Source organism: Watersipora subatra, unplaced genomic scaffold, assembly GCF_963576615.1.
Source record: "Watersipora subatra unplaced genomic scaffold, tzWatSuba1.1 SCAFFOLD_146, whole genome shotgun sequence".
NCBI classification, from domain to species: domain Eukaryota; kingdom Metazoa; phylum Bryozoa; class Gymnolaemata; order Cheilostomatida; family Watersiporidae; genus Watersipora; species Watersipora subatra.
Genome location: NW_027045401.1, coordinates 70,164 through 139,018, shown reverse-complemented (window position 1 = coordinate 139,018; position 68,855 = coordinate 70,164). Strand labels below are relative to the sequence as shown.

General features: G+C 35.4%; 1 long non-coding RNA gene across 2 annotated transcripts; it reads left to right on the top strand.

Annotated features, from left to right (window-relative positions):
* The first annotated feature begins 22,827 nt into the window (after positions 1-22,827).
* On the top strand, positions 22,828-41,201 carry LOC137410443 (uncharacterized). 2 transcript variants are annotated; one of them, XR_010981204.1, is made up of 4 exons: positions 22,828-22,974; positions 30,660-30,792; positions 34,794-34,907; positions 41,107-41,201. It is a non-coding gene; the product is annotated as an uncharacterized lncRNA (long non-coding RNA). The 2 variants fall into 2 exon arrangements; XR_010981205.1 differs by lacking the exon at positions 22,828-22,974 and adding an exon at positions 28,574-28,627.
* The last annotated feature ends 27,654 nt before the right edge of the window (positions 41,202-68,855 follow it).

The window sequence follows — 68,855 nt, the reverse complement described above, 5'->3', positions numbered from 1 at the left end:
CACGTAAACATTGGTTTCCACGACAAAACCAAAGAAAAAGGAAAACTGCAAAGTCACTAGTTTTGACAGACACCCCAGTAAAAGAAAGACTCGAAAGGGAACGCAACAAACAGAGGGCCAAGAAAACATCTAAAAGAGTGAAGAAGAAGGTTATTCAGGGTGTGGAGGTCATTGATAGCAGTGAGGATGAGCGCCAAGAGGTCGAATTGAACACTAGGCTTGAGAAAGAGGACACTAGCGAGGATGACGGCGATAATGGGGTTGTTGAAATGGACAGTGAAACGGATTCAACAGAATATAACACCGGAGATTATGTGCTTGTAAAGTTCACAGTTACTGGCAAACAGAAGCTTGTAAAGCACTATGTTGGAATCATCGTCGAGATGGAGAGTTCTGATATAACATTAAGTGTGTCGTTCTTCAAAACTGTTCCTGGTGCCAAGCCTACATTTGTTAAATCAGAGCCAGAAGACTTAGCACTAGTCGACCACAGTGACATTCTATTAAAGCTTCCTCCACCGAATATCACTGGTGGAACAAGCAGACTCTCAGAGAGAATGGCCTTCCCTATTAGTTTGGCACAATATTTCTAGCTATGTGAGGATTTCCATATTTGTTTTTACCGCACTTCTCTGCTGTTTAGTTGTCTTGTCTTGGTCATGTACACCTCATCATACTGTAGTTTTGTTTGTAATATACCATACTACTAATTACTGTTCTACACTGTTTTATATCATACAATAAACTGGACTAAAATTCTTTTATGCACCATCTTTAGTGAAGACAGTAGGTAATTATATAGTACCACAGTGCCCCGGCCGCTGTCCCAGGGTGCCCCCGATGCGGGGCACACTGGGACAGTGAACATGAGTTAGTAATTTCATTGTAAAAATTTTTTAACTATTAGCAGGGGGAAATGTTTGGATAATTATATAGACGACATGTGAGGGTATCATCACAAGAAAATTCAGCTCATTACCAATTAAATTATTCGATGGGTTGTTAAAAGTATAAATTTTGTCCCCGGGTGCCCCCGTCTCCCCTACCTATAGTTTCTAAGGTTAACATAGTATTTTAGTGGTACTTTTAAAGATGATGATTTTTACCAGGAAGTGATTGCATTAGACTAATAACCATTAATGACTATGGGTTTCTATACCGATATATGTAAGTCTATAGCCCATGATATTCGCCTAGTTGCCAATTTGTGCATGTCAACATTGAAACAAACTGAAATCATATAATTTTATACCAAATAACTTTGGAATGTAATCAAAGTTAAATAGATTATTTTTAGCCATTGCTTGCTAATAATTTCACATTTACATTTAAACGCCTTTAAATTTTTATTTTTTCTCCTAATTTATTTCAACGAAACAATTCTTTCAGGTTATGAAATTTTCAAGTTGCAGTTGTTTGAAAACCTTTACTGTTGTTTTATTTATTTATAATTTAGTTGCCATGCATCAAATCTTTTCCTCAGAATGTGAAGTTTGAAAGCATCAGTTTTTTGACAAAGTTTGAAAAACATTACATTTGTTTTGATTGTCTCCCTAATTTATTTCAATTACACAAAAGGCCGCAAAACACTTCTCTCATGATATGAAGTTTGGAAGTTAGAATGCCGAATGTTTTAATATGTTAAATACAAATCAATTTTTTTGTGCAAAGACTTTTTTATTACCTGGGCAACGCCGGGTGGTACAGCTATATACATCTAATGGCTGTGCTTCCTGGCATTGCCCGGGTAATAAAAAAGTCCTTAGTGAGCAAGTCAATTTGTATTTTAACATAAAACAGCATTCACCATTCTAGTTTTCAAACTGCATATCATGAGACAAGGTTTTATGGATAGCTTCTGATGGAATGGTAATCCTTTTTATACACGCACCTCTATGCAAGAACGGCTATTATTACTTTAACAAATTTAAGATTTTTACTTTGTTTTCTCAGTTGATATCAATTGTATCATTACCAAATTAATTTTTTGTAATCGTAGCAAAACCGACTTAAGTTAGCTATGATTTGCTAACTATTTCACTTTTACACATAAACCCTTCTAAAATTCTTTTATTTTTTTAAAATTTATTTGACCTGCACAAAACAATTTCCTCATGATGTCAAATTTGAAAGTTACAGTTGTTTGACAAAGCTTTAAATTATTTACAGTGGTTTTTGTTTTCTAACAAATTATTTCGACTACACGAAATAATTTGTTAGATATGATGATTAAAAGTTAGAATAGCAAATGTTGTTATATGTTAAAAACAAACCAATTTTCTGAGCAAATATTTTGTATTACCCAAGCAACGCCGGGTAGCAGAGCGAGTATATATATTTATATACATACTAGCTACACGTATCTATATATATATATATATATATATATATCTATATATGTATATATATATAAATTGTTTGCTCAACCTGGTTAACCCGTATGGGTGGTAATTTCTGCTCAAACTCGGGTCTCCTACCAAAGACCTGGGAGTTTGAGCATTCGCCTCAAGATCTTAGCTGTTCTCAGTAGCGCACATTTCTGGAGCTCACCTGAATTGATTGCTGTCGGTATTTGAGCAAGCCACTTTTTATGCAACGGTGTTATTGCGCCCAGTGCCGCAATGACTAATGGGATTACCGTTGTTCTTACATCCTAGAATTTTTCAATCTCTTTTTCAAGAGGGAGATATTTTTCTACCCTTTCTTTTTCTTTGCTGGCTATGTTGTAGTCATTGGGTACTGCTATATCTATTATGGTAGCCCTTTTGTTCTCCTTGTCCACCACCACTATATCTGGTTGGTGTGCTAGGACATGCTTGTCAGTGCGGATGTAGAAGTCCCAGAGGATCTTAGCGCGGTCATTTTCATTGACCTTACCAGGAGCTTCCCACCAGTGTTGGGGTTTATTAAGGCCATACTCATCACATAGACTTCTATACACAACAATTGTGACATGATTATGCCGCTCAGTGTACGACACTTCCTGCTAGCTGGTTGCATTCATTGCTGATGTCTTAGATAGTGTCAGGGGCATCTTTGTACAGTCTGTATCTAGGATCGTCTCTAGTGTGATAGATTTTTGTTTGGAGTTACGTTGTTGGAAGCACTTGCTCCTGGGCTGCCATGATTAGCCATTGGGTTTCCTTTGTTCAGCCACATATATGTCTGGTGAAGATCACCAACCTTAGATATTTGTTGATGGTAGGCACCATGAAGAGGTTTCATGTGCCAGTCAGTTTCCTCATAATCACTGCAAAGCTCCATTGTCAGAGCAGCCAATTGAAGTTCAGCTAGCAACTTATCTGAAGTGTACATAGAGGCTGCAAAGGCTTTGATGCTTTGCTCTTCTTCCCCCACTGTCTGCTGTACACCTTTGAGTCTCCTACCGCCATCTTTCCTATCGGAATACAATCTAGTAGTATCATATTTTTAGTGGGGTGCTCCATGCATGGTCAGCGGTTTACGAGTTGCTATATCTGTTTCCTTGATGGCTTCTTCAGTTCACTTTATTATGCCTGTCATGCCTGTATGCCATATTATACAGACTATGCCTGTATTATTGTCATGACTTGGTTCTTGGCATTGAGCGTGCTCCGTAGGATCTGCCGAAGGCGTTTTTTGTATTCAGTAATGGCTTTGTGACGTACCTCGGCTTCGTGGTTGATGTTGTTTTGCATAATCCCCGAGCACTTGTGCCCTTCTGCTTCATCTTCGATGGTACCATTCGGCATTCTTTTTTAATAATTAGTCTTTTGCACTTTTCGATACCAAAGGTCATTCTGATGTCCTTGCTGTAAACTTGAGTAAGGGGTATCAGCGAATCAATGTCCCTTTCTTTGTTAGCGTACAGCTTGATGTCATCCATGTAGAAAAGGTGGTTTATCTTGATGCCACTCTTAAACTGGTTCCCATAGTGAGTCTTCTTCAGCATATTGCTTACAGGGTTTAGGCATATGCAGAAGAGCAGCGGTAATAAGGAGTCACCTTGATAGATGCCTCGCTTAATTTGTACACTCGCCAGCTTTTTGCCATTAGCGTCCAGTTCCGTCTTCTATTTGGTCATTGACATCTTGATGAATGCCACAAGAGCTGAGTGAACATTGTACATACTGGGACACTCAAGTTACCAACTATGGAGAATTGAGTCATAGGCCTTTTTGTAGTCGATCCAAGCCATGGCAAGATTGGTATGCCTTCTCCTGCTGTATTGACAGACCGTTCAATCCACTAGTAACTGATGTTTGGCTCTTCGTGTGTTGCGCTCAATTCCTTTCTGTGTACTGGTCATGTAGTGACTCATGTGCTCTTCCAGTTTGTCTGTAACTATTCCTGACAGCAGTTAAAAGGTGGTGGGCAAGCACGCTATTGGTCGAAAGTTTTTGGGAATCGGCCCCTGCTTTGAATCTTTTATCAGAAGTACAGTTCGTTCTTTGGTCAGCCATTCCGGATGGTTGCCTTGTTCTATTAGGCATTCCATCTGCTTAGCCATTCTAGTGTGAAGTGATGTCAATTTCTTCAACCAGAAGGCTTGAATCATGTCATGGCCAGGTGCTGCCCAGTTTTTCATATGCTGCACTTTGCACTTGATGTCCACTTTGCTGATGGTGAGTCCTTGCTGAGCCACAGTGTGTTGGTGGCTCTTTTTAAGCCTATTCAGCCAATTTGCAGTGGTGTTGTGAGTAGTCTCTTTCTCCCAGATGTCCTTCCAGAACTTTGAGGTGCTGGATTGGGGAGGATCTGACATTGGCCTCTGCAGTTCACGTTTTAACTGAGAGTACACTTTAGATGGATTATTGATGAGCAGTTTGTTCATTCTTTTGTTATCCCGCTTTTTGGTGTACCACTCCAGTCGTGCCGAAAGTGCTACTAGCTGCTGTTTGGCAGATTCTAGAGCTTCCATTGTGGCTTCCCTTTTTGGACGCTCCAAACTGTGGTTAGATCTTTCACTGAGCCTACTAACTTTCTTGTGCTAGTCTTTGATCTTATTTTGTAGCCTCAGCTGCCAAGATTGTATGGCTAGAAGCCTTGTTGACGGTGGCCTAATACCCATCTTCTCTAAGATGACGGTTGCCGTACTGCAGATTAAGGCATCAGTCTCACTAATCGATTTAGTTGAGGTCGACTCCAGTGCCAAGTTAATGTCTTTTAACAGTCTCTTTGGTATGGTCTTGCTAACTCTCCGTAGTGATACCCTGCTTTCATAATCATTAGCAGCTGGCATCTTCTTGATGATATTTTTCACAAGCTCCTTCACCCATGGGTCAAGGTCAAAGTGCATGTCTTCTTCAACTTGTGAGTCTTCTTCAATCGCGTATGTGTGACGGTGTGTGTTGATATGCACTCCTCGTTGGTCAAGCTTACTTGGGTGAACTCTTCCCTAATTTCATCTACCTCAAGTTCTGATAAGAGGTGCCGCTTGATTATGTTACTTCTCTGAGCTACAAGTTGCTTAGCGGTTAGTGGCAATTCAGGGCGCATGTTTATCCACAGTTGACACATCCTTCCCATATAGCCCTCCTTTTGAGGTTCACTCATAAAGTAGCACTGCATGAGGTCCATGTTATCAGTGAGTCCATTTCATCCGTTTTGAACCAGTAGCCTATTTTTTACTGCCTTGTCCTGTTTCAGCTACAAGCTGCGCAAACCTTGTTTGACCGGGCGACATCCGAGCAGGCATGGCTTTGGTTATCGCACTCATCATAGAGGTTGTAGACTTTATACAAGCAAGGGTCTTGTCTAAGGACCACCAAAAGAATACAGTTGTTAAGGTTTGAACCTAAGACCTAATGATCAATGTCCCGATACTTTACGAACTGCGCTTTCTGTCCATCTATATATGTAGATATAAATATATACTTATATATATGTATACATATATATGAATGTATATGAATGTATATGTATACATACATATAGATATATATGTATACATATAAAAAAATTGTTCCTTTACACCGCATACCCCGTATGGGTGGTAAATTCTGCTATAACTCGGGTCTCCTACCAGAGACCTGGGAGTTTGAGCACTCGCCTCAAGATCTTAGCTGTTCCCAAGAGCGCACTTTTCTGCAACTCACCTGAGTTGATTGTTGTTGGTATTTGGACAAGCCACATTTTAAGCGTCAGTGTTATTGCACCCAGTGCCGCAATGACTACTGGGATTACAGTTGTTCTTACATTCCAGAATTTTTCAATCTCTTCTCCAAGAGGGAGATATTTCTCTACTTTTTTTTTCTTTGCTGGCTCTATTGTAGTCATTGGGTACTAAAATATCTATTATAGTAGCCCTCTTGTTCTCCTTGTCTACCACCACTATATCTGGTTCATATATACATATGTATATATCTGGTTATATATATATACAAATATATATATATATATATATGTAGATATATATATATATATATATATATATATATATATATATATATATATATATATATATACTCAAAATATGTAGGTTGGGAGGCCCCCTAATAAGAGGCCTTCGTATATATAAAAATTATCTAAAATGTGTATAGCAAATTGATAATAGGAGGCGGAAAATTTTTGCCTCCTATCGAGGATATATTTTTAAATTCGTTAGAGGTAGTTGTGAACTTGGAGTTGTCTCCTCAAGGATATGTGTCCAAAATTAATGAATTCATAGGTAAAATTTGTACACACTTAAGAGTTAAGTTTCCTTACCCCAAATTTTGCAATAAAATGCACAACTGATGGCTGCCAGCCGAGCTTTTATAGGCAGGTTTTTATCAGGCATGAAATCAAAGTGTTATGTGATGTGAATAATAAACAAACCAATTATGAATTGAATTAGCAAGAAGTTATTTTTTGAATATAAACCTTTAAAACTGATGGTTTGATTTCGATGATTGTGGTCTATCTTTTGAACTTATGTGTAAATTGGCTACTTTTCCTCAATATAAAAAACTCATACCATTTTATTTATTGTACAACAAATATAGTTTGCAAATGTGGATGTTGGCTGACTGGTTATTGTCATGGCAAGAAGGGACTGAATGGTAGGTACTAAAACAGCTGGTTTACCTAACATTTTTATCCAAAAAGTTGTAAATGCATTAAAACCAATTAAAATAGTTTGTATTTTATTACTTCACAACAGTGCTAAAAATAAATAGCATACTGCAACAAATTTATGCAAACATAGTATGATCATGCAGAACTACGCTAAAAAAATCATCTCTTGATATTAATGTTAAGAAATCAACAACATATTGATACTTAATTACAAAAACGATATAATACCAAATAAATTTAAAAGATGTATTCTACAAAAGTAGAGACATTATTTTTCAAACACATACAAAGTATTCACAATGTGTTTTTATTATTTTCTATGATTCATCAGTGTCAGTTTATAAAACAAAATATTCTTATAATGTTTTATTTCGTATTGTAAAATGACGCTATTAAACTATACAGTTATATATCCATGTACATATACATATGTACATGTACATAGTTTTAGTGCGCATGTAACAATCGTAGGATATGGAATGTTCAACAATAGATAGAATGTTAATTTTGACTTCTCCCCTGGTATTCTAAATCACTGCAAGATAATTTAGATAAAATTAGCAAATTTGATGCTTCTATGGAAGAAATCGTATTTACAGGGGAGATAAATCCTAAAATGTCATTTTTGCCAGATCTCCCATAGAAGTGGAAATGACAGCTACGGCACTTCTTCAGCTTTGAATTATCCATACAATAATTAGTCTAAATCACTGCAGAAATTTCCACTGAAAAACGGTGCCAATGGAAACGCAAAATAAATTGTCTTGGCCCACGGCCTATACGGCATCAAAGTGTTAATTGACTTCATAACAAGTGTTTGGAAAACCATGAACAGGCCATTAGGCAAGCCACTAATTAAAAAGCTTACACTGTTCTGGCTACATTATTACAAACATACTGTAAGAATCGCTTGCAGCTAGTTTTCTGATGAAGGCAGCAAAAATTCAGTTATTTTATTTTAGTTCTTTGGCTATCATTACAACAATGCATCAATAGTTACAAAGAACATTTTTTTGCTTCTACTAGCACTTTATATTTGCATATTTGTATTGAATAAAACGTTGCTGTTTGTCAATAAAATGCTACCTCACCAAGCGGATAGTGGTTAAGCGAATTACTTCATCTAATGAAGAACAGGTTCAGGCTTTCCTTTTTTACCGGTTTTGATAGGCAAACATCAAACAGAGCAGACAGTAGTCAATAATTTCTATAGTACGCAACAATTTTGTCTGTGCCTCTGAAGCTAGGGGCAGAGATTAAAAAAACTATTTTTATTGGTTTGGCTACTGGTGGCAAACAGCTTAAGAGTCGACCACCCTAACACATGCAATAATGAGCTGTCTTCTTTAAGGGTAGAATAATTGTGGATGTAATTATTCTCTGCACTTTATCAACACGCATGAACATCCCTCAAAGTACAGCGGACTGCCATGGGTACTAGTAATAACAATACAATGATAATTGTAAAGTATGAAGGCCGCAGTCTGAAAAAATACATATTACATACATATACATATTTTAAATAAACTGATAACTAACAATCAATAAGACATGTAAGATAGATTTTAGAAAAAAAAATAGAAGGTGCTATGCTAGATAATGAACACCAAGACTGATGAATGAACTATAACAAATGAAAACAAGCAATCAGACAGTAGGGGACACAAAAGTGGATGACAAAAAGAGGTCTTAAGAAAGAGGCAGGGTGTCTAATAACAGCAGCGCAAGACTAAGCACTGCAAACCAATTCCAGGAATGGTAACTAAGTGCAGGTTGTGTAAGACAAAGGGTGAAACAGCCATATTGTAAACAAGTGCTCAAAGATTGCACAAACTGAATACAACCTCTGACTTGATCAAGTGGCCTCAGCAGATTACTGGAGTATCTGTAAGAAGCATAACATACCACACACAGCATAATAGTATAACCATAGGGTAGAGCCAGTGTCTGAGAATGACAAAGTGAAAGGTCTAGTACTGATCAAAAAAGAAACAATAGATTGTCAGATTAGTTGTATAACCATCATATGTGATGCCAGAGTAAAAAGAAGAAGGAAATATATAAAGGAGATGTACAAAGTGCAAGATTTGAGCATCGAAGGCTTTTGAATTTTCAACCGAAAGTAATATAATGTATGTAGTGATTGGAGTGATTGATACATTATTCAGCCAGCTTGTGTCATATCTCATTGAGGTCAGTGCTCAACAGTCTTTCAAACAACTCAGAAAACAGTGCTGCTAGGAGCTGGTCAGATTTCAAGGACAACTATTCAGTAAAATGACTCGTTAAAGTCAAAATCATCAGGCTAAGGCCTTGGCTCACCTCCTACCAGCCACCCGGTTGTGAAGACAGTTTTTAGAATGACACTAATAATATAAATAATAGCAGTGTCTGTCCATATGTCTAAAGCTAGATATAGAGGTTAGGAAAAACATTGCCTGGGAAATTGAACTCAAATCTTTGGCTTAGCAGCTGTGCACACTAACAACTAACACTAAAAACGGCTCAGCTTAACCACCTTGCAGCAATGTTGGGCAGTGGGCCAAGGCAGTTTATTCTTGCATCTCTGTTGGCACCCCCTTTCAGTGGCAATTTCTGCAGTGATTCAGACTAATTTTGATATGGATAACTCAAAACTGAACAGTTGCCACAGCTGTCATTCCCAATTCTGAAAGGAATTTGATAAAATTTTATTTTAGGATTTATCACCCCTGTAAATAAGATTCTTTCCATAGAACCATCAGATTTGCAACTTTTTAAAATATTTATTTTGCTGCAATTTAGGATGTCATTGGTGAAGTCAAAATTCATCTTCTATCTACTTTCTAACTTTCTATATCTTACGATTGTTACAACCACATGTAAACTATATACATCTATATACGTATATGTAAATGTAAATGTGTGTATAGTTGTATGGTTTATTAGCTTTATTTTACACAAAAAATTCAAAACCTCTTTAATTATGTTTTATAACCTGAAACTGATGAATCATAGAACATAATAATTGGTGGTTATTATTAGCATTATTATTAGTGGTATTATTAACAGCTAATATCAGCAGTCTTACAAAACGAGCTGGGATATTTCAAAATATCGCATATCCTAACTATTTGTTCAATATGTTTAGTTCTTAATCATTTTCCTCACTATCGGCATCTTCTGCTACTCCTGCTACAGTTTTGTTTCAGTGCATGCATGTGTAAAGCTCTGTGTAAGGCAGCTCTGCCATGATACTGGTACATCAGTTCCCTCGGAACCTGGATTTTGACACTCCCATAGAACAGCTTGTAGAATTTCAGGTGGGGCGATAATTCTGGTATGACACTTTACTGCATACTCATCATTTTCCTTACCCAGTATCCACCGATGTAAAGAAGGAAATTGTGCTTTGGCAAGTTGTGTTGTTGACCCTTTCCATATACATGTATGTATAGCTGCTACATAATTGACACAATGCACATGGTTTTCAGCGATTGAAGGGAGGGACTGACTGGTTTAGACCTAGACACAAACAGCCGGTCTGTTGGTCAGTTGAAGTCTGTACCATTTTTCCTGGGTGCTATCTCCTTGGCCATAGAGTCTGCGTGTGTAGGTTTCACAGAGAGAATAAAGTCGCTTTGAAACTTAAATGATTCCCAGATTCCTTTCATTACCTGCTGAAGGTCGACTTCTGAAATACTCACTCACCTCACAGTGTTTTCTCATAACAAGCTCAATTTTGCTGTTATTTGTCTCTGATGGCATATGTTCTGTGAATCTAGTAGCGATTGCAGACAACTTGAAGCGTACACTATTTGAAACAGACTATTCAGGCTCTTTAAAAGTGTTTTCCAGCTTTCTAGACAGTGACTAGTCAATGTTTATTAAGTTAATTTTTTGAGAGTCATGTATGTGGGCTACACAAATCATGTCAAAGCTCAAACAGTGAATGCACTTATCTCGTATCTTATTATTTTCTATTATTCATCTGTGTCAGGTAATAAAACATAACTAATCTGTGTCAGGTTATAAAACATAATTATAGTGTTTTGAATAGTTTTTGTAAAATAAAGCTATTAAACCATACAATTATTTACATACATGTATGTACATATTCATATATACATGTATATAGTTTACATGTGGGTGTAACAATAGTACGATATGGAATGTTCGAAAATAGATAGAAGATAAATTTCGACTTCACCAATGACATCCTAAATTACAGCAAAATAATTATGATAAAAAGTTGCAAATCTGACGCTTCTGTGGAAATAATTTAATTTACAGGGGAGATAAATCCTAATATATTCTTTTTATCAAATTTATCATAGAAGTGGGAATGGCAGCTGCGGCAACTCTTCAGTTTTGAGCTCTCCATACCAAAATTAGTCTAAATCACTGCAGAAAATGCCACCAAAATGGGGTGCCAAAGGAACATCATTTCTAGAACTGTTTTGCCTGCTCGGCCTATAGCCTATGTGTAATAATTTTACAAATTCAGCTTGCCAGACTGACAGGGTACCAGTTTTTTTGTAATAAGAATTCTGGGCCTCCTTCTGCTCTAAGCCATGGTTGGAGGTTTGGGAAAAACGTTGTGTAATAGGTAAGGTTTCATACTGGGTAAATATTGAAAAGTTGCAACGAAAAAATTATTTTTTACAAATAAATTGCTGCTTTGATAATTTCCCGAGGTAAAGTTTTTAGAATTCAGCCCGTTCATGAAACATCACTGCCAGATACAGCTAGAGGAAAAGCACAAGGATAGCGACAGCTGAGAAAATTAGGTTTTCACACTGATCAAGAACAGTCCCAGCAATCTTGTACTATGGGTAGAAAATCAGCAAGGAGATGCAAACAAACATTTGTAAAAAATATTTAAAAGAACTGATCAGTTTACACTCTCATACATTTACAAGTAGAACTGCTTGGAGTTTGTATTTGATGGAGAACAGGCTAATGAAAAGGCTGTACTAATGAACTACCAATACAATCATCCAGGCACCTTTCTTGTAGCTGTGCATATATGCAGGATAAGACAACTTGTGCTTAGAGGCCACTGATGATGGATAGTCAAAGCTGCCATGATTTTTCACAAGCTTTTTAAAAACGTGTGGTTCTCCTTGCTGTCTGTTACACTTTAATATAACGCTTGCTGTGCTTCTGGAAATGTCAGCAATTATTATACGGTTTAAACAGTAATTAAGATGCTTGTGACATTTTAGTCTCAATTTTAATACATAGTTCATTTGCTTTGATGTCTTAACGGCCTCTTTTCCTGTCAAATTCAAAAACAGTTGGTCAAAAAGTATTGAAGTTATTCCATCATTTGAAATTTTGTTGGTTGTTTTTGGTGTTCTGACAGACAGGATGTTTTAAGATTAAAATTAGCAAAACTCAATTCCAGTTACAATGCTCACACAAAAAAAGTGCTCAGACCTCTCCAAAAATTACATCCATAGTCATGCTAGTTGTTTATGAAAATAGACATACTGTCACGTTATCAATGGATACTCACGTGTTCATACAGTATTTAAAGGAAACCAGTGGGATTAATTCTAATCAAACTATCTTTATAATATTTGAAACTGGCTATAGCGGTGTATCTAAGGATAGGCTTACATTCTAATTTGCATCTAAACACTCATAAGCAAACACAAATAATATGTACGTCAATAAATATGCATAACACCGCAACTTGGCTGCAATAGCCGATGACATCACTGGATGAAGAACAGGAATTGCAACGATTGACATCTTTTTGGAGTAAACATTTTCTTCTGAACTTTATCAATGCAATCAAAAATTCTCAATTTTAATTTTGAAACATCCCTGCAGCCAAATCTCATAAAAAAACATGCAGAAAGTCAAAAGAAGGAAAATACAACGATTATATAACGATTTTTAAAACTTTATGCAATGGACAATTTCAAAATATTGGTTTTAAAAGGTTTATAGGAAGTATTTGCCAAATAACGACATCAATATTAGTTGTACGTCCTACTCAATAAATAGTGAGTAAGAGTTGCAACATTTTCGATGATATCAACATTTTAATCTTTTTATGAAAACGCTTTGATAAATATAATTAGCTCGTGTAATACATTGAACTTTGAAACAGAGAGCTACATTGTAAATCTCACAAAAAGTGATGGTTTTAGACGTCTGTGAATTTTTTAGTTAACTATATCATAACTATTGTGTCACACATGCAAGAGTACACCACATTTCATCCAACATATATAACAATAATTTTAATCTAATTTTTAATTTAAGAGCTTTTAATCAAAAGCTGTAAAGGTTGACTTGCACAAAATAAATTCACATTACAGGTGTATAGTATCAAAATTTTGACCATGTCTTACTCTGCTGTGTTGTTGGTGCAAAATATGTGTAAATGTAATTGCAAGCTTTTAAAAGCTCTAAATCGAACAGTTAATCGCCTCCGGTTGGAATCAATTTATTTTACTGACGTAGGCTAGTCCAGCATTTTTTGTTATTGTTTTGACAACTGATGTTCTCACGTGAAATTGAAGGCCAATACAAGGCTCAATAGAAAAGTTCTCGTAGCATTAGTTTATGACAAACAATTCGGGTTTTATCGAGAAACCCATATCAAATATAGATGCTCGCTACTTTACAGTTTTTTTCGGCTTGGTCTAATCATCTAGTCGTTATCTGATCATGAAACTTGGGGAACTTGAACCATTTTTCGCTCTCGAGTTTGAGGGCATAGCATATTTAGCTGACTTTAGACTCTTATAAATTCAAGAATATACCAGTGAGAGGTATAGATTATTTTGTGTTTACACACAATTTGTATATTTACACAATCAAACGAATGAAAATTTTCAGAAGAATAATGTGGGAGATAACTCCGACCGAAAATGACCAAAAATGCTTTTTTAGCGACTATTCAAAAACAATTATTGCTCCTAACATATAATTTGCCTTTGTTTCTGTTATTATTTCTGAATTTCCCCAAGCCTCAGCTATCCAACACTAGTCTCGTCTTCTCTGTAGATGCATCGGGTCTGCGTATAGAAGCCATAAGCCTGCAAGATTAACGTCTTAGTCGAAATACTGCAATAGTAGAGGTCCAGGTCAACTTGGGGTTTCAACAAAGTCACACATTTTTCTCATGTTTACACCAATTCACATATGCAGATTTTATTAAAACCATCTAGAGTTTGTGTTTCATACTGAAAACCGCTTAAAATTGAGTTTCAAATGGCCTCCAAACACCTTTTTAAATCGCCTTAATTAAATGAGATGATCCCGCTTGTCAAGCTTTAACTTGGCTGATTATTATCCTTTCATTATCAAATTTTCTGTTTTCTTTTGGTATGTGATTGTGATAGTAATGAAGCTTGAATTATTTTATTAACATATATTCCTAAATGTTATCAATTGTTGTAGCTTCAAATGCATATGTTTTGCCTGAGTTGGTCGTAGGTGGTGGCACCACTGCTAATAAAAAACCGCTATTGTGGTACCCAGCAGATGTCTTCTCGCTTTGATCATGTGAAATTGTTTGTTGAGCCTTTGCACATGAATCGCACATTAACATCATTGTTCTCTTGATCATAGCCAATTGCCATCCCCATATACTGCCGACCATCATATATACAGGCCAGATATTGTCCAGGTTGAGGTGTTAAGGTATTGCTGGTAACATGTGAGTCATCAGTCTTCTCAACCTTATATCTTTGTAGCATACATTTTTTTCAACAAGTGGTGAAAGTTTTCAAACTTCAATGGCTTTCCTACTGAGTGGCTTGAACCAGTGCTGTTCCCGACAACCAATGACTCATTGTGTTGATTTGAACCTTGGTTCCAAAATCGCTGCTTAATCTGCGGCTTCATCAGTGGGTACATAAAACACCTCCACCCCAGCAATGTTTTCCCTAGCATACTTGTACAGTTGCTCAGTACTGAGCAGTCTTTCTTTTCCTGACTTAAAGGTTGACCTGCAACAAAATTCACATTACAGTTATTTGGTATCAAAAGATTCACCATGTCTTACTCTGTTGTGGTGTAGGTGCCAAATGTGTGAAAATGTAATTACAAGCTCTTAAAAGCTCAAAAATGAAAAGCTGCCGTAGATTCGAATCTCTTTATTTCTTGGACGTAGACATGATATTTGGTTATTGTCTTGTCACGTGATGTTCTCATGTGAATTGAAAGGCCAATAAAAAGCACAATATAAAACTTATCGTAGAACTGGTTTATGACAAACACTTCGGGTTTTACCGAAGACACCGTATCAAATATAGATGCTTGCTACTTTACCGTTTTCTTTTGGTTTGGTCTAATCGGCAAGTCGTAATCTGATTATGTGACCCAATACTTCGCAAACAATTTTCGCAGCACTTTTAGATTACAATCCAAAGCGTACAATACGGATAACGCATTTTAGATTGTATACATACATTCCAGAGAACGCTCATCAGATTCATTAAAAAAACCTACCTCAAGTGACTCATGTGAATTATTTCAGTGATGGATCTGGCGCCCAATACAAGAATTACAAGAACTTTGCCAACTTATGTTACCATGAGCTTGATTTCAATCTTACAGCATCTTGGAGCTTCTTTGCCATCTCACATGAAAAAGGTCCGTGAGATGGGATTCGCGGGGTGGTCAAGAGACTGGCCACCCGTCACTCCAAGCAGTTAGTTAAGTCAGGAAAAGAAAGACTGCTCAGTGCTAAACCACTGAGCAAGTATGCTAGAGAAAACTTTGCTGGGGTGGAGGTGTTTTATGTACTCACTGAAGAAGTCGCAGAACAAGCAGCGAAATAAAAACCAAGGTTCAAGGCAGCACAACGAGTCATTGGTTTTCAGAACCAGCACTGTTTCAAGCCGCTCAGTAGAACAGCCATTGAAGTTTGCAAACTTTCACCACTGGTTGATGAAAAATGTATGCTACAAGAATACAAAGTTGGGAAGACTGATGACTCACATGTTACCAGCAATACCTTAACACCTCAACCTGGACAATATCTGGCCTGTATATATGATGGTAGATGGTATATGAGGATGGCAATTGGCTATGATCGAGAGAACTTTTGTGTTAATGTGAGATTCATGTGCAAAGGCTCAACAAACAATTTCACATGGCCACAGCAAGATGACATCTGCTGGGTACCACAAGAGCATGTTCTATTAGCTGTGGCGCCGCCATCTACCACCAACTCAGGCAAAGCATATGCATTTGAGGCTACAACAATTGATAACATTGAGGAATGTAAGTTAAGAAAATATTTTAGGCTCATTACTATCACAATCACAAATCAAAATTACACGGCATATTTGAACTTGATAGGATAATATTCTAATAATCAGCCAAGTTAAAGCTTGACAAGGGGGGGATAACCTCATTTGATTGAGGCAAGTTTTAAAGGAGTTTGGAGGGCATTTGTAACTCAATTTTCAGCATTTTACAGGCTGAAACACAATCTTTTGATAGTTTTAATGAAATCTGCATATGCTAATTAGTGTAAAACATGAGAAAAATGTGCGACTGTTGAAACCGCAGGTTGACCTTGACCTCTCCTTTTGCAGTAATTCGACAAAGACCTTATTCTTGTATGGCTTCCAGACGCTGACCTGATACATCTACAGAGAAGATGAGACTATTTTTGGATAGCTGAGGCATGGAGAAATTCAGAAATAATAACAGAAACAAAGGCAAATGATATGATAGGAGGGATAATTGTTTTTGAATAGTCACTAAAATAGCATTTTCGTTCCTTTTTGGTTTACGTTATCTCCCCCATTATTTATCCAAAAAATTTCAAACCTATTTGTTTGTGTAAATATAGAAACTTTGTGTAGACACAAAAATCTAGATATTTAACTTGTATATTCTTCAGATCATATGAGTCTAAATTCAGCTACATGTAGATGTGCTATGCCCTCAAACTCGGGCTACAAATGGTCAATGTTGAAATCTTCTTAGCACCTGAACCAATGACCCTAGAATATCAAAATTTGGGATATAAGCGCTTTTCAATATGGGCAACAACATATTAAAAAAATCATCAAAATCTGAGACTATGAGGTTTTTTTAGTTAAACTTGGTAAATTATATGCCAAATATATTTTTGCAAAACTCCAATTTTTAAAATAATGCCAAAACATGTGTGCTTAACTGAAATGGTTGATTTTTACAGTCTCATTTTTATTTAATGAGTTTCCAACATACTTTTAATTTGTCCATGAATGACATTTGAACGAAGATAGCAACAGGGATTCACACAAACATCTATTAACAAGGGGACAAAAAGATTCTCACTTTTACCATATATCTGAAAAATATTAGGAAAACTTGGAAATGTTTATAATACAATAAATTATTTATACTTCAAAGTTTAGTATGTCATAACTCAAATTATTTTAGAGTGTTTTTTATCATGACCATGTCTAATAGTTGTTGAGATGAATTGTTGAAAAAACGCAACTAGATGCGAAAATTCAATTATTATCACAATTTTCTTATTACACACGCTGTCTGTTGGCATGTAGCAGCCACAAGTAAGAAGGCTTGACCTCAATATTAATTAACATCTATGGAGCCAGGTGCCCTTTTTGAGAACCCGCAAGGTTGGCCTTGGTGTCATGAAAGCAACCAGCATGAAGTTTTGGCCTTCAGTTACCACAGTTCTTAGATGGGCTATTTAAGAGACAGGAGTGGTTTTGAAGTATTTGACGGTGCGATTTATAAGATTTTGAAGCAATGTTGAGGCCTTCACCGTTGGTTTGCACCTTCTTTAAAAACTCCATGTATCAGGAGGGGAGGAGTCTACAAATGCTATAATATAGTTATTTTGATTATACTTCAACATTAGTCATATTGGATGATGTAGCAATGGAAATGTGAATGAAGCCAAGATTAATTAGTATCATCAGCTTGCATTCAGCTCTGTATTTGGCCAGATCATCAAGCCAGTCCATAAAACAATGTTACCTAATCAACCTCAGAGCTAACCTTTAGAGCTAATTGTGGTGTACCAATTCATTGCCTATAGTTGCTGGGACAGGCACGAATTTCTGTCCGTTACTCCCTTTATTTTTAGCCCTGCCTAATTTAGGTGCAGGTGACCAATGGACTGAGAAATATGGGTCGGAGTGGTCAAGTTTCAGCTGATTGCCGGGTTTATCCTGCGGGCCTATAAATACACCTATTTATGAAGCAAGACTAACATTAATCGTCACAGTATTTCTAGATGTGACAGAGATGTGATTTACGGCTGCTGCAGTCAAAGCAAGGCCAATGTTATTACAGCTGCTTATCTAGTATTTTGCAATATTATCACATACTCGTTATATACGCATTATATGGCTCTCAGCCTGAAGGGCCAGGTTTGTAAGGCAGAGCTAGTTAAAGAGTGGTAGAACACACATGTGAATAATAAAGCCTGCTCTGTAACACTTACTAGAACCAACATGTACATTCAAACATAAAACATTAAAAATACCTATTTTTGTTACGGTATATGCATGCATGCTATATGCTGACCTTAGAGCAAATCAGATGATGCAGTTTACAGAAAGCTGTTTGGAAAATAGAACTGTCTGGGCCCTAGCTTGTATATTATTTATGTTAGCCGTTTGGCCTTGCTGCTAGAATTTTTAAGATAACACAATGGCAGTTTGAACAAGCTAGAATAACTAAATGCAGGGTTAAATCCAGATATATATGTATATATATATATATATACAAGAATCTCAATGTTTGTCTGTCTGTCATTCATTCACCAAATTATAGCGATAAAGCCTTAGCAATGAGAAAATCGCCTTGCAGTATATTGGACTCATGACATTCAGACCGCAAGTCTACTAGCAAGAGTGACTAACCACAAGGCTAAGCCATTCTTATCACTCCCATCACTCTTACCATATACAGTAAACGCTCCTATAACGTAGGCCTATACCTCTTAGAACTAAAGTCTAGACGACATACATTTCTGTAAAGTTTTTGCTTCCGACTACCAAAAAAATTCCATATTTCATGCTAAGTCGAGTAAGTTCTCAACTTTGATTTAAACGTTAGTTTATATTGATTGCTTCACAGGTAAGAGAGAAGACTATGTGAATATAGCATTATACATATTATGTATATAATTTTTGTAGCAATCTTGTTGGTTGTGACAGATTGCCAGATGTACCGACAAAACAGAGAATAGGGTAATTGTGCAATGTTCATAAATATAAAGGCGATTGATTGGCGCAGGTGTTACAGCGTAAGTCCACCAATGTGAATGTAACGAGTGGGAGTATCATCACTAGTTCTATTTTTTCCTAACCTTGACCTCTGAATACAGATAGGTGATGAGCAGGCAAAACAGCTTTTGTAAAATATTTGTTGTTTTGTTTCCTTGTAGACATAAAATATTTATAATTAGTTTTCCTTTGCAGATTATACATTGCTGTTTAGAAAAATTAGTAAATCGTTGTAAATGAACGTCAAAGATGTACGCTCCCCAAGTTATTGTGGAAGTACTGAAAAATGGTAAAAAACAAATGAGGTTGATCAAAAACAGAGAAAAGTTGTCAATGCACCCTAATATTACTGCAGTTACAGTACACCCCACATATTTAAAAAAAATTACGTCAAGTTTTTCCTCTTTGTATGCCCGAAAGGTCAGTTTGGAAAGGTCTTTGAATGGGTTGTGCAATTCACATGTATTTTACTGTTCTTATATTGTACAATCAATATATTGTAAACTTCACTGGAAAATATTATTTATGCTGCAGGAGCTCGTAATGTAGGCCTACTGTATATTCTTTCAACGATTGGAAAAGCCAAAGTTGCACTTCCTATAGGTAGCTAATTGATATTACCTTTGGTGTTTTGTTTTTTTTTAAATCTAATTTTTACCATTATACATTTTTAGTTGGTAGTTTTCAATGGATTTCAATGGATTTCAATTTTCAATTTCAATTTCAAAGGTCCTGGTACACTCATGTTTCTGGTTTTCCTAAGATTCGATCGCTAAATATACATATGACTAACAATATACAGTGTCGCATACGCTTTCACTGCCGTATGCTCATTTATGTAAAATATATGGTCGACTGCGCATTTTCGCGAACTTCCCAGTATTTGCGTAGTAGCCTGATTTTATTATCCGTTGACAACATAACCAATGATATTTAGGACTTTTATGGTATTGACAATGTTGTCCAAAATTTGTTGTATAAAATTAGCATTGACTCACAAGGTAATTTTAAATTTTTGTTTGGAAATTTCCAACCGAAAAAACCAACATTATTGTGTAAGTTTTATGTAAGAACCTTCGGAGATACATGTGAATTGAATTACCTATCATAAGCAGAGTAGTATTAAGTCTGTCATTAATATTAGTTTTAGCACTGGCTCACATTCAATCATCTGTTAAAGTATTCATGATGTTTTTCGTCATTAGTTAGTCTTGCCTAAGGTATGTTATGGTATGCTATTATAAAGCAATTATGCTGTGGTTTTTGTATCTGTTTTTGTCGTTGATGAGTTATGCTAGTAGCATTGTTTTGCTGGAGTCAGTGAGCTACGTATGCTTTAACAGTAAAGGAGAGTATCACAACAGAGCTGAAGATGAGAGGCATTTAGTGAATTTTAGTAGACCAAGATACATAACTTACATTGGACAACAGATAATTACTTATGTTGATGATATTATAGCTAATTCAGATTTACTTTTTTTTTCATTAAACCGACAAAAAATAGCAGTACTGACTCTGATGGTAGTGAAAGTAATATTTTTGTAAAAGTAAGAAATATTGAGGAGGATTGTTTTAGCTTTGTAGTGATTGTACTTTACATCGCTTTATCAATGCACAAAAAAGTTATAAAAACAAACTGAAATATTGTTTCCAAGTCTATTTATAAAAGCCTTTTATGAAATTTTTTTATATCAAATATTCCAGATTTATAGGTTCATAAAGTTATTGTTATGAAAATGAACTACAGATCAACAACAAACTATAGGGCTCAGCAAACGTTCAGAGTATGACATAGCAGAACGGTAGAACCTCAGCACATTTGCTATTACGCAATCTAGACAGAAACCGGTAGCCACTCCCAAATTGATTCATTATACCAACTACCTAACTGTATATGTAGAAGTGAAAGCATTAGCTCTTGCTACTATGCTTTTGAAATGCACAAAATGCCATTTATTTGCGTTGCAATTAAGTAGCTTGGCTATCTATCACAAACAACTCAAGAAAACATGTTTTTCAACTCTTAATGAAATTGTTGCCATAAAATTTGGCCAATATCTTATAATTGAGTTATATAACATCTATTATAGATGTTATATAACCCAATAATAAGATATTGGCCAAATTTTCTAGTACAATAATAATACATTAGTTACTTATTTGGCTTCAGCTGTTAGCCAAACCTAAAAAAACAGCAACCTATATGGGCTAGGGGCGCTTATCGGATCCAATCATTAGTATTTACAAGTTTGGATTAAACCAAACAATGTTCTTCTGTTTTTTAGGTGTGAGCTGTCATCACAAACTTGGAGAATGATTAAGCTAGGCTCCTTTTTAACTTCCCAACCTTTCATAAGTTTCATTATCTTTTTAGACAGCCGTTGCCTGTTCAATTAGAACTCTTGGCATTCAAACTGTGGTTCATTGTTCAATTCTCAAATAAGCTCCTATGGATGGCCAGATCTACATCAACCCCTGAAATGTTCTCTTAGCCAATTTTCTTCGCTAATAACTGTTACTTGTTATTGCTATAATAGTTCAAACAGATTGTGTTGGCAGAAGATTGTTCCATCATACGGTAGTTTTCAATTATTATCATGTATGTTTTAATAAGAGTTGCATAATTTCCAATTAGGGATTTTAAATGTTTTTCAATTTGATGAATCCAAACATCTATGTTTAGAATAATTGTGATTAGAAATAGTCACTGCCAGAGCAACGAGCTATGGGAATCAGTGAATGTCCAATTTGGCGCAGCAGACCCTCAATGCCAGAGTAATTACATAATACCTATGGAGTGTCTCCAGCTGGACAAAGGATGAGAGAAATTAACAGCAAATGACACAGCAAAAGTGTAGCAGTGCCCGGCTTTGATAGAGACACACTAATTAAGGCAATGCCATTTCACTGTCACTCTGAACTTTGACGTTCTTACTTACTCCAATGCTTTTAGTAAAAGGCTTTCAATAAATTTTAAAGATCTTGTATTTACTCAGATATCATATATATTAAACTGAAAAAGAAAAGATTTAACAAAAGTTTTTACTGCCGCCTAATGTAGCAGTGTTTTTAAACTACTGTCATTGACAATCAGTTAGCCATGATGGATTAAGCATGCCGATAGCTTGTGAACTGTATACTATATTCATCATTGCCTTTTGAACTAATGATTTGGCAAGTCTCTTGCAGTTATTGTTTTAAAAATATAATGATATATTGTATATATATATATATTATTGTGCACGTGGTAGCGTATAAATTAAAACCATCAAAAATTTACAAATCTTGTAGTGAAGTTTATCTTATCTTGAAATTATCAGTGTGGCACTCCTTTGTCTGCGCATGCTAAGGTGAGGCCGGGTTCAGACCTGGGGACAGCTGCGTAATCTCGACTCATTATGTATCCAACAGCTGGAAAGCAAACAAATTGTGTAGCTGCGTATGGGCATCAAATTAATTTAATTGCGCAAATGACGACATTTCTTTCTGTAGGACATAATAGTCGCGCACTCCGAGCTTGTAGTCCATGAGCAATCGCTTGCATAACAGGTACTCTGTCACACGTGTCTTAGATGCCATATTGGTTCGAACCAGGCCTAAGTAAGGCTGTAAATCTAACTCATTCCATCTCGTTACAGTCAGGCTTTTAGCTTTAGTTTCTGATTTAGACGAACAAGGATAGGCTAAAACTCTATTTAAGAAATAGGACAGATAGTGGAGGTAGCAGGTATGTGTGCTTATGCTTTAGCTCTGGCTTACCATGTACTTTGGAGATTACATTGAACTAAAGAACTTATGGTTGTCACTCATCCAAAGTAACAAAAAATTAGGACTTTTATTAGAAGCCTGAATAATTGTAGCCTAACATTTATTTCATATTCATGTTTTTAACGCAGTCATTCTGACTTTATATATGTGTTATTCGTATAACAACTGAAAAGCAGAAAATCAAAGAAGAGAAAGGCTGTTATGAATGCTTAGATATAAAGTTATAGGGAGCAAAAAATATGCAGGTACAAAAACCCACCTGACCGCGCAGGCCAAGACAACATATGTAGTTTTAAAAGCTGAAGATAACTGTAGAAATGTCAAGTGATTTGCAAGAATTGAGAGTTGCTATCCTTGGTAATGTTTCCGTAGATATGGATTACAGAAAAATGTTGTCTTGCTAACTGGTTGCTAGATGCATGCTTTACATTAAAGCTTCAAGGTCGGGAATGATAAGTTTTTCAACTTTTTAAAGATTTCAAGGGATTCAAAAATGTACAGCAACTGTTTCAATAATATGGTTTACAGAAGGATGTTTAAGAACTGAATAGTGAAATGGTATATAATTTATATTGTAATATTCATACAAAAATTATGTCCGTACCATATGCTTATCAAAGCTTCCATTGCAAGGCAAAAGTTAGCAGTAGTTCATTTTTGAGTATAGAAATTTAGGACGAAAAATGGATGTAAAATGAGCAACATTGTATAATGCTAGAACTACATGTAGCATCAGCTTTGTTAACAAGGCTTTGTGAAGGATATTAGATACGCATGACATGATAAAAATCTTTTACCATGGATGTTTATATTATTGAATGATATTATTAATATTCCCAGTTGCAGATATTACTTAAGAGAAAATGACTATTTTGCCATAAGCTTAGCTTTTGAACATTTTTTTGATTGGCTAATCAACCATGATACAGATACATGCAAAATAATTAAGCTCTCTGTATACACATTAATATGCTAGTTAGCAACAAATTTGTGTGTAGCATTAGCAAAATCAATGACTAAAATTTGCTTTATAGTTTTCCAGTGTGCTGCAGGACACTTTTTGTCTCTTGTGAGCTTTAGCTTTCAGAGCCAGACATTACCCAGTTCAAGAACTGAAGGTCATAATCTAGAAGCTAGCATTATTTAGCCATCCATTTGTATATTGCTGAGGGTATGGCATTATGTAATAGCATGGCTGGTGGTTGTTTAGTTCAGGCTAATCCCATCGGCCACTGTCAACACCTCGCTGGCACTTGTTACATGCATTACTCATGCTTCTTTGTCTAATGGTGCGTGTACACTGGCCGATTTTGTCACCCATTTTGTCGAGCACAGACCAATTTGATGAGTCGGTGTCGGCATCGGTAGGTGTGAGCAGAGAGATCGGTGTTGGTGCTGATTTGAAAGTCGGTGTCGGTGAATCCCAGCAGCTCATCAGCCAATCATAAGCTAAGAGCCTCTGATTAAATGAGCCTAAGCTTTAATGACCGTTCTAAGTTTATGAAATGAAAGGGCTAGGTTTAATGGGAGGCTAGGCGACTGTCATTAAACTTTCCCTAGTGCTCTTTCTGATAGTGAGCTTTTATTTAAATTAATTAAAAGTGAATAGCCAGTTGTATGACTACTACTAGTACTACCACTAGTTCTACTACATGTACTACTTTAAAGGAATTTGCCGGCCCTTACTTGGCACGATCTAAATTATTTCATACAGAAATAAATTGAGTGTGATTTTATTCAAGGTTTTATTAGCGAAGGAAATTTACTAGCCGAGGAGCGTACGGCCATTCGCTCTGTCTACTAAGTGAGCGTTGCGCCCTTATATACAATAAAATTGCCCGTTCCGGCTAACGGAACCGAGTAGGAACACCAGGTAACAACGTTTAAATGGCCAATAATTAGGCCCGCTAGTGCGTTGATATGACAACATAAACGACGACAATTGATAGCCTAACGAGTAACAAGGCTATAATAAAAAGGAAAACACATATAATAAAATATTTATAGACATAAAATATATACAAACATATAATTACATATAATACAGACTGTCAGAGCTCCCGCAGCTGATCCTGCCATCAACAAAATCTAATCGTCATCGGAAGATTCCATTCGGCATTCAGTAGTTGTATCTAGCAGCAGTAGTAGTAGGAGTAGTAGTAATAGTGTAGAATTAGTATATAATTTTCCACATCAAACGCGTTGATTTTTATGTGTACTCGTCTTTGCGTGGTTGGGTGAAGGTCAGAACGATGAAGCGCTGTGATTGGCTGTTGGTACCGAAAAAAATGGTTCGATCGTTGCAATGTAAAGGGGAGTCGGTGTCGGCACCCATACATGAAATGTCTGAGGTACCGGTCTGAGTCAGGGTTTTGGCACCTAATCGGAGTCGGTCCTGGCCAGTGTAAACGCACCATAACTTGTGATGCACTGTCTAACTGGTCTTGGTCAACATGAATGCATGCTCACCATCAATTGTCATTTTTTTCTGTAGATTCTGCAATCGTGTTTCATAATGATGCTATGATGCCTGACTTGCTTTTGGTTGCAGGTATGTACTGACAAGATAAAACAGTGTGACTCTTTTTTCAATTTTATTTTCAGGGTTTAATTATATGGTCTATAATTTTGATAACAACTGTGACTTAGTCTTTAGCTGAACGCCCTCTTTTCTTGTTATTTTGTTACTGTTACTCATGCCAACAAGAAATTTAAAAATCATATTGTTTTAACTAATTATAATAGGAAAGGGTGGAGTACTATTTAAGATAGCGTTTTTCCCACATTACAAAAATCATAATTAGCAATCAATATAGCTCTGGTCATGACATTAAAATTAACATTTTTGTGGTTTAGTGTCATGCTTAGCCTCTGAACATTGATTTCAATGTTTTCCAATGTTTCTAACTTGAAAGTTTTGAACTCTTGAGATTACACCATACTGACCCTCTTATAAAGCTTAACCCTGTCTATAACAAATATGATTTCATCTAGTTATTAATAGCCTAGCCGACTAACCTTACCCACACTGTGTAGTACTGTCCTGATTGTATTGTGGCTGATTTTTGTTAGTACAAATTAGGGTTTGGCACTAGCAGTGAAACTCACTGAAAATTCATGGGGTTATCTTCTCTCAAATCTTGTAATTAGAAAGTTTGAGTATTTTTATCTTGTTGGCTAGAATTTAGACTGCTGCGTGTGAGATTTGGCGCTTGAATTATTTTAACAGAATGGATTAATGCTGGGTTTACTGGGACTGAAAGATGTGTGATATTCAACAACCAGGCTTGCTACGAACTAATGCAACTATGGAAATAATTATAATTGCGTTTCAATATCATGATGACTAAGCTGGTGTCTTGTAATAATTTAGGTTGTACACATAAAACACCATAGATATAGCATGTTTCAGTCAGTTCTACTAGTACAATTAAATATGACATGGAGTCGTGTAGTGTTTTTTATAATTTTAGTCTCCATTCTTCTTATTTGAGATTCTGACCATTGTCGCCAATGTTTTTGTAGTTCTACCTGCAAAATGATAAAAAGTTATTTTCACCTGTAAAATTACAATTTAGGTATATATATTGAACAATACTTAAATTGTTCTATGTACTCGATGAAGAGATAGTGATAAAGTTTGAGTGATTAAAAAAGATATATGTGTATGCAGGGACAAGAACACTCCAGATAACCTAATCGCAAACCAAGAAAACCTCTGTAGTCATAAAAGCCGAAGAAACTGTAGAAATGTCAAGCGATTGGCAGTAGTCGAGAGTTGCTATAATTCATAATGCTTTGGTAGATATGAATTACTAAATAATTTTTCAGCAAGCTTAGCTTTTGAACCATGATACAGATACATGCCAAATAGTTAAGCTCTCTGTATACACATTAATATGCTAGTTAGCAACAAATTTGTGTGCAGCATTAGCAAAATCAATGACTAAATTTGCTTGATAGTTCTCCAATGTGCTGTGGGACACCTTTTGTATCTTGCAAGCTTTAGCTTTCAGAGCCAGACATTACCCAGTTCAAGAACTGAAGGTCATAATCTAGTAGCTAGCATTATTTAAACATCCATTTGTGTATAGCTGAGTGTATGGCATTATGTAATAGCGTGGCTGGTGATTGTTTAGTTCAGAGAAATGGCTAATCCCATCAGCCACTGTCAACACCTCGCTGGCACTTGTTTACCCTAGGACACTTATGTATTCGCAGCATCTAACTTTCGCGTTTTCGCGGTGTCATCCTCTCGCGAAAATTTAATAAGCGAAACTAAACTATCATAACGAACGAGCGAAAACGCGAAGTTAAATAGCTTTGTTCATTGATATCCACAATAAAATCGTCATATTAGAAATGCAGGCAATTTTCGTCTGTGGTTGGGATCAATGGGAAGTTTCTGGTAAACTCATTATAGCTAATACAGCGACTGAGCAGCATGGCAAAGCAAATTAAGATTATATCAGTTTAGTCACCGAATTTGTAACTGATGAGGATGAAAGTCTGGTAGGTGAAGTCATAAAATTGCAGAATAATTATTGTAGTGATGAATTTTATTACCAACCAAAAACAATATCAACCCTCATCAGGTCTAACCACATTATCTCTTCCACTGCCAACCATGTACAAATTAGCTACCGGCCTAGTGCCAGCCATTTTACCGAAATTGCCGATATTGCTTCATGATATGTATACAGTAATTTTTCAAGTTCTACTTTAATTATCTGTATAATCACGAAAATCTAAATTGGCTATTATGTCTTCAACAACTAATTACCTGTTTTATGACTCACGCGGGGTAGTTAATGAACTCACAGAACAATGTTCGTTTTTAAATTAGCAATTCTCAAACAAAAGTTTAAAATTGCTTCGTTGTTTTAGGCTGATTTTATAGAGAAATCCTCGGACAACACAGTCAATTTCATAAAACACTTAAAGACCGTGGGTTACATGGTCAACAAATAATAAAATCAGGTTACCAGACAATTGCTGAGAAAGTCCAAAAATGCGTTTATGGCAGTGGCCCCTAGAAAACACATAAATGCGTTTATGGCAGCGTAAGGGTTATACAGTTTTGGTTGTAAAGTTGGTTGCTACCTATCTATTTTCTTTTTCTTGGGATTCAAGTGTGAAAGTCACAGCGGGAGGAACCTAGACGTCATTGATAGTCTAAAAAACAAATGGCAGCAAGTGATCAAATTGAATTGCCGATCTCACCCACACATTTCAACCTGTGGTTTACAAATACGAACTAGTCCCAAATTGAAATTTTTTCTTATTAGCAAACTGGACCTGAGGAATGTAATCTGTTTTTTCCACTGCATTTATTTTCACATCACTATATTTTCGCACTCATCAGAGCCGCGAAATTAAGTTGCAGCGAAATTTTATTCTGTGTGCTACTCACGAAACTAAATACTAGCGAAATATAAGTGTCCTAGGGTACATGCGTTACTCGTGTGTCTTTGTCTAACTTGTGATGTACTGTCTAACTTATCTTGGTCAACATGAATGCATGCTCACCATCAATTGTCTTTTTTTTTCTGTAGATTCTGCAATCGTGTTTCATAATGATGCTATGATGCCTGACTTGCTTTTGGTTGCAGGTATGTACTGACAAGATAAAACAGTGTGACTCCTTTTTCAATTTTATTTTCAGGGTTTAATTATATGGTCTATAATTTTGATAACAACTGTGTCTTAGTCTTTAGCTGAACGCCCTCTTTTCTTGTTATTTTGTTACTGTTACTCATGCCAACAAGAAATTTAAAAATCATATTGTTTTAACTAATTATAATAAGAAAGGGTGGAGTACTATTTAAGATAGCTTTTTCTGTAGACCAACATAACAAAAATCATAATTAGCAATCAATATAGCTCTGTTCATGACATTAAAATGAACATTTTTGTGGTTTAGTGTCATGCTTAGCCTCTGAACATTGATTTCAATGTTTTCCAATGTTTCCAACTTGAAAGTTTTGAACTCTTGAGATTACACCATACTGACCCTCTTATAAAGCTAAACCCTGTATATAACAATTATGATTTCATCTAGTCTTTAATAGCCTAGCCGACTAACCTTACCCACACTGTGTATTACTGTTCTCATGGTATTTTGGTTGACTTTTGTTAGTAAAAAGTAGTACTATACTCACTGGAAATTCGGGAATTATCTTCTCTCAAATCTTGATATTTAAAAGTTTGAGTATTTTTATCTTGTTGGCTAGAATTTTGACTGCTGAGTTTGAGATTTGGCACAAGAACTCTTTGAGCAGAATGTATAAGTGCTGGGTTTACTCCACTTGAAAGATGTGCAATATTCAGCAACTATGCTTGCTATGGACTAATGCAACTCGGGAAATAATTATAGTTGCATTTAAATATCACACTGACTATGCTGGTGTCATGTATTAAGTTAGGTTTTACAAAAAAAACACCGGAGATGTAGCATGTTTCAGTCAGTTCAACTTGGTAAATTGAAATGACATAGAATGGTGTAGTGTTTTTATAATTTTAGTCTCCAATCTTCTGATTTGAGATTATCACGCTTGTTGTCAATGTTTTTGTAGTTGTACCTGCAAAACAAAAGAAAATTATTTTTCATTTGTTTTTACAATTTAGGTATAAGGAACAATACTAACCAAAACAGTAAATAATGCAGTATCTCATCAATGTTAGCCCGCTGAACCCTCACAGCTGGTATTACGGAATTGCGTAGGCTGTGGCAGAAACCTTAATGGCGGAATACAGGCTTCCATATGGTTCTGTTTACAAAATATGTTTTTAAGCAACAGCAAAAACTAATAAAATTAATTCTTTCGCAGGATGTTAGATTCTAAATTTCACTTCCATTTGTAACATTTTTCACTTATCTTTATCTACTTCTTTCATTATAATAACACATTTCATTAGAATGATATCGCGAAACAATCAATATGACTCATTCGTTGGTAGGTCAAAAATGACTGTGATACAAATGTGGAATTTTATGATAATAAATATAAATTTCCAGTATATTTTGAGTCATGAAAGGATGATGAGCGTGCTATGGATGAATATTATCTGTAAATGTTTAATGAGTGTTTAAAATCGTGCGAACTTTTATAATTTTAGCCCGAATAATGGTGACATACTGTTTTTTTCTGTTTGATGACATCTGCTGTAGGTTGTTCAACTTTTTGTACTGCTGTTTCACCAAATATCATTGCATTGTTAGCACGTTTAGATATATTTGGTAAAAAATTAATAACTTCGGATTGCTGGACATATTGTCTAGGTTTACTAACACGCATTGATTAGATCGAGCAAGGATCAACGGGTTAAAACTCGGTTTTGTATCATGGATTTTTACAAGTTTGTATTTATATTTAACAACTATGATATTATCTTACATGTATTTACATAGCATTGTCTAATTTATTTGAAAATTAGAGCTTTAACTAGCAAATGTGGTTGCTGTCTAATGACACAGGCTTGGGTAATATTTCATACCAAGGGTTAGTACAAAGCCATTTGCATAGCTATTCATCCATAACATCTCGTGTATTGCTTTTCATTTGGCCAGCACTTTATGTATTTCTATATCAAATTCATTGACATACAAACCGGTAGTGACTCACGGTTCTTTCATCTATATAGGCCTGGGCGGTCATCAAGGTCCTCTTCCTTGCATTGTCTTCCGGAAGATTTTGGCGATGAGTAGATCATAAATGTCAGTTGAACGCTTCTTCCCTGTCATTAGACACGTACCCAACCTAATTTTGAACAGCTGGTAAGTCATCATTGACTACTTGACTTGATGGGCTTTGTACTTAATGACCTCCCATATACTCTCAACACATTAGTCATAACTTATAATAAACTTTCACGGGTAGCAAAATCGTAAATTATACAGAATTTGAAGCGAACACGAGTCAATACACAAACCGGCTATAGGAAATCAATCGATTCTTCAGAAGATTGTGTCAGTTTACCCCAAACCTTCAAAATAAATATATTGATATATATATATATAAATATATATATATATAACAATAACCAATGAATAGATTTAAGAATTCAAGCAATTTATGTTTACACAAATTCTGTACCATTCACTATCTCACTACCCACTTTCACCTTGAAATTCTAGAAAATTAGAGATGCGAGCTTGCAAGGTGGTTTTTTATGTATCACTAAATGCCCAAAGATGCGAAAGGCCAGTTACGGAAACTACATCACTTGGTTTTCCCGTCAGGTCTGCTTCAGATTTGTTTTAAAAAGGTTGGCTGGAAATGAGAGTATAAGCAAATCGAGAAGTTTCCAGCCAGGAAGAGATGATTTAAAAATTAAAATGAAGAAAAAATAGAATTAGCTCTAATATAAGATCAGAACGTTTTTTTCAAGAATGTTTTATTAAGCTGAATTCAGTTATATTAAATTTATACTTTAAGTTTGTTTATGCGATGCCACAAAAGTGTAGCGTACCAAGCGTGTTGCATCAGGTCTCTCTCTCTCGCAATCATTAATGCTATGATTCTCTGAAAGGTAAGAACTCCATATGGTATGCTACTGTATGGACTGCTTCATACTGCCACTACTCAAAATTATGTTGTGCATAATACTGCTACATTTTAATGCAGACCATAACCTTTACATAGGTATTTGTAGCCTTGGGGGCATGGGTATAGAGCATGAATAGATAAAATCATGTATTTTTTCATTGTAATATCTCTTATTGGTAGTTTTTTAGAGGATGGCAACACAATAATTTTTCTTTAGTTAATTTATATAAAAAACATTTCTGAGATAGGACTTTAAGAAAATTAACTTGCGAGCTTTTGTCCCAGAATGCATTTTGCTCTCATATCAGACATGACTGTACAGTAGGCGCGGCTAAAATGAGATGATCAGTTCTAGGAACGTTTACATGATAAGGATTTTTCATTATGAGAATGTTAACATACATGTAAATTGTCTAAACCATTTCAGGACCTTTCCAAACTCGCTCATGTGAGAATCCGACTTAAATTCTTTTGAATGTATTGGCGGTGCCTTAACTGTATTATTGGTTTTCATCGACAACTTTTCATGATCAACCTCATTGGTTTAATAGACCATGATTGTGGTAATTTGACAATAATTTGATGAAGAGCGCATAGTTTTGACGCGACAGCGACTTACAACAATTGACTAAGAAAGAAAGTTTCACTATAAAAAAGCGATAGTACCTTTTCGTCATCTATTCGTTCTTAAGAGCTCAAGATTGCAACTCCAACTCGTGACATTCAGATGCACCGACCAATAGCCTTAAAGTATTTATCAACAATTGCACTGCTATATGTACCTTTTCTTTGTTCCGTTGTCACTTCAGACAAATTATCACAAAAGTCAGAATGTCATGGAAATTGTATGTATTATATGTATAATGCTTTATGTACAGTGTTGGGAAAAAAATCTTTGTCTGCCTGTTTAAGTAAGTGTAGCACTGCAATAAATTCATCATAATTTGGAAATATTTTGCACTGCATACATAAAACCCTGTATCAAAACAATCCTAATGAGCTGAAAAATAGAAATAACTAGATTTTAAAATTGCCAAATATCTTCTATTGTATCAACCGCTGCTTACTAATTCACACTGCATACCAGAAAATATGTCATCGCAAATTTTGTTATTATCTCTTCTTTAATTATTTTCTAAATTGAAAATAACAGTCTTGTACTGTTATGGGCCCAGAAAAAAGCCATTGGGGTTGTTTTGCATTTTAATATTTTATCTGGTAGCCTTTGCAGACTATAACCATTCTGCAGCCTTGGGCATGCTGTGAACAAGCCTCACGAGCGCTTGAGTGTTCATAATCTGAAACCAGCAATCATGTTGGACAGCTGGTTTTTTCAAACGCCTTGATCGTGGTAGATCTTTGGTGGTTTGATGCTGCATTCATTTCTTTACCACTTAATTTTCTTTAGATTGAAATACTCTAAGCTTCTTCGCTATTTTTCTATTGCTCAGATTGCCCATCGTATGCAGGTGAATGATGAGGTCGTTGACACATTTTTTATCCATGGTTGATGTTGACGCTGGTATGAATTCTGGGATCTCTAGCTGTTCCTCTTTTAACAAGAAAAACTGTAAACCTTTGCTGCACATGCTGTCCAACAGGATCTCTATTGTTGTGATAATATTCCACTTGAAAATTAATAATGTCATATTGCGTTTGAAAATAAGTTAATAAGCACTGATTCACATTGATTGGCCTAAAAATGATTATTGATCCCTGATTAACCGTAATTTTATTACTGATGGTGTCAACAAGATCTAATGTTAATTTACTTTTAAATGATGCATGGTTTGTCAGGGTTCAATCCCTCTACATGACTACTACAACAAATTTACCTAAAATGGGCAGTGAGGTTTGAGGTGGACAAATACTTTCTGACACCGCTGTATGTCGCTTTCTTTTCTCGCAGGTGTGGCGAGACAGACTAACACTCAAATCAAACTTTAGAACTCGCCCGATGATACACTTTAAGTTAAATGGAGTTTTTTACGCGGTACGAAGCAAAAACTTCACAAAATGATGCCCGACTTTTTCTAGAATTTATGCTATAGGAGGTATACGTTATAGGAGCATATACTTTACTCTAAAAGACCATGTGAGTTTGTGAGGTACAAATATCATGTTTAAAGTGTGCAATAGCTCCCATGTAGGATTCTTTTGCTCCCTCATCACTAATTGAACTTGAAAGTTTATTGTGTATTATCTAATTTTTATCACTTTTAGCCTTGCTTGTCCTCTAGCGCAAAGCTGACCTATTGCTCCTAGATGTGACTCTGGCACTTATGGAATAAAAGTGCAAGCTGAGTTATCAGTAAAGATTTTGACAGCAATTATTTCTTACCGATGTTCAACAATGTACATCAGCTCCAATTTTCTATTTTGTTACGAAACATCTTCAGAACGAACACTCAATTGTTCATGAATTTAATAATAGCACTCCCAGTTCTGTCCATCATAACAAAATTAAAAAAAATCCGAGTTGAAAACCAACATCCGGAGTCAATCGTTGCGCCGGTTGACCATCTTGAGAATGGTAAATATTTAATATATTAAATAGGAAAAACCACAACAAAATAAAATATGTATAAAAAATTGTAAAAACAATACAGCTGAAAATACAAGAATCGTTTTTCTTTTGTCTTCTTGTAGTGTAGGCAGTGTACACTCTTTGAAAGGGAGATAGGTTTAATAACAAATGTGGAGGTTGTTTATGTTGTAGCCTAGATGACGACATTTTGACTGGCCTAAATTTATCAACAACTCCGAAAAAACTAATGATACAGATTTTTATTGGCAGTTTGTGAGCGTGCCCATTATATCATTTGCTAGTAAATCGGTCGAGTGTGTTTATGCACGCACCAGCGATATCTTCGCCCTCATGACGCTTGCAATAAAATCGCCTAGTGTGTTTGGACCTTAAAAGCTCCTTGCTATATTTTCACAAAAGGCGAATATACCTAAACCTATATATATGCTGATAAGGTAACTTACCTCCTCAAATAGAGTTGGCTTTCATTAAAAAGATGGCGCTCGATTTTCAAAGCAATCTCCTGATGTGGTCCCAAATAGCGGTGCCAATCAAATCAAGGTGCATTCAAATATAGGTTTAACGGTAGCTCACTTTCAACATTTTTTCCAATACCAAATTGAAGGTAGTCAAAGACTCTGTGCATAAAGTCCTCATCAACTTATTTTTTTATACAATGTTAAAATCTTTGTTCTTTTGTAGAAGTTGTTTAATCTGGAGAACGAAGATGAGCTCACCACGCAGAACTATTGTTCTTTAATCATGTTCTCACAGAACTAATCATATTGGCCTACAAGTGTTTTGAAAAACTGAAGGGTAAGTTGATGAGTCCTCTACTTTTTGTAGTCCTAATCTTCTGATAATTAAATTGGGCTTTGATGACTAAAGTGTGCTCTGGAGACTGCAGTCATTACATTGGGTAGTTGGCTACACTAAAATACTATAGCACTGACAATCCGCAAAAACAGTAAAACAATAGTTATGAAGCAAAATAACCATGTATGGAGTGGCATGTACAATTGATATTTAAATTGTGCAAATACAATATCAAAGAATTAAAATATTAACCATTTTTTAAAGATTGAATGTATTTCTTAATGAGTGTAGCCTGGGTTTTCCGAATGGAAAAAGTCTAAAACACAATCAGATTTTGGTCTAGTCCATTAACTGAGTGCGTACAACAGGCTGCGCAGTGCAGCTCAGCACAATGTACGCTTATAACCAAAAGCAATGCGCTAAAAAATATTTGTACAAAACATTTGTTATTAGTGAGTAGGCAATTAGTTAGCCGGTCATATGTGTACCTAATAGGAAAAAACCAATCGCCATCTTGCATCTAACTAATAGAAAACATGTTAACAGCCAACAGCGACCAAAGTTTTTTGAGAATCATTATTTTTGTTTTTACAGTTTATTATTGCAATAAACAGCTAAGTTAGACCTTTACAGCTACCAAGGTTTTAGAAATGGGCAATAAATAAACCTTTGGAAAATAGACTACTGATTGCTACCTATTGTATCAGCAAAAGAGGATGAGAACCTGACCAAGCTCATACTGCAACACACTTTTTAGATTTTTTGTCGGTAACATTAGGCGTAAAACCTTCTGCTGATTAATGTGTATGTTAAAAAACTCTGATAGGCGGTGTGATTCATAAATAAGGTCATCTTAATCTGAGGGCACACTTCTTTGGTGAAAATTAGGTCTTTAATAAGAGCCATCACATGTAGGACAAATTAATGTACCAAAGTCTGTTCTATTCTAATAAAAAGTGTATTACGTTATTCAATAGAAAAATGATATGGTAATGATGCTACCACTACCAAGCACAATAGCCTTTTGGCTTTTACTTTGAAACAATTTTTATTTACCCTTTATGGCCGCAATGTTTGCGCTTTAATTCTTGAATTGTCTGTTTGTGTAATAATGTTCTATCTACCAATCTTTTATACAAATAAAAGTGTCCTCAAGAACCCTGGCCATCATTTTTAGCTGTTTTTTATGAAATCTAGAGGCATTTGAAACGTTCTCTCTTCCAACAGCGTCAATAATTTTTTAACCTTGTCTTAGGATTTTACAACATATTGAAGGGTAAAGTAACAATTTGTTCAAAACTTCATGAACTTGTAGTATGGCTCTTACTCTGTTTTTTTACACTAAGCCTGCTTATAAAAATGCTGATGAAATGCAGTTGCATTTAACCCTTTCACTGCCGTAGACGCATAAATGCGTTTTCGTGGGACGACTGCCGTAGACGCATTATTGCGACTTTCCCAGCCATTGCGTAGTTACCTCATTTTATTATTCGTTGACAGCATAACCCACGGTCTTTAAGAATTTTATGAAATTGACAGTGTTGTCTGAAGATTTGTCTACAAAATTAGCCTAAAGTAACGAATCAATTTCAAACTTTTGTTAGAGAATTTCTAATTTAATAACGAACATTTTTTGTGTGAGTTCATTAATTACCGCGCGCGAGTCAGAAAACAGGTAATTAGTAATGTTGATGGCATTATAGCCATTTCAGATTCAGATTTTTGTGATCATACAGATAGTTAAAGCAGCAGCACTGTCTCTGAGAGTAGTGAAAGTAATAATTTTGTAAGAGTAAGAAACATGGAAGATCGTTTTAGCTTCGCATCGATCATAGCATCACACAGCTTTATCATCACACAAAGTATAGATCTGTTGGATTTTTGCATAGCAATGATGGCTAAAATGTTAGCAAATTAAAATATGTAACTAAATTGTTCTGAATAGAGATTGAAATTGGAAAAAATACTGTTTACATATCATGAAGCAATATCGGCAATTTTCGGTAAAATGGCTGGCACTTGGCAGATACCCAAATTTGTACATGCTCGGCAGTGAAAGGGTTAAGTTCTGCATAAATTGTCTAAATTGTTTTTTATCACGGCTTCATTAACAAATTAAAAACTTGGTAAATTTTGATCTTGCAGCCATTTTTCCTAATTGTGCACACAGTATGATGCTCAATTACAACAAGGCATGAAGTAAATGTAATACGAAGCAGTTTTTGCACTGATTTCTTATGTCTTAATTTTATGTTGAAGCTGTTTCAGTGTGAACTCTTAAACTACCAATAGTACAGCTCATTTGGCAATGTGTTTCTGTATGGCTAAGTGCTGCATGATGCGGCTTTAGCAAGCTTTTGTACAAATTGTTTCCGATTACTGATTAATTAGTAAATTATCTTATTACATCTATACCTGATTGAAAAAAGCTATTATTTGCATATGTTGAGCAAATAAGAATGCGTTTACAACCTGAGCATAGTTTTGCTTTGCAAAAACTTGTTTTACGAAATCTTCTTACTGATGACCAGTAATTTCAGAAGCAATACAGCCATAAATGGTTACTAACTTCAGATCTATAGACTGAGCAACTTTATTGAGCAATAGTACTAATGAGAGTAATTATGTTCATCAGATTAATTAACATGTAAACTAATAATATTCACAAATCATCCGACTAGAGTTTTGTGCTTAACTCACAGTAATTTCAAAATGGACGAAAAGTGGTCTCTCTCACTCGACAACTCGTTTGTAATATTTTTGGGGGCATGAACTAACTTAAAAACTTATGCTGACAAACTTGCTATAAAAATATTATTAATAAACAATTGGGGTGTAAAGTTATAACCATTTATACACTCTTTTAGAAATTAAGTTTCACGAAACACTTATGTCGCGGTAGAGAGATCCATTTGGTAGTAAAGGAGTTGAAGTTATCAGCAGGTAGATCATATGGGTTGCGGTCACAGAAACCATGGTTAAGTCGCAAATCACGAAGTTGAATTATTCGACTTTGAAGTTGCACCAACTGAACTTATAGTATTGGTAACAAATTTTGTAACCTGTAGGTCTGGACCAATCAAAGAGTGATCTTTCTGAATCTGAAGTCAGTTTAGCCAATAAAAGTATTTTACCATCGAAAAAAAAACTTAAAACCGTTGCTATGCTAAACAAGAAGTACTGAAAAATGGTGTCCGCTAAAAATAATTGTTTCTTTTTTGCCGATTTTAAAGGTAACTTTGACATATAAGACGCTTGTAATGAGTACTTTGGTATTCTAACTGATGTCAAAAGCAGTGAAAGTAAAGGGAGTTGTGGTGATATTTTCCTAACGATTCTTACAAGATTACTACAATATTTAATAATAAGAATAATTATTCAATTTTTATGAAATTATAATCAGATTTAGTTATGAGAATAATTATTCGAGTTTGCAAGGTCGAAGTATATAGTGACCGATGGTGTGCAATATGTTACTGTTGTTAATTTTCTAAATATTTGGTTGATGATTTGGGTGTGCCCAATATCGCGATACAATCAAGCTGTTTTTAATATCTGCAAAAATAAGTAATACACTTTCTTATAAATATACAGCTATTTCTTTGACAACCAGCTAAAATCTGTTTAAATTTTTAAATTCAGCATAATGTTTTGGATCCAAGTACAGAAATCTAGATAAATATCACAATATCTTGATATTGGTTGCTATGTCATGTTGAAATGTAAACAAAACTTTACATTGGTTTTCGTTTCTCAAACTTTAATACCAGTTTTCTTGGAACTATGTTTTTGCACTAATGGTAAACGTGCTTCAGTTTTTTGACCATATAATCTGCTGTACTTAGGCTAGAATCAAAATTTTGTTTGCTAAATCTTGTAATCCTGACTTACCATGAATTCTGTGATCATGACACATATTAATAGTTAATGCACTGTTTGAAACTTATAGTGCTATTGTAGAACTACAATAAAAAATATGTCATCACTAACAGAAATTAACTACCAGTTTTGATTTTGTATAGGTGTCTTGTTTTCTATTACAGATTTTAATGTGTTTGCAGGACAAAATGAAGCAACTGCAAGAGGTTTATTATAGAATTTATTTCAAATTATGTTCTTATGATAGAACTTTCCGTAACAAACTTTCATTTGGCTAATACTTGTATCCATTTTTGACTAAAATAAGTCGAACCAATTTGTTTCACTCCTACTACCTGCCCTAAATTGGTGCAAATGGTCATCAGAAATGTGCTTTCTTTGCGCTGCTAAAATGGCCCATTAAATGTATTTTAATTTGATGAAAACTCAAATATTGGTTAATTATTGGCCTTTTCAAAATACCGTAAAATACTCATCTGATTTGCATGTACGACTTAGCTGCCCAATTTGTCAATGCATGGTACTGGAGCTTGTTATCATTTTGCTTGTTGAAGGTTGACTTGCAACAAAATTTCATTACGGTTATTTGGTATCAAAAGATTCATCATGGCTTACTCTGCTGTGTTGTAGGTGCAAAATATGGAGAACTGTGATTACAAGCTCTTAAAAGCTAAAAAAGAAACAGTTAATCTCCGCGATCCCGAAACCGCCGTAGATTGGAATCAATTTATTTCTCTGACATAGTAAAATGATTTGGTTATTGTTTTGACACGAGATCTTCTCACATGAATTGTAAGTTCCGTAAAAGGCTCAATATAAAACTTCTTGTAGCACTAGTTTATGACATAAACTTTGGGTTTCACCAAAGAGCCCTTACCAAATATAGATGCTCGCTAGTTTACAATTTTGTTTTGGGTTGATCTAATCGTCTAGTCGCAATCTGATCATGTGACCCATGCTTCCTGCCAAACAGCGCGCACAATTTCCGCAGCATTTTTTGACTATCACAGGTGACCAACAGGCTTGTCATGCTTATCAGATGATGATATGCATTCCTTCAAGCTAAGGTTAAAAATTAAACAAATTTTTACGGTAGGTTTTGAGATATCTGTGCTCAAAGTGACATCAATACAGTGATGAGGAAACAGATGCTTGAGGACAATAGACATCGTTTTATTGAATGCGTGAACTGTATTTGTGAAAATATTTGAATGAATGAGGTTGCATGAAAGTGTAAACAGAAGCCATCTTGTTGAGCTACGTTCCATTTGACCCATTTTTGGAACGGGATTCTAATCTTTGGCAATTTTGTGATGGCGGCGATTAATTGTTCGATTTTGAGCTTTTAAGAGCATGTTATCACATTTCTACATATATTGCACATGCAACACAACAGAGTAAGACATGGTGAATCTTTTGATACCAAATAACTGTAGTGTGAATTTTGTTGCAAGTCAACCTTTAAGCATTAGTAATCTTTTAGAAAAATGACAAGATTTTCTTTTGGAAACATACCTTTCAAGCAACAACGGTATGCGAGTGCCACTGTACGTAATTTTGATTAATATTCTTAAACTTCATAATCATTCTTAGTATTGACTAAGTATTATTGCTTTTTAGTTTGTGTATTTCTTTATGTAATATTTATCTGTGAATGTTTAGCTGAAGCTTGTGCAGAGCTGTCATCAATAACAATTTAGTTGAATGTCATTTACTAGTTATTCCGTTTTACAAATTGGACTGTGCCCTGTGAAAGAACTTCTTTATTTTAATTGTGTATACAGCTCATATTTACCCTTGCATGTTTATAGTTGTCATGTTCTTGCATTCTGGTTGCCTGTCCACTGACGATAGCACTTGTACAGACTATATGTAAGCATAGTGTCTGGGATAGGAACTGAAACTCACAGTTAAAACCTATGGTGACCAGCTCTAAACTTTACCTTGCAATAATATCTAAAAGCCAAGTCCAGATCAGGGTCAGACTACTGACTATCAATTTTACGAATGAGTAATTGCTTTTGAAATACTACTTCAATATTTGAAGTCCATTTTTTTTAATAGGATATGAATAAGTTTTTACATTGCTTAACTCGCGTTCTTCTATTGCCTGCAAATCACAAAGGTGACAAATATCAAAGCTGGGATTGAGAGTCATAAGCTAAAATATCAGATGCACTTCTGCTTGCTCAGTTTTTTCTTTTTTTTGCAGCAATCAATGAGCTTGCAATTGATTAGCTATGAACAGAGTTTAATTTAAATCGAAAAATCATCTATTCAAAAAATGTGATATTTCTATTTTTTTTATTACTAATTGCAGGGTGTTGCTATAACATGTTCTGCACCCACTCTGGTGCTAGACAAGTTATCTAAAGAATTGGCGATTCAAGGTTACAAAAGCTTACATATTTGGGGAGGCTTCTGGTCAGAGGAGAGCGGACAAAGGAACTTAGTGAAGGTAAATTATGGTTTCAAAACACCAAAATATTGAGTGACATAGAATGAACCTTGGTGAAAAACAAAATTTTTTTAGATGTATTTTACAAATATTGAAATGAAAAATTTTGTGCTAGTCCGAAAATTTCAATAATATGTATTTGCACGATGTATCTAATAGTCTGCAACAAGCTATAGCTTTTTTTAAACTCTGAATGACACTCGTATTGCTTAACTTGCATTTTTGTACCATTTACAATCTCTGTTTGTGAGAAATGTACCTTTTGTTCCAAATCCAGTTCGGCCTGTCATAGCTGTTTTCTGCAGTCATCATTCAATTTTCGGGATTAACGGGGACCAGGGTCTTTTGTGAACAGTGAAAACCCACAAAATAAAAAGTATTGTTTTAAGTATATACATAAATGAGCCAAACTTTAAGGCCAAAACACTTGCATTGTTTCATAAGCATAATGTATTTGTTCCCTATGTGAAAAATAAATTAAAGTTCCTTTCATTGACTTTTAGGTCATATTCTAACTTAAATCCAAGTATTTTAACTCAAATTATGAATTTTTTGTAGTATGGGCATAGGTCAGATTTTTATCTGGTTGGAATAGCTGTACAGCAAATTTTGCTATAATGTACATGTATATCTATTATAACGCAAATTCCTCTCAATGTAAAGAATTTATGTAAAGCTTTTGTTTGACCAACATAAGTAATGCCATATAGGGTAAAGTGTCAAGTTGGTGAAAATTCCCAAATTTATTAAAAAAATTTTCATAGTTGTCCTTGAAAATATCGCTTACATTCTTGCCAAACTTGAGCAATGATAAGATGCATACGGTTTGCTATTATAGATACCAATACATTGTTAAACTAGTTTGTCATTAGAGATTGTCATTTTTGTCAAAAATATATAAAATGATTCGCCTCGCAAGAAATCAGAAATATTTGAAGGGGATCTATCAGTGAAAGCATTGGAGTGTTAATGCAGACGATCTCCTACTTACGAATACTCGAGTTACGAACAACGGTACATACGAACAGGTCTGCGCGTATATTCATCGATAATACCGACGGTAATACCGACGTATTAGCGGCAGAAAGAAACGCTACGTAGAAGCATCACCCAGCATCCACCTTCCTCTGCCCAGTTCGTTGCAGTGCATAAGCGCGTGAACGTATTTCCAGTGCGCAAAGAACTTTTTTATTTTTCCTGTATGTATTGTAAAGGAGTTTGCCGACCTTTACTTGGCACGATCTAGACTAATAAATAAAAAGAAGAGCGTGTGTGTAGTTTCATTCAGCTTTTTATTAGCGAAGGAAATTTCACTATCCGAGGAGCGTACATCTATCTGCTCTGCTCAAATAAATGAGAGCGCTCCGTTATATTCAGTAATATCAACCGTTCCGTTCTAACGGCAAACAGTGAGAACACCGGCTAACAAGGTGAATAAATAGGACTGCTAGCGAGTTGGTATGACAACAATAAAAGTGACGATAAATGAGAGTGTTATGACGTGATATCAGATATAACAATAGCATAACGAGTGAAACAACGGTATAATAAAAGGACAACACATAAAAAAGGACAACAACGATAAGTTCTAGCATAACGATTAAAACAACGATATAATAAAAAAGGACAACACATACAATCAATAAGAAATGCAGTGTCATGGCCCGGCGTCCACCACAGTATTCTCTCCATTTTATTAAAAAGTTTTTTCAGTACAAACCAATTTACAGGTTACTTATACAAGCCTTAAACATAATTATATAAACCTTCAATATACTTATATACGTGTAGGCCTTTTGCATAAATTATAATACAAAATATAGCACTGAAGCAACTTACGAACAAATTCACTGTACAAACAATTGTTCGGAACGTAACTCGTTCGTAGGTTGGGGACCGTCTGTATACCAAGCTGAATGTCATGATATCTAGTCTCATCAAAGTCTATCTTGCACCCAATCTCTTCCCAATGATGGATAAATGATAAGTCATACAGGCACTGATTTTACTTTGTTAGCTAGCCGCAACAAGTAGCAGTCTGTCTCTTGTGGCTTTTATTCACCTCACCTTCTTTTTGATCTCCAAATTCATGTTTACTACCTTCAAAACTGAATGTTTTTTAATTGCCAAATCAGTTGATATGAGCATCAGAGTTAAATTTTTAGCTGAGCTAGAATTTATTTTGGTCATCTCAAATAGTCTACGAAGATGAACTGTTACAAACGAGCGCATTTGCACAGACATGCTAATGGCAAAGAGTAGCTTTATTATATAAGCAGAGACTAAATAGTGTAAACAAAAGCTGAAAATCTGTTTTAATAGAAACTTCTAAACTATTTAAAGAATTTCAATAATGTCTATATAATTAATGTTTAATGTATAATCCTAAATATTTAGGATTTGTTTGGAGTGCGCGAGAGGACAACTCTGCTTTGCAGAGTAACCTGGCAGTAACCCTATGCTTAATTTGTACATGTATGCATTGCAGTGAAAGGCATATTTATACACACCAACCTTACAGTGTTAAAGGCCAACTGAATGAAAAGGGACCTTTATACAATTCATAGTCAATCTGTGCATGGAAAAAATTGACCGTGTAGACAGTTAGGAATTTTACTCAGCTCAAGATTTTGAATCAACTTGGCTTGTACCAAAAAATACCATGGCAGTGTAGAGTGCTGTAAAAGATTATCAGTTGCAATAATTATGCATTCAAATATTGCAAATTATTACAAGGTCAATTAGCATAGTTGTTGTAGTGTCAGTCTAGCAAGGTAAATGTTGCAAGTTCAAATCCAGTGGGATGCAATATTTTTCCATTATCCAACGGTGGCTTTATATGGACAGACACGGTTGTCATCACAGTACAGGCTGAATGTGTAAAATTTTGTAGATTTTGGTGCATTTTGCTTAGAAATAAGAGGAATGGTAACGCCGTAATTATTAGTTTGTAAAATAAAGCTTTTCTTAACCCAACTATTCATTACATTTTATATTTAAAAGATACCATTCTTACCTAATAGTTTGACAAAAAAGCTTTAGCTTAAAAGAAAGCATTAATGATAATGTTTGTTGTTTTTTACTTTTTTGAGTTAACTTGTGTTAACAACATCGAAACAAGAATTTTTTAAGCCTCACTAGGTTAATTTTTTTAGGCAAAACATCAACATAGTGAGAACTGCAATCTCTTTAGGGGAAACATAATTATGCAGAGTTTCAGTAGGAAAGCATCTTCTGTGCGACCTACATTTAGTACAGCCACCGATATAGCTTGCTGCAAAAGCCTACTTTTCAAGTTTCTTGCCAATCTCCTAAGCGTTCTAAAACAACATGATGGAGCACACTTTTTAGTCAGTATTGTTTTAAAGCTGGTTTGATATCTTGGGAAAGTCTGTAAAATGAGTAGTGTTCAACATTCTCCTAATTTTTAACTATACTAACAGGTTAATAACTGGTTTCTTTGCAGGTAGAGCAGCATATTTACCAGTGGAGGCAAAGTGGTTTAGATTGCCTAACCTTCAAACCACAAGTTGATGTTCAATTTCCAAAAAGGCATCCAGTGACTGGAATGACATCCAACCTTAAAGTTCTTTCTGTAGCTGGGCGTGTCTACAGTCAGCAAAGTTCTCTTGCGGATCGCTTCAAAGAACTCTAGCTAAAATCATATTTTAAACGTTGTGCAGAGCCATTAGTTACAGCTACCACAACTTCACACATTATACTCGAGGTGCCAGGAAATGGTCACACAATTTGCAAGACAATTATGGAGCTCAGTGTTTTGAAGCTCTACAGCTTAATTTGACAAAAATAAAATAGTCCAGTTTTGTTGATAAATGTTTTATGGTATTCTTGTGAATGCTTTGATTTTTAATCTTATGGTAATGTAACAGCTGTTTGGCCTGCTTTTGATAGGTTGCTCCATTTGCACTAAAGACTTAGATTTATACAAACTCATTGTGCTTTAAGAATATTTTATTTGTCACCGTTGCACTCACTTAAGCAATTTGTTTGACGTACTTATATTGAGCTTTCCTTTTCTGTAAACTCAACTCCTTGACGGGGTTGCTTAAAGAGTCAATTTTTTTCCTTATGAGTAAGTTTGGGCTTTTTTTAAAGAAATATGCTGACCAATGTTGATAAATGCGAGTTAGATATACATGCATGCAATCTGCACAGTGTGTTCAATGTTACTGCATGGTTTCATCGAAAGCTCTTATCTGAAACCTTTTATAATCCAAAGGGCCCTACATATGCTATATTTCCCAGTTTTGCCTCAGTAGCAATGAATTGACTTAATAAAATTGTATAAGTAATAAATGTGGCCACAGGTATGCAAATCTCCCATGTTTGATATTTATGTTTTAAAAATTGGGTGTCTCCGACTCTACCAGGCATATTTGGCAGCATGAATATATGCACTGTTTTAATTAATATACGTTTTAAAAGTTTTCTATTTGACAACCAGGAAGGTTTCAATACCAATTACTTGATGTCAATACCATCCTAGTTTTTATTGCCACTTATTAAAACTTTTTTAAAATGGACAAACTGCTTGTTTTTGCCATGCATGCCCACTAACAAGCTATTAAGGGAAAGCATAAGTTTTCAATTTTATGAATAATACATATGATAAACTTTAGTTCAAAGCACACGCATATGTGCCTGCAAATCGGTTTTTTTAGGATCTGTTGGCAAAATCCCTGAAACCCAAATTAGTTTGCCTTTTTAACCAATTGAGAGAAAATTAAATCATGCAATAAAGGTTCATTACAACTAAAAAGAACCAAACTAAATATCATAATTAGTTAAATTTATATAAAATGAAAAGAACTAGAGCTTGGAACTAGGACTATCTAATTCAAGATATAAAAACATAATAGGAGGCCCTGAAATTAATGAGAAGATAACTTCTCTTGCAAAAGAGAAGACAACTCAGAATTTTGTATAAAAATTTTTAAATTTTACGCTAATGAGAGGTCCTCCATTTCAAACTACAGAGCCTCCTAACCTGCAAAATTTTCCAAAATGTTGAACTCTCCGGCAAAATTTATGCAAAATGCAAAATAGATACGTATGCGATCAGCATGACGAGTAGAGTTGTTTGAGCATGTTTCTAGCGAAGCCTCCTATCAGAAGCCTCCTATTATCCGAAAGCCCTATATCGTGGATATATTTTCCAAAGTGGCCTCCTATTCAATCTAATTTGACTATATATATGTATATATATATATATATATATATATATATAATATGCAGGTGATGCTGCCCGGTAATAAAGTATTTTCTGGCAGAAAATTGATTTGTATTTACCATATGACACCATTTGCTGTTCTAACTTTTAAACTACATATCATGAGACAAATGTTTCGTGAAATTAAAATAAGTTCGAAGGAAGAATAAAAGCAACTGTCAAAGTTTTTAAATTTAGTCAAACAACTATAACCTTCAAAGTTCATATCATAAAAAAAAGTTTTGTGGAAGTCCAATAAATTCAAAATAACTAAAAAAGTTATAAAGGTCTTCAAACAACTGAAAGTTAAAATTATATAAAATTTTACACCTGTCCTTGTGGCGTTTATCAAGATCTCAATGACCAAATGGAAAACGGAAATAGAGGCAGAAGGCAAAAATATAACGAGTGTCAAAATTAAGCGAAGCATCTATCAAGGTGACTCTTTATTACTTCTTGTCTTCATATGCTTAAACCCTCCAGCAATATGCTGGAGAAAACTCGACATGGGTATCAGTTTAGGAATGGCATCAAAATATACCACCTCTTCTACATGGATGACATCAAGCTGTATGCTAAGAACGAAAAGGATATTGATTCGTTAATTCATCTTAATCAGGTATACAGCAAGGACATTGGAATGATCTTTGGTATTGAGAAATGTTGAAGGCTCAATCTCAAGAAAGACCGTTCTGTGCACACAGATGGCTTTCAAAGGTCAATTGGTACCTTCAAAAATATAAAACAAGGGAACAAGTACTTGAGGATTATGCAAAGCAACATCAACCACAAAGCCGAGGTAGGTCACTAAGCCATTACCGCATACAAGAAGCGCATTTGGCAGATCCTACGAAGCAAGCTCAAGGCTGGGAATCAAGTCATTGTAATAAACACTAAGGCACAACCAGTAATAAGATCTCCAGCAGGCATAATAATATGGATTGAGGAAACCATCAAGGAAACAGATATAGCAACTTGTAAACTGCTGACCATGCATAGAGCACTCCATCCAAAATCTGATACTACTAGATTGTATTTCGATAGAAAAGATGGCTGTAGGAGACTCAAACCTCTACAACAGACAATGAAAGAGAAAGAAAAGAAACATCAAAGTCTATGCAGCCTCTATGGTCACTTCAGATAAGTTGCTAGCTGAATTTCAATCGGCTGCTCTTACAATGGAGCTTCCCCCTGATGATGAGGAAATAGACTGGCACATGAAACCACTTCACGGTACTTACCACCGACAATAATCTATGGTTGAAGATCTTCCCCAAACATATATGTGGCTGAACAAAGGAAACCTAACGGCTAATACAGAGTCGCTAATCATGGCAGCCCAGGAGCAGGTGCTCCCAACAAGACAACCCCAAACAAAAATATATCACACTAAAGACGATCCTAGAGGCAGACGATGCCAAGATGCACCCGATACCATCCAACACATCATCAGTGGATGCAAGCAGCTAGCAGGAAATGCATACACTGAGCAGCATAATCAGGTTGCAGGGGTTGTGTATAGAAGTCTATGTGATGAGTTCGGCTTCAATAAACCACAACACTGGTGGGAAGCTCCTGGTAAGGTCAATGAAAATGACCATCCTAAGATCCTCTGGGACTTCTACATCCGGACTGACAAGCATGGCGTATCCAGCCAACCAGATATAGGAGCCCTATGTTGGTAAAACTAGTTACCAGACCAAATTTTAGTTTTTTCGCTCGCCGCCCCAGAGTTTTCCATCACCTGAGCTAATTTTCACAACAGACATGTATTACAAGACAAATAATGTTTATCTTTGTTTAGAATTATCAATGTGAAGCCTAATCCTCAATAATCCCATTAAACTAGTTATGCAAGCAGAATTCTGAGCAAGTAGGCCAGGTATTCTGCTGGAATAACTAGTTAGCAAGAGTTATAGACTTATGAATGCAGTTATGCAATGCATGCAGCCATGGTTTCTGCTTGTCAAACTAGTTAAAAGGTTTGCAAAAGTTATTATTATCTAAAGATTAGAAAAATATTTGCATGATCACAGCAGATCTAAGGTTTCTGCAGATGGTTTCTGCAGGAAAATATCATGTGACTACTATTGACCTCTGATCTTTTTATGTGTTTTACTGTTTTACTTGTAATTAATAAATAGAGACAGTTGGGCTCTAGATGTGAAGCAATAAGCACGCTAACATTGATTAGCAATACACATGGAGACTCTACACTAAACTACTATAGTCTTACACTACAGAAGATAATACACACAATAACAATCATACTACACATGGTGGAGGTAGCCTTATTTGATCTTGAAGTACCTATCATTAGCTATACCACCCAAGACTGTGACTTTGCGTCGGAGGCTTGCTGAGAAGGAAGAGGTGCTCAAACGCTTGGAGGACAGACTAAAATTATTTGAGCTACAGCAGCAAAGTGATCAGGCTGTGGGAGAAACGTCAGACAATGAAGAGGAAGTGAAAGTGCGACCACAGCAGCCTAAGAAAAGTATTTCAAGGACAGAATTAGCATTATTTGGAAAATTTTCAGGCTATGGTGCAACTACGGAGTTTATAGAATGGTCAGAAAAGCTAGTGTTGGTAATGCAGGACAATGAAATGACAGACAGTGAAAATAAAAGGACAATACCATTGTTGTTTGCAGGTGGAGCCTATAATTATTATAGTTCGTTGCCTAATGCAAAGAAAGCTACGTTTGAAGGAATTATGTCAGAGCTGAGCCTACGCTATGGCAGAACCGACGACCAAATATGGAGAGCAACAGCAGAGCTTAATGCTCGTAAGTGGAACATTGGTAAAGAAACTATAGAACAATTTACTGAGGACATTGACCGTCTGATATCTCAAACAAATAAAAGTTCGAGAGAGAAGTTAGAAGCGGTAATGCGAGGACTGCCAGTAGATGTAAAAAAGCAAGTCATGTGCCATCGACCAGCCACGGTTGAAGCTATATTGGAGTATGCCAGGATATTAGCTCCTACAACAGGTCCTATGACTACGACACAACCGCCTGTGGCTAGTGCTTCTGTCTCAACTGAACTACAGACATTAATTCAAAATGAAATTAAAGCAGCGGTAGCACGTTACATGCCTAGGCAAGAACAGAACAAGGGCAATCATTATCATGCTAACAATAACACTAATGGCAATGACAGTAGTCATAGCGCTAGAAGCAATAACCATGCTGGGTATATCAAGAACTGTCAACGATGTGGTAAGTCTCATAGCAAAAATGCATGTTATGCTTTTGGTGCAACTTGTCGGGGTTGTGGCCGGCGGGGGCATTTTGTGGCCTACTGCAGGTCTGGCGGAGTTGGGTCACAGCCTTCAGCTGGTGCCTCGTCCCGGTCGGGGGAATCATCTCGGCAATAGCAATCAAATGCTCCTGTTCACGCCGGTTGCCTTGGGGGTTTGTCTGAGTGCCTTATTCTTGCTGCCTTTAGGGGTTTTTCTGCTCGTGCACTTGTGGACACGGGGGCACAAACTTCTTGCATGAGCATGACAACTCTAAATAGAATAAATCCTAAATGTAAGCTAACTGAATGTACTACTCCTAATCTTAGAAGTGTAGGTAACACAGTAGTTCCTATATTAGGTGTTACTGATGTAGAGGTTAGTATAGGTAGTTTTATCTGTAGTCATAAGTTTCATATTATAGAGAATCTTAGTCATGACATCATACTAGGTGTAGATTTCATGAAGGCTCATAATGCCACTGTAGAATATGACAATCAGGATGGCTCTTTGTTTCTGGAAGGTGTATTTGTTTCTACTATTGAGAGTTCAGATAAACGCTTTCCAAATGTGAGTGTTATCACAGCAGAAACATTTGATATACCTTCCCGAAGCATCGTTGTGTTCCCTGTAATATTCTCTAATAATGCGATAGCTGGTGACAATAGAGGACTACGTGACTGTGTAGCTGAACCTCTAGACTATAGTTCTGGTCCATTGCAAGGTTGCAAAGGTGCTCATTGTATCATTAGCAGAGACAAACCAGTCTATCATATATCAAATGACATAGATCAGATCATAACTGTTCAAAAGGGAATCTCCATAGCTAGAATTTCCCCTATCAACAAACATTCCACAAATACCACAAAGAACATCAAAGCCAGTGAACTAGCTGTTACAGCTAATAATAGCCATATGAACGTGCAAGTGTGTAGCAAGAAAGTGGTTCCGCCTGATGAGCAAGCTTCAGCTAATGAGCTGAACATTGACTTTTCAACATGTGCTTTAAATAGCAACGATGAGGCTGAGCTAGTTAGCACGGTAGAGGAAAACTCTGATGTTTTTGCCAAATCATGGGCTGACCTAGGTTGCACAGATCTGCATACTCACAAAATTGATACGGGTGAAGCACGTCCAATACGCTCATTTCCTTATAAAACCTCATCAGTGATAAAGCAAGAAATCTCTAGACAAGTAAAGGAATTGTTAGAGCTAGGTATTATAGAGGAAAATGATGATTGTGAGTGGTGCTCCCCTGTTGTTATGGTAAAGCAGTCTGATGGTAACTCTTGGCGCATGACAATAGATTATAGGCGCATAAATGCTGTCACTAAACCAATGATATGGCCTTTACCACTATTCACTGAAGTCATAGATACATTGGGCAGTGCAGATGCTAAGATATTTAGTGTGCTGGATCTAAAAGGTGCTTTTTGGCAAGTGCCATTAGACAAAGATACTAAGGATAAATCTAGTTTTATTACCCATGATGCAGTGTATACATTCAACAGAATTCCTTTTGGGCTCATGAATGCGCCAATGTCATTTCAAGCAGTAATATCTAAAGCATTAAAAGGTATTAGCTGGAAGTACTGCCTTGCATTTATGGATGATATCATAGTATTCTCAGAAAATTGGAGTAAAACACATAAAAAGGTCAGAGGTCAATAGTAGTCACATGATACTAGTTTCTGGCTAACTTAGACAATGCTGGTGCGTTATTGCTATCAATTTGCGGTTGAGAAAGAGTCACACTAGTACTAATTTTTTATGAACATTGAAATAATAATTGTGGTGGTTGTACTCACTATCCAAATGTACATATTCATAAGAAAGTAATCTACTTTATTAAATAACAAAATTTTTCGTATATTTTGTGAATAATGTAAAATTTAGTATCATAAAAATTAATAACAGATGATGATATTACCCAAGTTCATAATATAATTACTTGGTTTGCAAATGCATTCTTCCCACATGTGATGATACTGAAAATTTTAACACGGCATAACATAATTAGTTTAACAAACTTACCATGATGTTTGCCTGTACTATCACACAAATGGTAGGTGCAATAAACCTAAAGTAAGAATATGCAGTCTGTATGTATATGTTACAAATATTATAAGCATTAACAATAATAAAAAACTGTTGAATGTCATCAAAATCTCCATTGGCATGTAGTATTATTGCAACAGTTGGTCTGTCTTAGGTTTGATTGAATTGTGTTACAAAAACTCATTGTGGGCTAATCGATGTGCATCTACGTTGTAAGCGTCAATCGAGTATTGAAAACTTTTTTGATGTTACATGTTAAACAGCTACAAAATAATGACCACACAGATTGCAAAAGTTGTTGCCTATGACAGTGTGCAGACTTGAGTAATGCTGTTTTAATAAAATATTGCAGAACTGAGTACTTACTGATCTTTTGATTGTGTCACCTACATGTATCCTCGGGTCAGTGGATGTCTTGTCAACTAAATAATGAATAAAATTTGTTTGCTCGATATAGGGAATGTTCAAAAACTCGATATAATTGTGAACTCTCTGGCGTTGATTGATGACGGCAGTGTACTCTCTCTCTCTTTGACACTCACTTTCACTGCATGGCTCATTCAAACAGTGTGTTTCTCTTCCATGCTACAGCTTGTTTTTTAACGCACATCTACGGCTCGTGGTACTTGCATGGGCCATGTTTGCAGGCTCACAAAATGCGATGTGACAGTGTGGTATTGCCTTCAATTTAATATACTGTGACTATGTAGATATTTTTGTTATTTTTAGATAATAAAAACTTTTGCAAACATCTTAACTAGTTTTACCAGCAAAAACCATAGCTTCATGCATTGCATAACTGCGTTCTTAGCTCTGTCAGTGTTAATAATTAGTTATTCCAGCAGAATACCTGGCCTACTTGCTCAGAATTTTGCTTGCATATCTAGTTTAATGGGATTATTGAGGATTAGGCTTTACATTGATAATTCTAAACAAAGATGAACAATCTTTGTCTTGTAATACATGTCTGTTGTGAAAATTAGCCCAGTTGATTAAAAACTCTGGGGCGGCGAGCGAAAAAACTAAAATTTGATCTGGTAACTAGTTTTACCAACATAGGGCAGAGTCTGGGGTTGTGTATAGAAGTCTATGTGATGAGTTTGGCTTCAATAAACCACAACACTGGTGGGAAGCTCCTGGTAAGGTCAATGAAAATGACCATCCTAAGATCCTCTGGGACTTCTACATTCGGACTGACAAGCATGTCGTATCCAACCAACCAGATATAGGAGTGGTGGACAAGGAGAACAAGAGGGCTACAATAATAGATATAACAGTACCCAATGACTACAATATAGCCATCAAAGAAAACGAAAAAGTAGAGAAATATCTCCCTCTTGGAGAAGAGATTGAAAAAAATTCTGTGATGTAAGAACAACTGTAATCCCAGTAGTCATTGGGGCACTGGGCACAGTAATACAGGCACATAAAATGTGGCTTGCCCAAATACCGACAGCATTCAACTCAGGTTAGTTGCAGAAACGTGCGCTATTGAGAACAGCTAAGATCTTGGGGCAAGTGCTAGCCTGTCTTGACAAGCTGTTGTTTTTGCGTAGTTGTCCCCCCGTCGAGCGGCGAGCAACAACAGCTTGTCACAAGACGTACTGCACCTGATGCATCAGCTGCACTTATAGGGAGTTGTTCTCTTCCGTCTACGCGGCTTGGCCGCGATGTTATGTCGGTCGCTCCATTGGCAATCATAACGGATTTTACGCAAAAATTTATGTAGAAAAAAAAACAAGATTACAACGTTTAACCATAGACCAGTTTTTTTGTGATAAACTTTAGTAGAATTTAAGAATAAAATAAACTTAAAATAAAATCCATTAGAACAAATAAAACTGACGGATACAAAAATAGAAATAAAACTGACTGAGCGCACAAATAGCGACATGTTTAGTCGCTGTTGTTACCTAAGTTCTCAAGTTCTGCTAAAGTTTACCGCAGAGACTGGTCGCTGGTTAAACGTTATAATCTTATTTTTTCTACATAAATTTTTGCACAAAATTCGTTATGATTACCAATGGAGCAACTGACATAACATCGCAACCAAGCCGCATAGACGGAAGAGAATAACTCCTTATAAGTGCAGCTGATGCATCAGGTGCAGTACGTCTTGTGACAAGCTGTTGTTGCTCGCCGCTCGACAGGGGGACAACTACGCAAAAACAGCAGCTTGTCAAGACAGGCTAGGCAAGTGCCTAAACTCCCAAGTCTCTGGTAAGAGACATTAGTTATAGCATAAATTACCACAACCATATGGGTTAACGGGACTGAGAAACTAATCTTTTATGTATATATAAATACATATTTATATATATATATATCTAAATCTATATATATACAATTTTGTTATATATAAGTTCTATATATATATTCATATATATATATATATATATATATATATATATCTATATATGTATATATATATATCTATATATATATATATATATATATATATATAAATAAATAAATATAGACATGGGACACTGATGAATTCCCTTTGCTGCTCGACATTAATCCAAGTCACTGAGTGCAAAGCAATGAGATATATATATATATATATATATATATATATATATATAATTCCCATTGTTTTTAAGAACAAAATAAATTAAAGGGTACCCGAACCATGATCAGCATGCAACAGACTGCCAGACATCTCTTTTCCCATTTATTTTTGGGAACTCCCAAATATTATTTTTTTCTAATTAGTTCCATCACCTGGTAGCTTATTTGACTCCGCAGCGAATCTTTAAAAAACTTGAATTGTCACCAGCAATTTTATTATTTCTCTCTCTACAACATATGGCTGGCTCAAATAGGGATAGCTCGGTGCAGCTGCCAAGAATAGACACGTCTTCAGCTCTTTAAATGTTGTCTGCTCTTTTTTGCCCAACATTCACTTTCTACTTTTTCTGTGAGCCAGTGCAGAGGCTGTGATGTGGTAGTCAAGCTTGGAATGTACTGATGGTAATATCATACTGTGCCAGGAAGCTTTGTACTCTCTGAGCCTCTGGGGGTGTGTCATCGTTAGGCCACCACCTTCATTGTTTCAGTAGCCACCCTCCAGCGCCAGTCACATACATATAGCTTAAGTAATACACCTGTGACTGGAGTGGCTCGCACTCAGATGGTTTCCGATTTTCCAGCTTTCATCTGTAACTGCAACTCCTTCTCCAATTGATGATAATGATGGCACTCAGATAGAATAACAGCGCCTTTCAATGCAAAGGGTTGATTACTCACTACGACACTCTTGGAACAGTGGTCGGTGCGGAAGTGAGTCGTAATGTCAAAATTTTTAATCTTTACTGACCAATTTTTAGGGCTAACTATGACTTCTCATGTGCATCTGTGTTCAGGAGCCCTTGTCAATAGGAACTGACCAGGTCAAGCATGCTAAAAATTGTACTGCCAGGAAAAGCATCAAGGCTGTTTTCATTTTAAAAAGGGTAGGTGTCAGGTTTGATGATGACATTATGTCGATGGTAATTGACACAGAAACACTAATTTCTGTCTTTCTTTTAGACCAACTTCATAAGAGAGTTCTGTGAACTTTCAGCTGGTCTTTGAGTTTTTGTTCTGCTTTGGCTTATTTCTATAGTCAAAGTTGATGCTGAGGCTGCCATATTGGTCGAGTTACCTCCTATAAAGGAATTGAGTACTCCAAACCTGAGGGTCTTTCAGATCACATTCTTCAGCGCTGAACATTCTGTGGTAGCACATCAGAGTCTCGCCAGTTGGTAGGTTTGTTTTGGCTTTATATAGTTCTTCTTAGCTACCACTAAAAAGTCATCTGTTTAGGCTGGCACCACTGCGTATGAAGTTTTAACATTCAGAGATAAAATACATGAGCCAGGAAGAGCAAATTCATCATCCACCTAGTGATATTCCACTATGCGTACAAACCAAAGGTGACGCTCGCTTGAAAATGTACCAGTTGGCATGTTAGGTTCATGCACTGTGTGACCACGATTTCCTATGATCAAAGCTACCTAAAGCTTGTAGCTCGCTGCAGCTTCCTTCAAGGAATTTTCTATCAACCCCAATGACAGGTAGTTTTGTGCAGTGACTCGACATGAAGGGCTATCTCAGTCTAAGCTAGCATAACAATATCCCACAGTACTTGTATTTTGCTATAACGCAATTGCTTGTGACTGTCCGTACAGGGCAGGGGCCAAATCTCTACAGAACTCAGTGGCTGCTGAAACTCCACAATGTACCTGTGTGCCACAAAAAACGTTCTTAAGAGAGTGGCCTCAATAATGTTGGTCATAACAAAGACCTTCTCACTCTTCACATCACGTTGCCGTACTGGCAGACACATGACTTCCTGGCATGTCATTCGGGGTTCATCCGCCTCAAAACTGTGACTGTCATTTTCTTTGAGCAAGTCTATTGTGCCTTGAGGAAGCTTGTCAAGCACTTTAATGCTCAGCAAGCTTTTGGAACATCCGGTGTTTATCAGGAATTGAATAGACCACCCTTCTACCTTTTTGGGCCAGAAGTAGCTTGCTCAGTATGGCCCGTTTAGACACTGAACCCTGATTTGTTATGTACCACCCTAACCTCGCGAAGCAGGATGTTTGACGCCAAACACTTATGAATCTGCAAGGGCAGCCTTCTGATGTTTCTTCTGAGTCTGAATGGGTTGAGCAGTTGTGAGGCAAATCAGCTCTGCTACCTTTAAGACAGGCTTCTGAAAGTGAACCGGTCGGAGCTTTTTGGGCTGCTCTCTAAGCACACTCCTTGCAAAGCAGCCAGTGTTGGCTTGGACTGGTTCAGAGTATGTTTTTCTTTCTGTGCTTTTCTTTAGCCATCCGAGTTCTAGATCTTCAGACACCTTGCAGTAATTGCAGAGAACCATAGCCTGAGTCATTTTCACCGTTATCTCAGCCTGTGGTTCTGGACAAAACCTCTATGTCTCATTGTTCTGTTACCTTTTTGGCTCTTCTAGCGGAAGTCCCTTCTAGCAAGATGTCTTCAAATAGCAGATGGGAGTACCAGTTTTCGAAGTAAAGTCAGATCAGGGCATCAGGGCAACCAGTACTCAGCACTACTACTCTGGCATGTGTAATTTTTCTGGTTCTGTAGCTTCCGATTGGGAGAGTCTTGTGAGCCTGTCTTTGCCCTCCAATTCTTGAGTATCGCGAAGGTTTTGTTGTAGTTTCTTGAGACAAGCATTTCTCTCATTGTAGCGGCCAAATGTGCTTTGTCAGCTGATGAACCAGTAGTGCCAGCTAGCTGACTGTGGTTTTTGATCCTGCTGGAACAAGTGATCCTGCAATACAGAAGCTATATTGCGGCCTGTAATGCATCCGCAGACCTGATGGCCATCGACAGGCTTCCTTCAGGCTATATCAAAAGGAGTTTCAGCTCAAACCTTATCAGTTATCAAGGTTTAATACTGCCAGCAGATTTTGTTGTAGTTGCAAGTAGTTCCCAGTAACTCAGAACATCTGCATGTATTTGACAACGTCTACCCGTTAAGATACTGGCAAGTCTTTGTAAGCTTGTTTCCGGAAAGCAGAGACTGTGGTTCATTTCAGAGTGATCAGTTCACACTAAGTCTGCCTTTAGAAGAAGTCAAAATAAACTCCCAATGAATAAAAAAAGACTTCAACTCAGTTGCCTTGTTCACAGTTTTCTGCCTCCTATTTGAGGGCTTCACACAAGTAAACTTGCATTTAGTTGTTCGCTTCTGTCACTTTTTAAAATTGACTGTTGAATTAATTCGTAATTCCCTAGCAGAAGAAATGAAGCAATTTAAACTGATAAATTTGAGCTGGGGCTTGGGGCACCATTCTTCTCCTCTCTAGTTTTAAGGTAAAACAATCTGTATCCCATTCCACTCTTAGATCGTATTTTGCAGCCAACCTGTGGTCAATTCTTTTGAAAACATCTTGCAGACAATCTGCACTTTAGGGCCACAAAACTTAGTAAACTGGTAACTCACTTTGTAACAGCAGTAATAGCTGAATCCTGTCAACCATGAAAACGTCTAATGCTTGTAGGTTTTTGAAAACGTAGCAATTGGTTTCATATGACATACTTTGGAACGTTGAAATAATTTTGTGAGCAAGGTTTCATGGCAACCTTCAAAGTATGTCCACATTTGCCAATTTAAAATTAAAGCAACATGTTTTTGAAATCTTTCTTCATGGGCAATTCTGATGACGAAGTAAATCAATGGTGTCTACTTGTCTCAGGTGTTGGATGTAGCGTTGTTCAAGATTTGCAAATAGCTTTTTACCACTACTAAAACTATGTTCAGAAATTGAAAACAGCCATAGAAAATTTAATGCCTCATAGTTTAAACATCAAAACTCGTTTTGACAGGCAACCGGCTAAGGAATAGAACAGACATAGAATGCAACATAATTAGATTATCCAGGAATTTGTATTGTGTCTCAGAACTTTGATAAGAGAGATATAGAATTGATCAAGTGACTATCAGGACATAAAAGTGTTTCCAAATGGCATATATTCTATGATGCACTACAGTACCTAATAATATACAGTTGGACCCAAATACTGGCAATGATGTACAAAGGAAAAAGCATATACAGTGACTTTATATGTTTTTACAATGATGATACCAAACAAAAGGATCCAACTACTTGCAGAGTTGCAGACCCCTGTTCCATCAATTTTTCACAGAGTTGTATGCACAAATCGACATCAAACGATTTTCTTATATTAGATACAATCAAAAAAGACTTGGCGCTGACAGCTACATTAACCTAAAATACACTATGCAAAATATGATAAACAGAACATTGGCAAGACAGTCATTCTTCATTCTATTTTCACTGGTAACCTTCGATACATGCAAGAGTAGGTCCAGGATGTTATGGCCTATGTCAGAAAATGTAGAAAGCCAGTTCATTTTACAACATTAACAACATTGGGTATTAAATTATAGGTTTTATTTATTTGCAAAAGCTTTTTCCATAATGCCTTTCTAGACCCGCATTTGAAGTCTGTCAGTAATTCATGGCTGAAATGAAGTGAAGTTTTGAAAGATTAAAAACCGAAATGTATAGAGCATTTAGCGTTGATAATTTTTACATCTTATGAACAACTCAAAAGTAGTGTATTGTTAGACAATGAATCAGTTGATATTTATTTACCTAACATCAAAAGGATGGTAGTTCTGGTGGGCCCAACGACTAACAAGAAACCCATAGGTAAGCATTTGTGCTCGGTCTACTTTGTGCTCGCACTTGCTGATAAAATTTTAAGTCTATTTTTGGACATTGATGACACTGATTTGATATTTTGATGGCTACCATTGAAAAGCTTCTCAAAAACAAAAAATATGAGACCGGTTTTTACAAATCAGTGAGGCAAACATAATAAAATCTATAAGCATAGGTTAGAGTATGATAAGGAGGTTGAGTCATGGATTGAGTGTAGCCGGTCAGTTGAGTATGACAAGTCAGTACATGGAGAGGCTAAATGAGTTATAGCAATGATTGCTGCTAACTACCCAAATGAATAGAAAAGAGTCAGGGCTGTGTTAGACTATGCCAATAAGTTTATTCAGCCCATTTACAGCAGTCTATGAACATATGTAGCTGTTTGTCAAGAAAGGCTTTGTGAGTGGCATTGACTCTGCTCAAACCTTTGTTCTTGTTCGAAAGAAGGCGGAATTGCAGTTGTATTTTTTATGATGAGCTCTTTGGGTTTCTGGCGGTTTGGTATAAAGGCAGGCTCTATGCAATGATCATGATCGTTTTTGTCTAAAATTTTGCTCAAAAATCTTGTCAAAAGTACTCAGAAAGGTTTTGTCAATGGATCCTAACGTTGCAAATGATACAACCAACTGAGCAGACGATATTAAATGTATATGAAGGTAAGTTACCTGTTGTTAGTGGTAGGAATCTCATCTCAAGTTATGGTTTACAGGCAGTTGCACTTGAGCAAATCAGTGATGCCCAGTGCTTAGTCTTGGTTTGAGCAATAATTGCACTAATTCAGTTGTCCAGGGTCATGACAACAATTATGTTGGCAATATTGACTCGGTTCTGATTCGTTGTTTTTTAACTGTGTTCCTCTCCCAGAGCAATATCCAGTGTCTAGATGGCTGCCGGTATCAGGTAGCTCATGAGAAAGCAATCTACTGACTTTGGTTGGTACAACCACATTCTAGATTGCGTCAAAACTATGCTTTGTAAGACTACCATTCCTGAAAAGTGGTTCGAGCTTAGAGTTGCAGTATTTTGGCTAGCTGTGTCAGTTCATATTTAATAGAAGCTCTATGTGATTTTTACAATAGGCCTATTCATCCCACGACCAAACAAGAGTGAAACGACTGATTGGGAGCATTATGATAAATGTACATGTGCACACCACTCCTGAAAAATTATCCGTTAACGGCCGTCGCCAAACCATTGCAACAAAATCCTATCAACAAATTTAACTATTTTTCAGTAAAGTCGTTTAAGTATAATAATGATACAAAATGCATAAAAACCTATTTAAATATCTTACCAAGGCTTTGAAAGGTTACTGCAAATTCCTAAAACTAACCCATCTGATCGGATTCTACATAAACAGACAGACTTTTCTGGACGAAAGTCGCTACAAAACGCTTGAAAATCTCGGATTAATAAAAGTTAAGACCGGAAATTGAAACGCCCTGCCACAGAGAATAGAACGATAAAGTCTTGCGCGTTTCACGAAAAAAAAGTGCACTTTTCACCAGTCTATAGCATTGTCAAATTGCCAAAGGTTTTGGCAATTAACATAGGAGTACAGAAATCGTTTCATTCTTGCCGATTTCAATTTTCTCATTTTCATATTCATTTGCAGACATATTTGAGTACTTTTGCATTCTAATTGATGTCCAACGCAGTGTCAGTAAAGCAAATGACGATGATATTTTTTTAACGTTTCTTATGAGATTATTACAATAATTAATTATAAGTTCGGATGACTACGGAAAAATGACTACGTAGTACAGATTTTCTAAAAATCTATATAAATATCACAACTTCGTGATATTGTTAGCTAAGCGGTTTGGAAATGTAAAAAAAATTGTGCTTTGGTTTTATATTATTACTATATAAAAAATATTGGTTGTTCTAAAAATATCAGTGCATTTTACTTCTAATATTGGCCAATATTGCAATTCTCTTTTTGCAGGAGAGATATAAACATATAATCTTTTCCTTTCATTATTGTTATTTGTTGTATATAATAACACCCCCACCCAGTACATTACAGCTATCATTGCAGTTATCTTATTTGATCGCTAATATTGCATTTCTCAACCATCAGTACCCTTTCTGTTTCCAACATCACTTTGGTCGTGGGCTCTATGACAGTGGAATTTCTAGTAAACTAGATATGGAGCAAACTTTTAATTATTTTAAATTGGATCGAGGTGATGCAGTGTTAAAAGACAATGTGTACCGATTGGTGAGAAAATGTAAAGTATGTAGTTGAGTTGGTCTGCTGTAGGTGAAATGGGAAAATGATGAGCTGTCTGTAATGAAGACATGGACAAGGTTGGCAGCAGAATTGGCTCATCATGGTAGAGTACTATACCTGACACTGCTTGACTACAGACTCAGTTTGTTTTGCAAATAGCAAAAAATGAGACTATCAAAATCTGTTATCAAACTGTTTTAACCAAAATTTTACAAAATAGGGCTCCAAAAAGAACTCTTCATGAGCAATGAACCATGTTTCAGAAATAAAACCTTTCACAGCTTTATAGAATTTAAAATATAGACAATATCATTAGCTGTGTTAAAGTTAGCCAAAACTACCCAAACAAGTCTCAAAGATTATTAGGTTATAACAAACTTAGCATGTTGTTAAAACAGAGAATGCGAACGCTTCTCACTATCAGCAGGATCTTCAAAATGACAAAAGATTTTTATTTGCAGCAATCTTCAAACATCTGCCAGTATACATTGATAGCAGCAACATTGATAGATCTAACATAACTTGTGTTTTACTGTATGTTAAACCCTATGACCTATAATAGAAAATGATTTGATGTCATACATTAGGAATTTAACACCTTGCAAAATCATTAAAGAGTAACTCGTACAAATCCTCATTTTATAATTTGTGCAACCGAAGAGCAAAAATAAGTAAACCTTGCTATTTCTAAATGCTATAGTTACACAAACTCACACTGAAACTTAAGACATACTTTTGGCCAATGCTTGTAGCTAAGCAAAAAGATGCATTTTAAAGTATGAGTAGCAAAGCAGAATTATTTTTATATCAGGCGCCAAATTACACGCAAACATCAATTTATTTTAAAATGCTTCCTTCGAATATAGTTGTGATGAAGTTTGCAGAATTTACTTGGTTTGTAAAGTTAATCAGTGGCTTGATTAAATTAGATTTTTTCCTGAAACTTCATTCTATTCTTTTTATTTGAAGTAAAACTTATTAGCTTAATGAAGATGCAACTATGTTTGTTTCAAAATTAAATTAATGGGTTGAGAAAAATTATTTAAGACAACCTAAGAGGTCTTTGTTGTTGTAAAATGTTTGTGGAATGTTAAAATGATTGGAATGTATCCAAACAATTTCATTAGAAATTATGATAACCGATAGTTAAACGTCAAATATTATGGTTTGACATGTATTACGTTGGCTCATGAGCGTGATAGAACTATCTTTATTTTTCCATAATACATAGTTTTTAAAACAATTTTAAAATGTTACTTTACATTTTAACACATTGTATATAGATGCAAACTTGGTTATTTGACTAAAAGAATTTTGTCAAAAACAAATAAAACGCAACTTATACCAAGTTTGTTTTTAGAAAGATCTTTTCTATGATATTGTGATGGTGATGCAGAAAATTCTGTATTGCTGATTGGACAGAAACAAAAACCTATACAAAAACGTGGATAAACTACCTGCCGGCCTCGACAACCTTTACGAGTAAACATGAAACTATTGTTTATACATGTATAACAGGAACTCTGCATTTATGCTTTGCATTCTTCAACCACTTGTCCTTCATATAATGTTTTCACTGTGTTTTATATTTTATTGATTTATTGATCATGATTCTATTAAAAAAAAGGGTTAGTTTGAACTATTCCAAATAAGAATGTTTAAACTGGCAGTATTTAGACAGTCAAATAAAATTAATAATTGCTTCACACGAAAATATAAAATTACCTATCTATGTCACGAGAGCGCATATTAGGTAGAGTTTTGCTACAAGAGCAAATGTCAAAACAATTTCAAAGTGATTGTTTAAGACTATTAGCAGTTTTGTTTACATCACCTGAGCTAAAATGAGTTGGAAACCTGCATAAAACCAGACACAAGCGTTGAAGAGCTTTTGAAGTATAATTAATATAACTGGCATTTCTCGAAAAGAAAAAGCTTTCTCGCTTGTTCTGCCACAATTAACGAGCATTCAGTTGGTATATCATGGGTAATTCTTTCCTCATTACTCCTATATGTGATGGGCTTTTGCTTGATGTTGTTTGAGACTTTTTTCAGCCCAAAATTATTGATTGCAACAAGTTGTCAAACACCAAAATGTACCAAAATTTGGGAAAGTCCTAGTAGTAGTTTTCCTGTCTCTCCCTTTTTTCACTTTTTTGCAGTTCTGGCAGTTGTGAAGATAGTTTTTTGAATTCTGAAAGATTCTGCTTTCTGTTGTGGTAAATACATTGCATCAAAAAAAATATTTTTTATCACAATGGCTGGTCCAGCACCAGATGTAGTTACAACCTGGATTAGGACACTTCTTGTAAAAAAGTCAAAACTCTGTCTTTATTCTGGCTGCAGATAGAGTACTTAATATTATATTTAACATAAAATTCCTCAATTGCATGTCAGTAATTTTGATAAACTTGTACCCTGCTATAAGATTTGAGTGTCACAGTTTAGATACATATATAGGTGCATGTTGCATCCTAGGCAATAAAATATTCGTTTCTCACTAAAAGGAACTTTGGTTCCACATCAATAAATGGTTGGTCTCATAAAAGTTGTTGATGATTGAAGTTATCAATCTTGCTAAGTGTTTTTGACATGAGAAATATCATAAGGGTCACACACAACTCTTTGCTGAATAATTACAACAATGCATTCCGGAAATAAGCATATATACTTTTGAAATGTTTGACATGGAGTTGCTCTGCCTGTTTTTGGTTCTGTAGTACTAGTATTGCAAGTGCGTGTCATAGAAACATCCTCTGGTTGGCTTTCAATGTAATATTCCATGGGCATATAATTCTTCAATGAACCCTAGACATATGGAATAGCCAGTAAGTAGTGGTGAAAAACAAAAGCTCCTATATTTATAAAGAAACATTTTGTATGTATGCCTTTGGACCTGATACCAAAAAATCATAACTATCAAAACACAAAATAATTAAGAGTTTTTGTATAATAATAAAATGAAAATACATTTAGAAAGAAACTGTAAAAAATGAATGAAAGTTATTTTTAAATGTTTGATAGGTCTCACCCATGAAACATTCCAAAACAATTTGATATTAACAGTGATTCTCCAGTATGTGTTCTCATCAAATTCAATTTTTTCAGCTGTTGGTTCAACCGATTTGACATAATTTGGTTGAGCAGTAATAGTGTAACTAATGAAGATACGCTCTGTAAATAAAAACAGAGACTACAATTATTCCAATTTTGGTTCTGTTTAGAACGATAATCTTTTTATAATTTTTTTTATTCAACAATTTATCCAAGTGATATCCCTAATTTCAAACTTTTCACATACTATTTAAAACATGCTTTATACGAAAGCATGAATAATTTAGCCACAATTATTACTATTACATTAAAAACGCAAATAAAATGACGGCACTTCTAAAGAGGGACTTGTTCACCAGATGTGTTACAATGCTAAAGAAAAAAATCAGCCAAACTTTGATTGTTTTTTATATACTTTCCCTTATAATACTTTCCCTTTGCGGATTTTTTTTGAAATAAAAATTAGTAGGCCCCACCACAGCAGTTGAAAACTTTTTTTTGTCAAATGATCTGAATTCCTGCGAAACACTTGATTAATTAGCTTTATCATAATATGTAAGACTTTTTTTTACTGCAATGCATTTTTGATGATTGTAAAATCATCATTTTCAACATTATGCAAATAATTTAGCATTACAGATATGCTTATCCATAAGGCATGCCCTAAACACAATTTTAAATGTTGCTAGCTGTAAATATGATGTAGATATAAAAATACAAAATAATATAGTGAATATTTTACTGCTAAAGCAAGTGAAACATGAGCTAGACGAGCAAGAATATTGATAAATAATATGTAATTGTTTAGGTCCGTGTTTATTGGTTTGTTATACAAACCAAAGAACTCATTAACCATTACCGGTGGTTGGAGCAGATCAATATGTGAACCTGTTAGCAGGGATGCAATACAAGCAATTAATTTTGAATCAAACAATAAAGTAATTCTAAGAGTTGTTTGTCGTTATGTATGGTGTCAGTGAGAAATTTTTCTAATGCTGACTAATGTGTTTTAACTCTAACATGATCGCTAAACTTGCGAGTGTTGAAACAGAAAAATTGTTTACCTAAACTTACTTATTCAATCTGTTTATTGATTATTTTTTGAGAATGATGTTTCTAGCCAAATGAACTGCGAAAATTATGCAAATATTTTATTTATAAGAAAAAGTTAGTTTAGAAAGTTTATTAAACAAAAGTTTATAGTTGCAGTAGAGGTTCTTACAATGTGGAACACTAGTTATGAGAAAAAATCTTACCATCATTAAAGTAGACAGATTTTTAGTACTTTAGAATCTGAACTTTTCTATTAAAGGGGCAGCCGGTGTGTCAATGTAGTCTTAAATAACTCAACTAACAAGAGAAGTCTCAAAGTTGTAAAAAACCTAAAGAACAAGGCATTTTTTAATGTAGCTAAAATACTAAGGGTAGAAGGCACGCACTCATATCAGGTAATTTTACATGGCAGATTTCAAAGGTTACCAAATTTCTATGATTATATGATAGAGGTTGTGCTAGTTACTAATCCGCTAAAAACAAAGCTAAGATCTGATTTCTGTTGGCATCTGGTAATGGATTATCTTTTGTGCAGATGAAATAATCTATAATAACTCTTAATTTTGTTCATACACTGTAAGGCTTTCTTTTTATACTGTAGAACAGAAGGTTGGCGGAATGTGGCAATCAACAAAAAGTAAATTACTCTCAATTTAAAACATTTCATTTCATATTAAAAATATTTCTTTTTCCGGTAATTATTTTTATCAATGCAGCATTTATTTATTATAACTCAACACAGCCACAAAAACCACCAGTGTCATTTAATTTTGCATTTTCCGGGTTCATATGGGCTGTTACATTGTTAAGCTAATCTGTGGTTAATTATTATGTAGAAATCTGTTTGCACATAATAATTGTTAATCAATTTTAGAACCAAAGATAGATAAAAAGACTTTAAAACTTGTAACTAAAGAATTGTTTAACGTCATTCTAATATTAGCCTTCACATATTGTTTAAAGCTTCAGGTTATGAACCTATGATGCTACAAACTCGTATAGTGGTGCAATGTGTCCGGCAGGAGTGTTTAACATAAACCTTGATTTTGATGATCAAACAGTTTAAAATAGCAGTCAGAAAAGCTGATTGCATTCGTCATAGGCGTTGCACTCTAAATAATCAGCAGTATAGAGCATTAATCATTTCTCGATGGTAAAATATTGTCGGAAAGCTCGCAACAGTGCAATTAACCTACCAGTACCTAATATTAAAGTTTATTCAATGTAGGCATTCATTATCCTGATAGTATTAAGCAAATAACCGGTAACAGAAAGCATACCAAAACTTCTTTCTTCATCACATTTCCAAATATTAAAATCTATAGTTTTGCACTGAATATACATTGAAAAAGTATATATACCATTAGAAACATTTTATATCTATTTTTTTATTTTGCAATTTCACTTTTTGCGCATGATCACTTAAACATACACTACCAAAATATATTTAGACAGATAAATAATATTTGTTGATAGGTGAGACAAATCTTCGTTTGCTTTATCCTTAACAGCCAATATGACTCTAAACTTAAGATATGCACACTGACACCTTTTGCTAATACGATTACAAAGAAGAATAAGGCTATCTAAAAGTAACTAGTATTGTATAGGTGAATGTGGATGTTGACTGAGGTATGTAAAATATGATTATCAGTCGAAGATGATCAGGTCAATTGACGGGGTAAGTACTGCATTCTACTAAAATTGCCGTATCATAAGCATTTTGCAATGTTATTTCATACCATTTAATGTTATGTATAGTTACACTTTGACAGATAATAAAACTAGTTAAATTTTGATATTTAGTAAAATATCAATATAAATTTGTTCAAGTAAATCTTTCTTTAAAAAAACTATTTTAGAAAAAATTATTCTAACTGACACAATGAGCGCTGGTATGTTGCACTCTACCTTGCTCATGTCACTAGCTACAGCACTATGAAAGTGTATCTCTTAATGCCGCCAGAACCTTGTCTACTTCTGAAATTTTTTACAAAATGGTGAGAATACTGCGGCTGTTAGTAATAAATAAATAAATTGGCAAATATATACTAAATATAAGCTAAAGTGGAATAGGAGTGGAGTGTTAAAAATCTTTTTAAGTTGTGAGTAAAAATAATCATAAAAAGGTGTGTAATGTGCAATATCACTAAAGCTTGCGCTCATGACTCTTATTAGTAAGTTTAACATTACGTAAACTAGCTTTCTCAAATCATTCAATGGCAGCTATACATGCACTTTACCTGTCACTGTTTTAAACGAATTCAATTTCTGTGCAACACCAGGATTCATCTATTTTTTAAATATGTTTATTGTAGAGTGTTGAGAACATTAATAACCAAAAGTATTTGTAGTGGTCATGAGGCTTTTTGTATTTGATATGAACTGAAAATAATGTTTGTTTGGCAGAATTTTGACATTTGATAACAACAAGGTGTGCTATTTGCTTGAAGATTACAAAAAACACAATTTAAAGACGATTTTCATTTTGAACGCAGCTTACTTGGCATGAATGTTCTGCATGTTCTAAAAGACTTCTTTCAAAACTCTATTCAGTCTCATTTAAAAGTAAACTAATTAGTGCTGAAGTTCTCAAACATAAAAAATTCAGGATTTACAAAACGAATAAGATATACATGGGCATGACGTGGTATCAAAAATGTGCTAATCTTATACCTTGAATGTTGAGAACTACTAATACTCGAGTTTTTTAGAACAACATAATATTGGCTAAGATGATCGTTAGAAACAAAATATATATTATTACATTGTAATGCACATATTCATAGACTACAGCAGCAATGATGATTGACTTGTTTATGATTATGTAATGGTGATTAATATAAATGATTGATTCTTTATTAGCTCAATCAGATAATGTTGGTGTGAATGCAATAAAACTCGTACAGAAGAAATGTAAATAGCATGAAACCCATATGTTGTACTAATCGCGTTAAGAAAAATACATCCTGATACTCTTAAGCAGCTTTCTTGTGCTCAATAAAAATTACTAAATAATATTGTGATAAAAATGATATGATAAGTGAGCATAAACTAATTTCCTTCACAGTAATTGTTCACTAACTATCAGTAGATGCAATGAGATTATATAAAGGTTCATGTAAAAATCAGACTTAGTAATCAAACGAGTATTATGCTTTCTGAAAATATCTGTGATCAAAATTTAATTTTCACTATAACATGAGCTGTGTCCGTTTGTCCGTTAAAAAAAGAGGCTACCTCACACCAGAATTGAACCCAAGCACATTACCACTGCGCTATTGGACCACCCTGCAGCTCAAATAAATAATTATGCTCATACTGATATAAACATGTGTAGTAAACCTAAAATAATCGCTAACTATTTTAGCGAGCAAATTATAAAATGGGCAATGATTTTACAAAGAGCCGTGAGATAGCAACTCCATAAGCCCTTATTTAAAATAGACTATAGAAAAGACGATAGACGTCATTAATGGGGATTAGTATAAAATTTGTACGCAATTAACATTTAACAAATTTAATTTTTACT